Source organism: Mesoplodon mirus (genome assembly GCF_964341445.2).
Source record: "Mesoplodon mirus genome assembly, chromosome: 6".
NCBI classification, from domain to species: domain Eukaryota; kingdom Metazoa; phylum Chordata; class Mammalia; order Artiodactyla; family Ziphiidae; genus Mesoplodon; species Mesoplodon mirus.
This window is the reverse complement of record NC_138982.1, coordinates 146,773,346-146,834,293: the sequence shown is the minus strand read 5'-3', so window position 1 is coordinate 146,834,293 and position 60,948 is coordinate 146,773,346. Positions and strand designations below refer to the sequence as shown.

General features: G+C 54.3%; 1 protein-coding gene across 2 annotated transcripts; it reads right to left on the bottom strand.

The window, feature by feature from the left end:
• Positions 1 to 4,206: 4,206 nt before the first annotated feature.
• COL6A2 (collagen type VI alpha 2 chain) lies at positions 4,207 to 39,438 on the bottom strand. 2 transcript variants are annotated; one of them, XM_082625627.1, is made up of 28 exons: positions 39,325 to 39,438; positions 20,536 to 20,675; positions 19,779 to 20,377; positions 19,487 to 19,507; positions 18,679 to 18,744; positions 17,988 to 18,041; positions 17,861 to 17,905; positions 17,521 to 17,547; positions 17,266 to 17,292; positions 17,122 to 17,166; positions 16,497 to 16,550; positions 16,006 to 16,068; positions 15,675 to 15,737; positions 15,340 to 15,429; positions 14,618 to 14,680; positions 14,014 to 14,080; positions 13,729 to 13,787; positions 13,351 to 13,413; positions 13,036 to 13,086; positions 12,696 to 12,731; positions 12,390 to 12,452; positions 12,227 to 12,289; positions 12,017 to 12,052; positions 11,790 to 11,835; positions 11,292 to 11,444; positions 10,679 to 11,131; positions 10,532 to 10,570; positions 4,207 to 5,290 (listed from the first exon to the last, which is right to left on the bottom strand). In XM_082625627.1, the coding sequence occupies exons 2-28, from the start codon at positions 20,672 to 20,674 to the stop codon at positions 4,692 to 4,694; spliced, it is 3,084 nt and encodes a 1,027-aa protein (XP_082481753.1). In that variant the 5' UTR covers position 20,675; positions 39,325 to 39,438; the 3' UTR covers positions 4,207 to 4,691. The 2 variants fall into 2 exon arrangements, with proteins under 2 accessions (XP_082481753.1, XP_082481754.1); XM_082625628.1 differs by lacking the exon at positions 4,207 to 5,290 and adding an exon at positions 6,481 to 7,617.
• Between the last annotated feature and the right edge of the window lie 21,510 nt (positions 39,439 to 60,948).

The following is a 60,948-nucleotide window of genomic DNA, read 5'->3' as shown; positions in this document are numbered from 1 at the left end:
TGCTCCTCTCCCCGGGTCCTGATGCACACACTACTTTGTGTGTTCCCTCCAAGAGTGGAGTCTCGGTTTCCCCCAGTCCTGTCGAAGTCCTGCAATCAAATCCTGCTAGCCTTCAAAGTCTGATTCTCTAGGAATGCCTCCTCCCATTGCCGGACCCCCAGGTTGGGAAGCCTGACATGGGGCTCAGAACCTTCACTCCAATGGGTGGACTTCTGTGGTATAATTGTTCTCCAGTTTGTGAGTCACCCACCCAGTGGTTATGGGATTTGATTTTATTGTGATTGCACCCCTCCTACCATCTCATTGTGGCTTCTCTTTGTCTTTGGATGTGGGGTCTCTTTTTTGGTGAGCTCCAGTGTCTTCCTGTTGATGATTGTTCAGCAGTTAGTTGTGATTCTGGTGCTCTTGCAAGAGGGAGTGAGCGCACGTCCTTCTACTCTGCCATCTTGAACCAATTGCTCCTCTCCAGTTTGATTCTAATTCTGTTTATAATAGCATTTTGGTTACAGAGTCATTTAAAAATTTTTACAGTCAAATTTATTATATATATGCATATCAACTACAGGGAAGGGGAGAAGGATTTAATTACAGTTTTTGTTTCTCTTTTTTCACTGAGAATGCAACTAGGGCCACCACCCCCACTATCCCCACCTGGGTGGGTGCCCTCGTGGGCCCCTCACACCCTGGCCGGAGGTCCTGGCTCAGCCCCTCACCCCTGACCTCCCTGGACAGCAGCAGGCCCAGCCGTGCGAGCACAGGTCCGTCCCTGGCTGCCCGGAGTTGGGGCATGGGGCCTTGGGGGCAGGGAAGGGAGATGGGCCTTTCTGTCTGGGGAGCACAGCTACACCTTGACAGGGTGGTCCTGGTAGAATCTTACTTCCTGATGGAGGCAGCTGAGTACAGGTAGGGTGGGACACAGAGGCTGCCCTGGGAGGGTCAGCTGGGCCTGGTCGGAGCACCAGTCCTGGACCTGGAGGGGGTTGTCCCAGGGGTCTGGGAAGGGCCTCAGGTGCTTGGGGGCAGCCGTGATGGGGACTCACTAAGTCAGGCCCGAGTGGCCACCGTCGAGCTGTGGGACTGTGTCCTGTTGGCCCCGGAGTGGCCTCCTCGTCCTCGCAGCCTCCTTGCTGGGGCTGCAGCTCTGCTTCAACCCCACCTGAGACCTGATGGGGCCCTGCCCCAGCCCTGTCCTGTCATCGCTCTGTCTGGCCCTGCACCCTGCCCAGGCCTTTCTAGGGATGGCTGGAGGCTGAGCCTGTGCCTGGGGAAGTTTGGGGAGGTGACTTTGGGAAGAGACGTTGGTGTAGAGGGGTCAGTGGGAGCACACTGGTGAGGTGGTGTGTGAGGGGTGATGGTGAGAGGTGTTACCATGGGGGAGCTGGCGAGGAGGCCTTAGTGAGGGGTGTGGGTGACAGGTTGCTTGCTACTGAGAGGGTGTTAGTGGGGGGCGTTCTTGTGGGGATGTTAAGAGGTGATGTTTGTGAGTGCATATTTTTGAGGGTATGTTAGTGAAAGGATGTTGGTTTGGGGACTTTGCTGATGAATGTTCGTGAGGGACAGTGTGAGGAGACGCTGGTGGGGAGGCCTTGGTGAGGGGACATTTGTGAGAGGACATGAGTGAAGTGATAATGGTAGAGACAGCGTGAGTGTGACTGTGGGGCCGTTGGTGAGGAAATTGTTGAGGGAGCGTCTGTGAGGGACCCTCCTGGGAGTATATTAGTGAGATGACGTTAGTGAGGAATGCTGGTGAGGGGACATTTCTGAGGGGACACTTCTGAGGGGACACTAGGGGATGTTAGTGTGGGGAACTAGTGAAGGATGTTGGTGAGGAGGCTGGTGACAGGTCGTTACTGAGAGACGCTGTGAAAAGTTATTGAGGGGACACTAGTGTGGGGACAATCGTAAGGGCTTGTTGGTGGGGTAACATTTGTGTGGCCATTGCTGAGTGGTGACCGGATGGTAGTGAGGGGACGTTAATGTGGGACGTTGGTGTGGTGACATTAGAATGTTGACACTGGTGAGGGTCCTGGGTGGCAGGGTGTTTGTGCAGAGATGCTGTTGAGGGGCCTTAGTGTTGGGCTGCTCGTGAGGGGTGTCGCTGTGGGGATGCTGGTGAGGGATGTGCCGCTCCCAGAGGCAGGAGTGTGGCTGCTCCTTTCGGACACTTTGAGGGCCTACACACTCTGGCCTGAGTTTGTCCTTCCTGTGGGGGGTGGAGTTGACAGGCATGACATCTGCCCAGGCTAAGGGACCACCTCGAACACTGTGTCTCGGTCACAGAATAAGGGCGTGTTTCCTCAGTATGAGGACCCATGGCCCTGTGCACACTTTTGAGGCCTGGGGAGTCCGCTGGGCTCCCCCGAGGACTGCACGCTGCTGATGCCTGCACAGCAGCTGTCCCGGGCGGGTTCCATAGCCACTCTGCTGGCTTCCTTCTGTGACCTCGGCCCCAGGTGAGCCCATTTGGGTTCATCTGTGCTGAGTCTCCTTCACTCATGTCCCCTGCTCTCAGGGGACAGGATCCATGTCCGAGGGGGGCTGGGTGGCGGTGAGCAGGCAGAGTGGGGGCCCAGCTGACCCCGGCTGTAGAGGAGGGCCTGAGGGTGTCCCGTGTGTATGACGGAAGGCTCTTACAGGAAAACGCAGAACCCTAACTCAGACACCACACGTGGCAGGGAGTGTGTCTGAGCGTCCCTCCAAGGGGCTGAGGGCTGGGGACGTGGGGCCTCAAGGAACAGCCCTGAGAGGGAGCTGGTGCCCTTGCCCTCCAGGGAGGTCGGAGCCCCAGGGTAGAGCGCGGGGGACACCAGCGTGGCGGGCGCCCTGCAGGTCCCCAAGGTGGCCTGCGCCCTGGAAGGACCCCACCCACCCACTCGCCGGGGTTGTAGGCCGGAGTCACGGAGAGGGACGTCCTTTCTTCTGCAGAGGGGACCCCGTGCAGGGTCCAGCGGGCAGAACTCCAGATCCGTGGAGGGAGGGGCCCCTGCCTCCCCCCCGCCCCCGCCCCCGGGAAGTTCACAGGCGCCAGCCCTGCGGCCTGAGGCCTGGGGCTGCCGAGCTCTCCTTCTCCTGTAGGCGTTTTGTACGGTTCTTTGCAGGGAGGGAGGGGGGCAGAGGAAGAGAAGATACTTGGTGTGACGCCCTGCCTTTCAGCTGCAGGCTGTGTGGGCAGATGACAGGAGAGGCGGAAGTGAGTCAGTCACCCCCAAAGGGGGGTCAACAGGGTGTCCTCGTGTTCTGGGCTGAACTGTGTCCCCCTCCCCCAAATTCTCATGTCCAAGTCCGAGCCCCCAGTACCTCAGAATCTGACCTTATTTGGAAATAGAGACGTTGCAACATCATCTGTAATTAGTTGAGATGAGGTCATCCTGGGCTAGAGCGGGCCCTAATCCAAAATGACTGTGTCCGTGTCCAAAAGGGAAACGTGGCCGCGGAGGAGCAACGCGAGCTGACGCGCCTGGAACGGTCCCTCCCGAGAGCCTTCAGCCGGGGCGCAGCCCTGGGGACACCGGGACTCCGCCGACTGCTAGCCTCCAGGCTGTTGTTGAAGCCCCCAGGTTGAGGTACTTTGTTAGGCCAGGCCCAGCAGACTAAACAGCCTGGGATTTAACAGGGCACTTCCCAGAGGGTGAACTTAAAAGACCTGGGCGTCTGGACAAAAAGTCACTGCGGCTGCCAGAAAAAAAGAGCCTCTCTCGCATTTCTCCCCTGCCTATCTATCCATCATCTATGTATCAATCATCTATCTACTTCTCTCTCACCTGTGTACCTCTCTCTCTATTATCTATATATCAATTATCTATTTTTCTCTCTCTCATCTGTGTAGCTGTCATCTACCATCTACCTGTAACACCTCTCTATCATCTGTCATCTCTTTATCATCTCTCTCTATCCACAAATATCCTCATGCAAACCAGCAAACATCCCTAGAGTGCTCTGGCCCCGTTTTGGGGACATAGTGACACTTCACTGACCAAATACTTTGTTTTCAGCCCAAAGCCAGCTAGACAAAGGTGGATTCCACGGTTGAGGCCATCCAGTCGGTGCCCTTGGGAGTGGGGTGCCTGTAAGGACAGGAGGCCAGGCCCGGCACCCTCTGGGTGCACAGAGCAATCCGGGGGACCCCGGGGTGTGACCAGTCCTGGGGCTTCTGTGAACGGTCTCAGCATCCCCAGTGGCACAGACACTTGGAAGGTGGGGAGCAAGGGGGGTTCGAAGCCTTTATTGGACTGAGGTGTGTGCACACAGGGAGGTGCAGGGTCTGTTGTCACAGCTCAGTCTGATGGGGGAGGTGACACCCAGAGACCTGGGAGCGGGGCCAGGAGGGCTGGCAGAGCGCCTCTGGAGGGCACTCGGCGGAGGACGAGTCTGGGAATGAGGCTGGGCTGAGGGAGGCCAGCCCCAGATGTGCTCCCCGGGAAGCCTCTGGGGCCCCGGGAGGGCACAGAGGGCAGGACAAGGGTGGATGGTGAAGAGGGGCAGTGCGCTCAGGGTGTCCAGGGCTGCGGGATCCCCGGTAGGAGCTGGGGTGGGCGGGGGTCCTCCACTCCTGACTTTACACCCACACGTGGAGAGATTGAGCCCTCAGTGCGCCGGACCTCTCAGGTGGGGTCTGAGTAGCACCACGGACAGGAGGACGGCGCCCGCGGGGCAGGGGTCGCGGGGCTGGTGGTGGGGGCGGGCAGGGGGCGCTAGCAGATCCAGCGGATGAACCTGTCGAAGAAGCCGGGCTGGGCCAGGCTGTCGTAGTCCTTCTCGCGGAAGATGGCGGCCGGGTCGCCCAGGCTGATCTTGGAGAGCACGTCTGCGTCCACGTCGCTGCCCACGGCCACCACGGTGGGCACCACGCTCTGCTTGCGCATGGAGTGCACCGCCTCCTCCAGGCTGTCGTTGCCCGTGACGCCGTCCGTGAGGAACACGAAGTCCAGCTCGGCGTGGCGGCGCGCCCCGGCCCGCGCGCCGCGCACCACCTGGTTGATGGCGTGCACGATGCCCACGCCCACGTGCGAGAAGGAGTTGAGGTAGCGCGCGCTCGCCAGCGCCTCCTGGATGACGGTCAGGTTGGAGGTCAGCGGGAAGGCCACCTGCTGCTCGAGCGGGCCTCCGAACTGCAGCAGCGCCACGCGCGCGTTGAGCGGGTCGTCGTCCCTGCGCGCCAGGGTCAGCCGCCGGGACACCTCCTCCACGAAGCGCCGCGCCTTGTGGAAGTTCTGCTCGCCCAGCCGCTCGGAGCCATCCAGCAGGAAGACGATGTCCACGGGCCGCTGGGTGCACTGGGCCACGTACAGCTCTGGGGGCGAGACGGGGTGGTGCGCGGGCGACCTGGGTGAGGCCCCGCTGCCCCGCCCCAGCCGCGCCCCCCGGGCCACGCCCGCCCCGGCCACGCCCCACGCCCGCCTCTCGGCGCATACCCCACCCACAGGAGCCACTCAGACCGCTGGAGCTTCACTCAAGATCACCGGCGGTCGGGAGCCCTACACAGCACCCGGGACGTGGGTCCAGGCTCCTACCCTGTCTCCCTGGGACCGACATCGTCTCTCCTGGTTGTGCTCCCACCAGGAAATGTCCCCAAACCTGAGGCTGAGGGGTCCCTTTCCACTCTCCCAGAACCATCTCTGCCCAGTGACCTCCTTCAGGCCTCGCGGGCAGGAAGCCAGGGATCAGTAAAGCCCCTTCTTTTGGCCCAAGAATTGGATGCGCCCAAAGGACCACGGTCCATGGGGAGTAGGGGTGGGAGAGAGAGGTGTCATCACACCTGTGATTGTGCACAAAGACCTCATGGAGATCCCCAGACGCAAGGACCCACCTCTGGAGGCTGGGCTGTATCTCTCCCAGCCCTGGGAGCATCAGGGAGAGAAGGGGCCTGTGTCCCCTCGACTGGCCCAGGCTTTGGTGGGCAGTGGGCACAGGTGTGGCCAGACCCCTGTGGCAGCCCGGGTGACTCCCTGTTACCTGAGACCCTTGCCCTCATCCGGGCAGTCACCAGCCCAGGACATGCTGGACAGTGTGAGGGCAAGGCTGCCACCAGGGCTGAGGCTGGGCCTCTGAGGGACGTGGGCGCCTCTGCACAGCCTGAAAGCCCGCTCCGAGCGGGACCACAGGCTGGGTCTCCGTCCAGCAACGCGCAGCCAAGCCCCTCGCCCAAGGCACTGCTGAGATCTCAGCTCTAACGGCCGACGGGGCTCGGCAGGGGCGGGGCTGGTCCCCCCTCTTGGGTCCAGCTCCTCAGCCCCATGGGCATCCTCCTGACCTGGGCAGGAGAGGACTCCGTTCACAGCCCAGGCGTGCTGACCCAGGGCCGGGAGCACAGGGATCCCATCAGAAGGGGGTCCTGACCTGTGGCACCAACCACGAGGGGCTCAGGATCCTGCTTGGGCCCCGCAGGCACCAGGTGCCCCCCTGCATGGGCAACCCCCGAGGTCCAGGAGAGCAAGCAGTTCACCCCAGCAAGTCGCTGACCACAGCACACATTCACACTCCTTGTTTTTCAGCTTTTATAGAATGCATGAGATGCGCTCACAGCACCTGAAGGACACTCTTGGGTGTGTCGCCTGCAGCACTGGGCTACCCACGGAGGAGCGAGTGTTTCTGGCAGATTTTCTTTTTTTTAAAGGAGCTTATTTATATGGCAGCGCAGCTGAAGAGCAGCTTTGGCTTTAAACCCACAGAGCTGGAGCTGGAGCTGGAGCTGAAACCGCCCAGCGAATTCCCCGTGTGCCCCTGGGCCTCTAAGTCCCTGCGGTCAGTCAGAAACGCAGGGACTGCTGGTTTGGGGGTGGTTCTCAATGTATCAACCAGGGGGACGAGAGAAGCGCACAAGGGGTGACCTGGGCACAGAGGCCAGAGGTGAAGCCGGGAGTTGGGGCTGTTCATGAGGCTCTGGTCTTCCCTCTTTCTTTTTGGCGAAATAATGGCCCCCAAGAGATGCCTACGTCCTAATCCTGGAGCCTGTGACTATGACCTAATATGGCAAAAGGACTTCGCAGATGGAATTCAGTTAATAATTCCCTTGAAACGGGGAGACCCTCCTGGATTATCCAGCCCTAAATGCCACCACAAGTGTCCCTGTAGGAGGGAGGCTGGGGCAGGGCGGGGTGGGGGGAAGGGGAGAGGCCATGTGTCCACAGAAGCAGAGACGGAGCTGGAGAGGCAGGAAGGGCCCTCCCTTAGAGGCCCAGAGGCCGCGCGGCCCTGGGACACCTTGCTTTTGGACTTCTGGCCTCCAGACCAAGAGAACAGCTTCCTGCTGTCTTCAGCCCTGCAGTGTAAGGTAGGCAGCCCCTGGGAGCTACTGCAGCCGGTGGGGCCACACCCCGTGGGCTCAGCAGAGCGCCAGCACGGTCTCAGGGTCCCCCACGATGTCCCTGTGCACCAGCTTAAAGGCATCAATGAACAGGTCCATCCAGTCCTGCCGCTCGCCTCCTGTGGCGAACTTGGCCCTCTCCGCGGTGTAGACCAGCACAGCCACCAGCCTGGAGTAGGCGGCTGGGTCCTGTGTGACCTCCGTGGCGTTTAGCAACTGTTGGATCAGGGGGATGGTCCTGGGGAAGGAGGCGTCCGGGCCCTCTTCCGTGCGGAGGAAGGTGACCGGGGGCTCGCCGCCAGGCCGCGGTCCATCTGCGGGGGATTCCAGAGAAGTCTTTCAGGGACTTGGTCGGCGTGATCGGGGCTCCAGCCGCCTCTCTCCTCTGAGACGAGGAGGGACCGAGAGCTCAGCAAGGGGGTCAGATGAGGAGCCGGGGAGGCTGCAGCTCCGCCGTGGTCAGCACGGGGCGCCAAGGCGAAACAAATGGGGCTTTGGGGAGCCCGGAGGAGACGGGGAGCGGAAGCTCGAGAACTGCAAGACTCCTGGCACAGATGGCTGCTGAGACTAACCAGGTTCTGGCGGCCCTGCCCTGGGACGACCCCAGCCCCTTAAAATGCTCAGCACTACTGGACAACTTCCTGCCTGTTCCAGCCCCGCCTGTGATAGGCAGCTGGGCCCCCTGAGCCCCTCTCAGGGCGGTTTCTCCAGCGGCTTGTGTACAAATCCTCCTCCGCCCTTCACCTTCAGACATAAACCTCCCCACCCTGTGCCGTTGCCCTGAGGACCAGGGAGCAAACGCTCAGTGCGCCCCACGCTCTCCCCGTCCCGTCCCGTCCCGTCCCGGGGGAGGTCAGAGCCTACCCTCTGGGCCCCTCGCTCCAGGTGCACCACGGCCTCCGGTCCGCAGGGTGCCTCGGGCACGTCCAGTTAGCTCGCCCGGGTGGCCTGGCCTCACGGCCCCAGCCCTGCCCTGCGCCCTGCCTTTGGGGCGCCCAGCCTTCCGGAGCCTCCTGCCTTGGTGTGGGGAGCAGGGCTCAGGGCTCAGGGCTCAGGGCTCCCTGGCTCTCCCCCTCCCGCAGCAGCTGTCGCGCACGAAGACCTGCCTTGGCCGCCTTTCACTGGTGTCCGCCTTTGTTTCTCTTTGACAGCCTCGTGGTTCTGCCCCAGTTGAGAGGCCCCCCTGGCTTGGTCCAAGCCCAGATGTGGCTGAGCCTCTGGGTGGAAGGGGCCATTTGGCCCAGTAGGTCAGGGCTGTGCCAGAGCAGGCAGCGTCCACCCAGCGCCCCATTTGCTCAGCCCTCAGCGAGCGTGCCAGAGTCCACTCGTGTCAAGGAGGTCATGTGTAAATGCACATTCTGTAGTTACGTCTACTTTCTTCCCTTCTGGTCACAATGTCTAATTTACTTGGAAATTTCAAATCGCTTTAAAGGAGAATGAGATTGTGAGTTTAGCAGAGTGGGGACTTAGGAGAACGGGGAAGGGTCCCTAAGGGGGCTGTTCCTGTTCACTGTCAGGTCCTGGAGGCTCAGGGGAAGTGAGATCACCAGCATTACTCTAGCATCCAAACCAAAAACATCACACGAAAGGGCATGACAGCCCCAGATCTCTCACAAACACAGATGCAAAAATCCCCAATAAACTATTAGCAATCAACTCTAACAATATGTATGCATTACACATCATGGCCAAGTGGGATCTATCCCAGGTCTTGGAAGGCTGGTTCAGCGCTCAAAGCTCCATGAACATAACCCATCACACCAGCAAGCTAAAGAGGAAAAACCACCTGATCGTATCAACAGGTGCAGAAAAAGCATCTGACAAAATCCCGCACTTGTTCACGACAGACTCTCAGTACCTAGCAATGGGGGGCCACCCTCAGCTCGATAAGGAACATCTACAGAGACCCTCAGCGGACTCCCCCATGGTGAGAAATTCACAGCTTCCCCAGCAAAATCACTGCTGGGCCCTGGCACCAGGGGCTGGGTCAGGTTTCTGCCCTCGAGGGGCCAAGCTGACCACGGGACCCGCACCCTGGGAGGAGTCAGGCGCCCTGAGGGCAGGGGCACAGACCAGGGGTTAATTGGGTCTCTGCGTGGACCCCACCCACCCCCTTTAGCCCCCGGGGGAGACTGGGCTTGGCGCTATTGGGCCAGCCTCTGGGGTTTGGGGTGGCTCTGGGCGCCACACACAACCGTCTTCAGCTGACTCTGGGGACCCCAGGCCCAGGCCGTCTCTGGGATGACCCCACAGCTTGCCAACGGCCATGGCATAGTCACTGGTGCAATCTCGGCGAGCACTTCCTTGGAAGTTCTCTGTTAGAGTAAGTGTGTGGACCCCTGTCCCCAACTCAACACGGTCCCTTACCTCAGGCGGCCTTGGTGCCTTTGAACCTGCCCGGGGCCCCCTGACGCCCGGGAGGAGCCTGCCGGGACACTGACCTCGCGGCAGACACGGATGTGGACGCAGGCCCCAAGGTTCCCATCAGTGTTGGACCTGCCAACAGTCCAGCCCGACTCACCCTGCCCCCTGCCTGCTGCGGAGGCCCCACCACCCAGAGCCGGCCCCGGGGGCCCCTCCGAGGCAGCAGAAGGATGCCCAGAGGAGCTGGTCGACGCATCCCGCCCCTTCCCCGCCCCGAGGGACCCCTTGGGGGCAGCCTCCGTGGGTCCCCAGCCCCCAGCCTCCCACTCTAGTGCAACCACGTAGGGCTCGAGGCGCGGCCCCCTAAACACGTCTGCTCCGGAGGGAAGAGCAAACCCCAGCCGCCAGGCAGCAGCTCAGGGCGTCAGGGCAGAGGCCCACTCTGCAGCTGCCCCCGTGGCTGTGGATGTGTTCGCCTCCCTGAGGGTTTAAGACCAGCCATTTCACTTACTGGATCCAGGGCTTCCGCCTGCAGGAGCCGGGCGGCCCTGGGGTGTCTGTGCCGCTGGGCACCTCAGCCCACGAGGCCGTGAATCTGTGTTCCAGACCAGCGGCCCGAGAGCTTAGCGCACCCCCTCCCCACGTGCGCCAGGTGGGTGGGGTGGCCGAGCGACTCCAGATGTCAACTGCACCCCGAGCCCCCTCCTCGGAAGTGCCGGGGTCCCGGAGGCCAGGCCACCGCGGGTCTGGAATCCGAGGCTTCTCGCTGAGGTGGCTGCAGCGGCAATTCCTAGGGTCCCTGCACGGCCCTACCCCCCGCCCTGGCTGCCGGCTTGCCCGGGGGGCCAGCGGCGCCCACGTTACCTGTTTGGCAGGGAAGGTCCGGGCACACGATCTGGGGGTCTAGGAGAGAGCACAAGAGGCGGGGGTCCCGGTGGCTCCCTTGGAGGCCTGCGGAGACCTGGCCCCGCCCCGGCCGCACGCCCCGCCCCTCCGCTCCCGCGGACTCACCCGGGCACAGCACGTCCTCCATGTCGTCGATGAACTTCTCGGCCACCAGGTCAGAGAAGAGCGTCATGTTGCGCACCTGCTGCGGCTTGTCGCAGGCGATGGAGTACAGGTTCTCGCTCTCGTGCTTCTCGTGGAACATGTCCCCGATGCCGATGGCCGTCACCGTCACGTCGTGGTTGCACAGCGCCCGCAGGTTGAGGTCGTCGTCGCGGGGGTCGTGGCGGCCGTCCGTGATGACCACCGCGAACACGCGGGTCTTCTGGCGCCGGCTCTCCTTGATGAGCTGGTTGTAGGCGAACTTGAGGGCCGAGGGCGTCCAGGTGCCACCCGCGATCCACTCAAGGTTCTTGACGGCCTCCTTGAAGCTGGACAGTGAGTCGATGCGCTCGTCGTCCAGCTGGATGGCCTCGAAGGTGCCGTCGTGGCTGTACTGCACGACGCCCACGCGGGTCCCTGCGGGTGGGCGCGGGCGTGAGGGCGGCCCTCGGCAGAGCTAGGACGCCTCCCGTGGATTTCTATCCGGACCTCAGGCATCCTGCGGCCCCTCTGCTCAAGAATGCGGCCTGGCGCCCCCTGCCCTGCCGGACCCCCACCCCACTGCGGTGCCGCTGACCCGTCTCCGACTTGGGGTCCTTGGCGATGGCGCCCAGCCTGTTGACCACGTTGATGACGAAGTTCTTCTCCAGCGTGAAGTTGGTGTAGCCGATGCTCTCGGAGCTGTCGATGACGAACACCACGTCCAGAGCGCCACAGCGCTTCTCACAGTCTGCGGGGGGCGGGATGAGCGTGCGGGGCGGGGTGAGCGGGGGCGTGGCGAACGGAGGGCGTGGCGAGCAGGCGGGGAGGGGTGAGCGTGCGGGGCGGGGTGAGCGGCGAGCGGAGGGCGGGGCGAGCAGGTGGGGAGGGTCGAGCGGAGGGGCGGGCGGGTGACAGCGCTGATCCCCGGCCCAGGGAGACAGCCTAAAACCCCAGGGGCGTGCAGCCAGGTGCACCGTGGGAAACACTGAACGTGAGCGGGAGGGGAGGACTCGGATGGATGACCCTGACCCCGGGACAAGAGCCCCCAAGGACACAAGTGTCCCAGTCCAGCCTCGTGGGGGCCGCGACTCACCACAGCACCCGCACGTCTCCCTCACGTAGGTCATGACGTCGCACTCCTGTGACACAGCGGGGTCAGCCCCCAGCCCAGAGCGCAAACCCTGGGGAGGGGCTGGAAGCGCTTCTATAGGAAGCCTGTGGCCCCTGCCCGCCTCCTGCTCTGACCTCACCCCTGCTGACCTGCCCTTCAGATTTTTAGGAGGGAGGAGGACCCTGAGTCCCACCCCGACTGACACCTACCGTGAGGCCGGGGTCTCCTGGGGGGCCAGGCTCTCCCTGGAAGGAGGAAGGGTATCAGTGAGAGGTGACACCTGTCATGGCCGAGGCTGGGAGGGCTGGACTTGTTCTCACGCGGCCACTCCAGGACCCCTGCATGGTTCGGGGTGCCTGTTGGCCTGGCTGGCCCAGGGACTGTGGCTCGAGGGCCAAAGGGATGGGCGACTGACCTACCTCGGGTCCTGGCGCTCCTCTCTGCCCCCGCGGGCCTGGCTCACCAGGGGGACCAGGGTCTGCCTGAGAAGGAAGAGGGCATGTGGGCTCCGGCAGTACCTTGGGTGGTCCCCCCACGCGGCCCTGCGCCGGGCAACCGTCAACAGGGAGCAAAGGTACTCACAGGCTCGCCCTTCTGGCCTTTCTTCCCGGGTTCTCCTTTGGACCCAAAGTCACCTCTGCCCCCCTGTGACACAGGACACCCGTGTTAATAACGCAGAGAGCTTGGCAGCTGGCACTGCTCCCCTGCCGTCCCCCAGCCCTCCAGGGATCTGCCCAAGAGGGACACGCCTTTTCAGGAGGAACCTGTACTCGGCAGTGCGGGGCGGTCAGATGCAGCCCCACACGGCGGCATTTCAGGGCGCGGCCTGCCCCCACCAGCAGAGCTCAGCACGGAGGCCCGCTGCACAGACCACCCCGCGGTACGTACCTCGGGGCCGCGGGGGCCAGGCTCGCCTTTCTCTCCCTGGGAAGCAAGCACAGGGGTCACTCAGCACTGGGCCGAGGGCTGATGGCCGTGCAGCCCCCTCCCTTCCCTGACGGGTGGGCTTGGGTATCGAAATCTGTACAGAGCCACAGAGGCTATGGGAGAATGTTTGATTCCCAAGGGACCTGCCTCTGCTCTTGATGGTCCCCCCCACCGCGACCCCAGCCTCACCCTGGGCCCGGCGGGGGGCCCTGGCAGGAACTAGCAGGAACCTTCCAGTCAGTGGAAGGCCCTCCCGACAGTGCCCACCCCTCCCCCTGTCCCTGGCCCCCCCAGGACTTACAGGTGCTCCTCGGGGTCCCGGGTAGCTGAAGCCAGGCCTGCCGGGGTCTCCCTGGGGGGACACGGGAGAACAGTCAGGGCAGGGCCAGTGAAAAAGGTGGAGACTGAGTCAGTCGGCCTGGACTGGGGGTGGGTGGGCAGGGCCCACCTTGGGAGGACACGCCACCCCTGAGGGTGAGAACACGGGCTGGGGTGGGAGGGTGCTGCCCAGGCCCCTGATGCCCTCCCTCACCGAGGGGGCGGAGCCAGCATGCTCCCGGCAGCCTTACTCAGGAGCCCTGGCCCATCCTGCCTGCTGGGTGGGGAGGGGGCATACCTTGGGGCCAGGCTGTCCCGAGTCTCCGCGGGGGCCAGCGTCCCCAGGGTCTCCCCGAGATCCCTGAGGGAAGAAAGGAAGCAGGGAGTCGGCACGGACGGGGCTGACCTCATCCAGCTCTGACCCCCAGGCAGCATCGCTGCCCTGCAGGGCTGGCCATCCTGAGGGTCTCTCCTCTGCGTGCCACGTCCCAGCTCCCCCTGGCACACCCCCTGCCTGGTAAAGCCTGATCCCTCAGGGCAGGATGAGGGTGTGAGGTGCGTGGGGGCCCCTGGCTCACTGTCCCGCTGCCCAGGTTTACTGTGCGGACAGTATCCTGCCTGCCCACGGACAGGAGGACGCAAAGCCATGGGCCCTCCCAGGCGTCCTGCTACTGACCTGCTTCCCGGGCTCTCCAACAGTCCCCTGGGGACCTCTGGGTCCAGGTAAACCTCGGTCTCCCTGGAAAGAAAAGAGACGAGGGCGCTTCAGAGACACTGCTGCCATTCACTGTGGACTTCGGCGAGGGCGGGGGCCCTGCTGCCCTCCAAGAGGTCCTTAGGCCTGACCCCAGTGGCCCCAGGCAGGGTCTGCAGGGCAGAGGGCAGGAGAGGGGCAGGGGGCCCTGGCGGTGCCACCCCAGGAGCGTATGTGGCCTCTGTGGCTGCCCACCCGCTGCCCCACTTGCCTTGGCTCCTTTGTTGCCAACCTCTCCAGCCAGGCCCCGGGGCCCCTCAGGGCCAGGGTCCCCCTGTGGGAAGACAGGCCAGGTTAGTCTGGGGGAGGTGAGGAGAGGGGATCATGAGCTCCCCAGACGGTGGAGGGTGGTGCTGGAACAGCAGGCCTGCCCGCTCAGCCTCATGAAGCAGGGCAGTCCCAGAGGAAGGAGCCCCTCCTTTGAGACCTTCCCCCACATCTCACAGGGAAATGGCTGCCCTTGGATTTCACCACAAAGACAAAGACCTCCTGCGCCAGCTACAGGAGCACACGTGTGCGGGGGGGACGCTGGGGGGTGAAGCAGTGCACAGCTTGCCCAGCTGTGCATGGCGTGCACGGAACTGTCCTTGCCCAGGCCTCTCATCAGGGAGCGCCTCCTGCTCTCCCAGACCCTGCAGGGAGCGCCCGCTGACGGTCAGGCGCCGGGGGTTGCCTTTGTTCTCCTAGGTGGACCGTGGAGGGGGTGTTGGTCATCCCTCGTCACAGGGGCTCCACTGGCACCACGGTGAGACTCCAGTGTAGACACAGACACGGCAGACAGCGCCCGAGGCTCCCCCGTGCGGACACTCACCTTCTCGCCCTTGGGGCCATCGCTGCCTGGGCTGCCCTTGGTTCCAGGGTCTCCCCTGCGCCCCTGCAGAGAACAGGCACGTGGGAGTGTGGGGTTCCAGGGTGGGAGCCCCACTGGAACCCCATATGGACTCTGGCTGTGGGGTCTGGGGGCCCCTCCAGAGGGCCTCAGCCTAGACCCTGTCCTCTGCTGGGTCGGTTTGGTCCCAGACGAGGATTTAGGAAATGACGGGGCCTGGTGAGCTTGTAAGTCCGGGAGTGCAGGTGACGTGACTGGGACCGAGCTTGGACCAGCTCTTCGTGAAGTGCCTCTGTTCCCTTTGGATCGGGATGCGTCCCCTCTGGGGGTCAGCCCTGGGACTGGGCTCCACCCACCCCGTGGCAGGACCCTCAGGGATGGCTGGGTGGAGTTGCCGTGTGGACCTGCAGAGTGTGTGCCTGGGTCTAGGTTGAGCCCTCGGGGGCTCCTGCCAGGGGGGCAAGGTGGGACCCCGGGGCCACTTAATGGGCACCGAGCGTCCGGCAGGGGCGTGCCTGGGCCCCGCAAGCCACTCCTCAGCAGCCCTCTGTGGCGGCTGCTGTGCGGGGGCCAGTAGGCTCAGATGGAGAGGCCGGAGGACTCTGGGCTCACAGAGGCCCAGAGCAGCGCGCGCCGAGGCAGCCCTGCGGGAGGGTGCGGCAGGCTGGCCAGGGTGCCCAGGGCCTGTGGGTAGGTGAACTCACGGGCTCGCCTTTGGGGCCTCGGGGCCCAGGCCCACCCTTGGCTCCTTTCAGGCCGGGACTTCCTGGGGCTCCGGTGTTGCCTTGGTAGCCCTGCGGGGAAGAGAGAGCTCAGCTACCTGCCCAGACGGGCAGATGGCTGTGGGCGTGGCCCAGCCCGTGCGGACGCATGCCTGCCGTCTCCGGTGGGGCCGTGTCTCCCTCACGGTGTGGTGCGCTGTCACCTGGCAGCAGGGACAGAGAGGCTGGGGGCGCTCAGGGCCCAGGGCTGGCCTGCCTGCCCACCCCCCACCATGGGGCACCACGGAGTGTGGCCGGAGCCCGCCGGGAGCACTTGCCTTGCTTCCTTTTGCCCCGTTTTCCCCCAGGGGCCCTCTGCGTCCGGGGCGGCCAGGGTCCCCCTGGAAAGGTTTGGAGAAATCAGCCTCGTGCCCTTCAGGTGCCAGCAGTGGGTCAGGACCCCGGCGGGGCTGGGGGTGCATGCTTCCCCTCCCGTGTCTGTGGAGCACGTCCCCCTGTGTGGGCACCCACGGCCCCCTGCCCGGTTTGCAGGGCCAGGGCCTCTCTGCTGGGCGTCTCGGCCCAGTGCTGCAGGCAGGGAGAAGGCCCCCAGGAGGGTGGCGACCCCCTCTGCTCTGGCCGGCCCGCCACCTTGGCCAGGCCGCCTACCTTGGAGCCTTGATCTCCTGGCTCCCCAGGGCTGCCGGCTTCCCCCACGTAACCATCCGGGCCCTGCAAGAAGGGAGAGGGCTGTGCTGGGGCTCTGGCCGGGAGCTGCACTTGCATTTTCCCCGTGGGGTCAGGGCCAGCTGACCAGGGGGAGGGTGACCAGCACCCCGTCGCTGGACTGGCTACCGGGACCCCCGGCCTGGGTGGGCAGACTGGACAAGCCGCTGGCATGGGAGCCCCTCGCGACTCTGGAAGCAGCCACTCTCCACCTGACCCGGGAGCCCCTGAGGCCATTCGTCATGTTGTGACCCCAAACCTGGCTGAACCCTGGCAGGGCTCCGGGACAGGCGGGGCAGGGGCTGGAGGGAGGAGCCCAGCTACTGGCTTCCCGCTGCAGCTTGCAGGGCTGGTGGCTGCCCTACCCACCCCCGCCTGGCGCCCGGCATCTCCCAGGGCCAGGGGTCGACGCAAAGCCTCAACGCTGTGCTCACCCGATCCCCGGGGTCTCCCTTGCAGCCAGGAGGTCCGATGCGCCCCAACTTGCCCTGAAGGAGAAGAGGGGAGCAGAAGACGCGTCAGGGCCAGGATTTGGAGGACACGAGCCCCGACGACAGAGGTCAGTGGTGCCGGGTCTACGTGCACCGGGCACCCCACTGTGGACGTGTGCGTCAGTGGCTGTCAGGGTGGCGGTCCAGAGTCTCCGGGGTGCGGCCGGGAGCATGAGTGTCTGTGGTGCCCCCTCCAGGCGTGTGCATGTGTGCGTGCATGCATGATGCGTGCTCACCTGTGACATGTGTGTGTTTGTGTACACATGTGCACGTGTGTAAACCACCAGTCAGGCCAGACATGGGGTCTGCGGGCCAGGCAGGGAGATTCCTGCAAGGCGGGGCCCTGCTTTTCAGGAGCAAATGTCCACTTCCGCTCTTGCGAGGTTCCCGTGTGTCCTGTGTCCACCGGGTAGATGCAACCAGGGGCCACCCAAGCCGCAGGTTGTGCACAGTGGCCAGAGAGGCCCAGAGGCCTGGCCCCTGGAAGGACCTGAGAGTCTCGAGGGCGTGGTTGTCATTTCACGGGCACCCTTGCTCCGCCCAGGGACGGAGCCCCAGTGCATTCTACCTTCTGTCCATCGGTCCCGTTCTTGCCCGCCAGGCCGGGGGCGCCCTGGAGGAGAGAGGAGGAGGGACCCCGTTAGCCCGGATGCTCCTTCCTTCTGAGCAGTGGGGAGGTAGGCACCCCGCCCCCGCCTGCCTGTCCGCTCACCTTCCGCCCTTCGGCTCCAAACTCGCCCTGCACAGGAGGAGACGAGGCCAGTTAGTGCTGCTAACACATCACAGACGCCACTGCATTAGGCCCAAGTCTACCCTTGGACAAAACACCAGGCCAGAGCAGCCCCAGAAGGCTACTACCGGCACGACACCGGGTCCCATGCCCCAGCGCGGACCCCCGGCTCGCTACCAGACACTGCTGCCAGGGTCGGGGCCGTGTGAGGTCTGGCCGCCCAGAGTCCAATCTCACCTTCTCTCCTTTGAAACCAGGAACACCCTGAGGTCGGAAGGAAAGAAAAGCAGCGTTACCAGTGTGTGTGTGCTGGGACCCAGCAGGCCTGGGGGAAGAAGGGGGGATGGGGAGGTGGGGGGGATGGGGGTGGGGTGGTGGTCGTCAGGCTTCGGTGCAGAGGCGCCACCAGGGACGTCGTTGGAAATGCAGAAGCGCTTCACTTCCTTGGGGCAGGGGTGGGAGCGGTGGGCCACGCCAGACACATCCTGACCCCGGCGGCGGGCCCCGCCTGGAGCCAGGGAGCCCTTGGCTTGTCCCCATGTGCCCCGCCCCCCGGGCAGGGTCCACAGCAACTTGCCTTGGGTCCTGGGAATCCAATGGGGCCTTCGATGCCTGGATCTCCCTGTGGAAGAGCAAAGGGCCGTGGGTGTAACCTCAGCCGTGGGGAGTGGGGGCCGCCGGGACGGGGTGTGGAGGGTACTCACCTGTTGCCCCTTCTGTCCAGGCTCTCCGGGCTCACCCATGTTGCCCTTGGCGCCCTGAAAGCAGATGAAAGAAAAAGGGATAAATCGAGGTGGGGAGGCAGCAGGTGCGTCTGGCCAGCGGCCTGACAGACGAGCACACACCCCTCCCCCGACTTTAGAAAGAAGCCACGTAGTAATGACTTTCCCTGCAGCCGTATTTCAAACACCCTGTCTCATGTCCTCAGAGGTTGCTTTCCCCTCTCCTGCCTTTACAATGTTTGACATGAATCATTGGTATTTCTGATACCCTGGCAGTAATTTTGGAAGGATTTCATTTGATACACCTCTGTTGTTATGAAAACGCAGGGCCAACCTAACCCCTTAAAACCTACTTATTTAACGAATGACAGGAGTGAACGCCCTGTATGAATTAGCACCATATTACCAAGAGGAACGGAGTTCATGTTTCCTTATGTACTTGAGCATGCTTGTTTACTTTACAGGAGTCTTTTATGCGCAAATCTTAATTAAAAAGTATTCCTACTTTTCTCAAAATGCCATATAAAAGGCAGCTGATAAAAGCTGAATTTTAGTTCTGCCAGGGTGAGAAGTGGTGAGTCCATCCGAGGTGCAGTGGCCCTAACTTTGGAGTTCAAGACAGGTTGGGGGCTTTCCTGGGAAGCAGACCCCTCGGGTGGTCTGGGCATCTTACCTTCTGTCCGCGGTAGCCCTTGGGGCCGGGGGGCCCGGGGATCTCCAGACAGCTCACCTTGTAGCACTGAAACAGGAAGCAAGGGGCAGCGTGTGAGGCTAGCACCACAAATCCCGGGGGGGGGGTGCAGCCTGTGGCCCGCTGGACGCTGGGCCTCCCTGAGCTGGGGGCTGCATGATGGAACAGACTTGGGAGGTACCCAGGAGGCCCCTGTGCCCACCAGGGGCGGGTTCAGGGGTCCACACCAGTGCTCTAGTCAAGTTTTGGAAATCAAGGCTGCATTAAGCAATGACCAACAGTAGAAAGTATTAAAGCGCTGCTGGCCAGTCCCCACTGTGCTTGCATATTAAATCGCTGTGGTATTGAGCAGCTGCTCCGGGAAAGGGTGTGCTTGTAGTATCCTGGGCTGCGAGCTGCTGCTGGGGAAGCACAGGCTGCAGGTCCTGTGCTGCAGGTCCTGTGCTGGGCACCCAGCTGGCCACCTGCCTTCTCCTCCTGGCCTCCCTCGGGTGGATGGAGACCGTCAGCCCAGAGGGCAATCCTCAACCTTGACCCTCATCTTTTGGCTGTGTAGACCCTAACACTGACCTCCTGCGTTTAAACAGCCTGGTTTTGGCCAGGAGCCCTTTGTCCAGACTCGAGTCTCAGGCCCCACATAGAGCTGAGGGGTCTTGCTCCCTGGCCGGCGCCCCCCTAATTGTCCTAGACCTTGGGAGCCCCAGGGAGTGGGGCGCGGGTGATCGTCTCTGCTGGGTCAGAGGCCCCAAGTAGCTCCCGGCAGGGCCGGCAGGGATGGAAACGCTCTCACCTCTCCGTAGGCTTCATGTTTCTGTGGAAAAGACCCAGAGAGAAACCCTGGTTAAGGGGGAGCTGGAGACATGGTCAGCTCCGAGGCTGGGCGGGGACGCAGGACACCGGAGTAGACAGGACCCTGCCCGGGGCCCACCCTCTTCAGCCACCCCTCTCAGAGGGGGTAAACTGAGGCCCGGAGCGGTGGACTGCCCCCTGCCACGCGGGTGAGCGGATCCCAGGGCTCGGGGCCCCACGCTACGTCCCTGCTGCTGGCGGGTGGGCGTGGCCTCCCCGGGCCAGCGACTCACCATGACCTTGATGATGCGGTTGATGGTGTCCTGGTCGATCTCGGTGGAGTCGGGCCGCATGGTGGCGTAGTTGTTCCGGTAGAGCTCGTGAGGCGTGTTGGCGATGTCCCGCAGGCCCTGCTCGTTCAGCTTCAGGTTGGGCGGCACCGCGAAGAGCCGGATGCCCTCCTCGCGGGCGCGCTCCGCCTGCAGCTTGATGCCCCCGCACGGGCTGCCCGTGACGTGGCCGTCGGTGATGATCACCGCGAAGTTGACCACCCCCTTGCCCACGTGCCGCCGGACCTCCTGGGTCATGTTGGCCAGCATGCAGTCAGTGAAGGTGCCGCGGCGGAAGGAGCTGATGCCCTGCAGGCTCTTGGCGAAGGAGGCCCGGTCGCTGCCGGGCGGGCTGAACACCTCCACCAGGTCGGAGAAGTGCAGGCCGCCGTAGCGCCAGCTCAGGGCCACCTGGTCCAGGTAGAGCTCGTCCTGCAGCTGGCTGATGAACTGCAGCACGAACTGCTGCATGTGGTAGAGCAGGCTGTCGGTGGGGGACTGCATGGTGATGCTCTCCGACGTGTCCAGCACGAAGTACACGTGGATCGGGCAGTCGGCCTTCTCTGGGGACGCACACGAGTCACCGCGGCGCTGGGGGCCCTTGCGCGGGCTGGTGCCGGGCTCTGCCCGCCCCGCCTCCCCGCAGCCCGCCCCGCCCCCTCCCCGCCCCCCGGCCCTGCCCAGGCCTCGCCCAGCCTCGCCGCCCCTACCCCGGTGGTACCTGGGCAGCTGTTCCTCTCGGCGGTGTCGGGGCTGATGACCTCCTGCTGCTGAGCGTGGACGGCCCCCAGGAGGCCCCAGAGCAGGAGGGCGGAGCAGAGGCTTGGGAGCATCTTGGCAGCACCCGTGCGCCCCGACATCCTGCAGCAAAGGGAGAGCGGCGCTGCAGACGGTGCCCCGCGCGCACAGCACGGTCCGAGCCCTCCTCGCCAGACGGTGGGGGCGGCACACACGCGGCCGGCCAGCAGCTGGGCTCAGGGGGCCCCTCTCCCCCTGCCCTGGATGGGCCACAAGCATTGACTGGGAGCAGAGACCGCAAGCTTTGGGCTCCGCTCCGGGTGGGATGCTCGCCACTCCTCCCTGCCCTGCAGAGCCTGGGTGCGCTGGGCAGACAGGTGCGTCCTGGGAACTGAAAAGCCAGTGACTGGCATCAGTGAAGACAGAGGGGGTCCTGCGGTGGGCAGGGCAGAGGGGCCGCTGGGGGCGACTGGGAAGAGGGGCACCCAGGGAGGGGAGAGAGGCCCAGGCTGGGCCGGGGTGTGCCTTGGTAGTGGACGCCATGCTGACTGGGGAGGGATGGCCTGGGGAGCGGAACGTGGGCGCTGACGACGACAGGCCTGGAGGGCTGGCAGGCAGTGGCCTCCGGGTCCTGCTTTGTTGAGGGACGTGGGGACAGCTGCACAGGGTGGAGGGGACCCTTCTCCAGAGAGGTCACTGCGCCCTGGTGTGTCTCCGCGGGGCCTGAGGTGGTCCTGATGCTGTGGCCTCTGCAGTCGGGCACACCCTCTGCCGGACAAATGCAGCGAAAGGACCTCGAGGTGCGGCGGGGTGGGCTGGCTGGGCTCTGGGGACACGGTGTGAGGGGAAGGGGGACCCTTCGTGGGAAGGCGAGGAAGGGGCTTGTCACCCTGCTGTTCCCGTGGGGACCCTGCAAACTGGTTCACTTGGCGCCCCTGGAACAGAGGGTGAACCTGGTGAAGATGCAGCCCTGCTGGCAGCCTGGGTCCCCGCATGGCTGGGTGCAAGAGGAGGCACCTGGAGAGCTCTGGAGGGAAGCAGAGGCGCCAGGGGCGCTTTGGTGCTGTTTTCGTGGTGATGCCCCTCAACACTGTGGAAACCTCTCATTTTTGAGAGGAGGTGAATTTGCACTTGGGTTTAAGGTGAGAGGGGTTATTCCTGGCGTAGTTAGGGGCGCACAGGATGTGGTCCTGCCTCCCTCCGCATGGGGGCATGGTTAGCTCAAGAGGCTGTGAGGCTACAGGTAACAGTCATGACCCCGCAGCTTGGCGACAGTTGCTGAGATTAAAGCAAGCTCCGTGGGAGTACCAGGAAATCCAGGAGGGCTTCCTGAAGGAGGTGATGGATGTGCCCAGACTGAGGGAATGGCCAGAGGAAGGAAGCTCCTGGCCGAGAGGAGTCTGGTTTAGGGAGGTCTGGGGGCAACGCTCAACTGAGGTGAGGACTAAGAAGGTGGGGTGAGGGGCCGGCCAGGGGCTCTGAAGCACCCAGAAGCCAAGAGGGAGTCGGGCTGCACCAGCCAGAGCCAAGGGTCCAGAGCCATCAACCACTGGCGATGGCCACCGTGGGACCTTAGTCAGGGGGCCAGTCAGGGCTGACCACTGGGATGTGGGCACAGCTTTGTCCTCCACTACCCCTCACCCTGCTGCCCCATGGAGGAGAGACCGCAGAGAGGGCACCATAAGGCCCACCATGTCCTGTCTGCTACAGATGAGAGGGGACAGAACGGAGGGGAGGCTTGCCCAGCTTGGCACTGTTCTCCATGTGCACACATGTCACGCGCCACACACACACACCACACACACATCACATGCCACACACAGACATCACACAGCACACACACAGACGTCACCACACACACAGACATCGCACACAGCACACCACACACACGTCACACGCCACACATCACACACACTCACACATCACACACCACACACAAAAACACACACAATAAATTCAAAGAGGCCCACATAATAAAGTGTACTGGTGGAAAATCTTACTCTCAAATGTAATGAAAAATTCTAAAAATATCTACCCAGGGGAAAAACACAATAGCAACAACAAAATACAGACAGCACCCAAAGGGAAAAATCACTCTGGCCTGTGGTAGGCACAGCCTCCAAGGGGGCCCCCAATGACTCCTGCCCATACAGAGTCCTCTTACCCCCTGAATTGTCTCTGGCCAGTATGACCAGCAGAATAACGTGGAAGTGATGCTGTGTGACTTCCACGACTGGGTCATAAAAGGCAGGGTGCCTTCGGCCTGGTCCCCTCTTGACTTGCTCGCTATGGGAGAAGCCAGCTGCTGTAACGTGAAGATGCTCAAGCAGCCTTTGCAGAAGCTCATGGGGGAGGTGATGAGGCCTACAGCCGACAGCGGTGAGTGAGCCATCTTGGAGGCAGACCCTCCACCCCAGCCAAGACTTAGATGACAGAGGCTGTAGCCAATATCCTGACTGCACCTCATGAGGGACCCTGAGCGAGAACCACCCAGCGAAGCCTCTCCTGGATTCCTGGCCTGAATAAATTACAAGATAGTAAATGTTTATTGTTTTAAATCACTAAGTTTTGGGTACTTTATTACACAGCAATAGACCACTAATAGAGGCATAAAACTTTTTCTCCACAACGTTGTAGACAGAAGATGAGACAATAATTCAGAATTTTGACAGGAAAATAAAATGACCCAAGAATGTCTCCCCAGCCAACTTATCTTTCATGTATAAGGATAAACATCTCAAAACACTAAAAATAGAGCTACCATATGGTCCAGAAATCCCACTCCTGGGCATATATCCAGACAAAACTCTAATTCAAAAAGATACATGCACCCCTATGTTCATAGCAGCACTATTCACAATAGCCAAGACATGGAAACAACCTCAGTGTCCACTGACAGATGAATGGATAAAGAAGATGTGGTATATTTATACAGTGGAATATTAGCCATAAAAAAACCACAAAATAATGCCATTTGAAGCAACATGGATGCAACTAGAGGTTATCACGCTAAGTGAAGTTAAGTCAGACAGAGAAAGACAAATACCATATGATATCACTTACATACGGAATCTAAAATATGACACAAATGAACTTATCTATGAAACAGAAACAGACTCGCAGACATAGAGATCAGACTAGTGGTTGCCAAGGGGGATTGGGGGTGGGGGAGGGATAGATTGGAAGTTTGGGGTTAGTAGATGCAAACTATTATGTATAGAATGGATAAACAACAAGGTCCTACTGTGTAACACAGGGAACTATATTCAATATCCTGGGACAAACCATAATGGAAGAGAATATAAAAAAGAATGCATATATGTGTATAACTGAGTCACTTTGCCATACAGCAGAAATTAACACATCGTAAATCAACTATACTTCCATTAAAAATAAAAAAAGGATAAACGTCTCAGATGTATATGGGCTCAGATCTATGCCACCCACACACCATTCCTAAAAATATTCTGCAAGGGATTTCTGCAAACAATAGAGAAATGAATAAAGATAAATGAAAAGCAAAGAAACTTGAGACATACAGTAAAATATAGAAAATAAAGGGAAAAGAACTGAAGCATAAAATTAAAAGCCAGAAATTTCACATAGATCAGTTGTGACAATAAAGGTGTATGGCTTAAATTCACCTGTAAAGACAAACTTTCCTAAATTGGGTCCAAAAATGAAACCCATCACAATGAGGTTTATGAGTCACACTTTATATAGAAAGTCACAGATGGTGCAAAGAAAATGGAGTGGGGAGGGATGGATGCAAATGGAGAGAAAGACAGGGGCAGTGTTGTTGAGACACTAGAATTTAAGACAGAGGATGAGGGATGGGGCCCAGGAAAAGATAAAAGCTGCTGCAGTCCAGTTATAAATCTTTATGTACCTAATTTCATAACACAATATTACTTAAAGCACAATCGGTGAAAAATCAAAGAAAAAACTGACAGACTGCAACCAAGTAGAGTTTAACTCATCTTTTTATGTTATTGACAGATCATATTAAAAAATGACAGAGGATCTGAATGTCATGCTTTATAAAACTTTGATAGTAACAAGCAGGGAATATGTATTTTCTAAACATAAAGGATTTGGATAATGTGCATAAAACACACCCACGTATTACATATACACCTATGTTTTCAAAACCTACAAGTAGGGAACATACACTCTTTAAAAAATTTTACAGAATTCAATCCTAGAGTAAGCCACAAAGAAAGCTTTAATTTATTAAAAAATGGAAATTTTACAGATAAAACTCTTTGAGCTACAATGCAAAATTTGTCACTAATAAGACATAGGAAAAAACCCCCCAAAACAAAGCACTTGAAATTGAAAAACTCTCACAAAAACTACATAGGAATTAGTGACAATGACAATGTATATTTAAAAACAAATATGAGAAGGCCAAAACTATAATCAGGGGAAAAATACATAGCCTCAGATGCTTTATGTTATAAAGTAAGAAATTAGTGTAACAAATTAGGCATGTGGTTAAAGAACAGGGACAAAAAATACTTAAAGAGATAAATCTCAGGAAAGCAAGAGAGAGAAAGTGGTAAAAAAAAAAAACAACAACAATTGGTTGAAAAACAACCTACAGTAGAATAATAAATACATCTAAGAGCTGGTTCTTCAAAAAGGCCAATAAAATAGAAAAAATTTTAGCAAGTCTAAGCAAGAATAAAAATGATGTAAACACAAATATAGAAATATACAAATTTAAGGAGTAAAATAATGATAGATGAGGAGAGTTTTTATTGTTGTTTGTTTTTAAGAGCATACCAAGTGCAGCTGTGAGCTAGTAAACGTGAAAGACCGTTGTCTGGGAAAGTGGTCTCACCTCTAGAGAGGAGGTGAGGAACTGGCTGGACTCTGACTTGGAAGGAATGGAAACACTGGAAGGAAACACGTTCCCAAAGACTCTGGCCCAAACAGCTTTTGGGTGAGTTCTTTTGCATTTTCAAGAACAAACACTTCTCTATTTAACTTATTTCAGAACATAAAAAGATAAGCTTTTCAATTCATTTGTTAACTTGGCAAAACCTAAGACCAAAACTTGATAAAAGATAGCCTTAAAAGGAACTCTATAGATAAATATCACTTTTGAATACAGTTGCAAAAATCCTAACTGATATTAGAAAATAAAATATAGTAGCATGTTAAGGACTACTAAACCAGTACTAAGATGAAGTTAGTTAAAAATATAATGATGCAACATTAGGAAACATATTAATGTAAGTCACATTAATATAAAAAAGAAAATCATGTATAGGCATACCTCAGAGATATTGTGGATTTGGTTCCAGACCACCATAATAGAGCAAACATTGCAATAAAGGGAGTTGCAGGAATTTTTTTGGTTTTCCAGTGCATGTAAAAGTTATGTTTACACTATACTGTAGTCTATTGTGTGCAATAGTGTTATGTCTTAAAAAACAATGTACATAACTTAATTAAAAATACCTTATTGCTAGAAAAAATGCTAGCCATTATCTGAGGCTTCAGTGAGTTGTAGTAGTAACATCAAAGACTGCTGATCACAGATCACCATAACAGAAAAAGTCTGAAATATTGCAAGAATTCCCAAAATGTGACAAACATAAAGTGAGCAAATGTGGTTGGAAAAATGGCGCTGATAAACTTGCTTGATGCAGGGTTGCCACAAACCTTCAATTTGTAAAAACCAAAACATCTGCAAGGTGCAATAAAGTGAAGTGCATTAAAATGAGGTATGTGTGTAATTGCTCTAAAAGAGCCCCAAAACATCCATTTGTGGTTAAACAAGCTAACAGACAAACAAGGCAAAACCTCATAAGAAACTTAGGAATTGGATTAACATTATAAAAGTAAAACCTCATAAGAAACTTAGGTGTTGGATTAATATTATAAAGGATAAAAATTTCAAATCAAAAGCTATCAAATTTTACACAAAAACTAAATAGGTGTTCTTATCTTTGTGGGTCACAAACTCCTTTAAGAATCTGGTCAGTTTCACCTGACACATATGCACAGATTACTCATATACAGAAATCATAGTCCTCATTAATTCAGGGGGTCCATCTATGGAGCTGACTCTGGATTAAAAACTCCTGCACTTGAAGAATGACCATTAGAGTACAAAAAATAAAAAAGACAAAGAGTGTTGATCTCATTATATTATTCACTGTTGTGTTGGAAGCCAATGCAACAAGACAGTAAACAGAAACAAAATGTAAGTCTTGGAAAGGAAGAGGTAGGAACTGTCCTTATTAAAGATGGGACTGTCTACCTAGAAAATCCAATAAAATCAATTGAACAAAGTTTAGGGGAGAGAGAAAGGGGTATTCAATGAGGCAATTATAAGAAAAAAATACACAAAAATCTACAGATTTTCTTCTATCAGCAACAACCAATTAGAAAACATAATGGAAAAAATACTATTTACACTAGCAAGAAAAACAACTTAAATCCAAGGAATAAATTTGAATCTACGGATGTGCAGGACTTATGAAAAAGAGTCCAAAACCTTCTAAGGAACACAGTGGAGAGACAAATCTTGTTTTTGGATGAGAGACACAATATTTAAGAATATCAGTTATTTCTAACTGAATCTATAATTGAATGTAATTTTTATTAAAATCTCCAATAAAACATTTTGCTTTTTTTGCCATTACGTGTTGACACAATGAGTCTAAGATTCACCTGGAAGAAAAAATAAAAGTAGCTGAGAAAACTAAACAATGAAGGGTGATGAAACTTGTGTTACCAAGTGCAACCGTGGATACAATCACCGTAATAAAGCATTAGTGGTTTTGGTGCTGGAATGACCAACAGACCACACGGCAGCGGCATAACGCCATAGGAGAACCGAGGAAATGAGACGGCTGCTTTTCAGAGCACTGAGAGAAGGCTGGGAAAAGGGGCCACAATGTGATTAGAAATAAAGCAATCCCACCGCACACAGTACACCCAAATAAAGTCCAAGAGAAGTAAGTAACTGAGCGTAAAACATGGACCAAAAAGTCTTTGAAGGAAACGGAAAAGAGGAAATGACAGTGAAATGTCTTATGACTACTCTGCACCAGACCCTATGCTACATCTTTTCTTTTAATCCTCACAAGAGCCCTTGTGGATAGCACACTGGTGCTATTATAATCCCCATTTCATAGATGAGGAAACTGAGACTGAGACAGGTAACTTGTCCTCGGTGCTCAGATAATAGCTGAGATCCAAATCCAGGCAGCATGGTTCTGAGTCCACACTCATGATAACTGGGCTCCCACATATCACCTTCATTAAAACAAAACAACATGAGCAGAGTGGAAACATACCAAGAGCCAGGCAACCATATTCCCAATGCATGATCAAGACTTCATATTCTTAAGGTTTAAAAATTTTGATGGCCTATTACTGTGTAAATGTTTACAAGTGTAATATATTTTTGTTGTTTTAAACTTTTTATTAATATATAAGGTCCTTCTTTGCCTCTTATAACTCTTTTTGATTTAAAGTGCATTTTAATCTGGTGTTAGTATAGCTACCCCTGCTCTCTTTTGGTTCCTATTTGCATGGAATAACATTTTCCATCCATTCACTTCAAACCTATTTGTGTCTTTGGTTCTAAAATGGATCTTTCGTAGACAGCATATAGTTGGATCTCATTTTTTTAACATCCATTCTGCCAGTCTCTGTCTTTTGCTTGGACAGTTTAATCCATTTACAGTTAAAGTAACTACTGATAAGGAGAGACTTACTTCTGTAGTTTTGCTATTTGTTTCCTATGTAGTTATAGCTTTTTTGTTCCTCATTTCCTGCATTACTGTTTTCTTTTGTGTGCAGCTGATTTTTCTTGTAAAACATTTACATCCCTTCCTCATTTCTTTTTTTCTTTTTCTTTTTTCTTTTTTTTTTGCAGCACGTGGGCCTCTCACTGTTGTGGCCTCTCCCGTTGTGGAGCACAGGCTCTGGACATGCAGGCTCAGCGGCCATGGCTCACGGGCCCAGCTGCTCCGCGGCATGTGGGATCTTCCCGGACCGGGGCATGAACCCCTGTCCCCTGCATCGGCAGGCAGACTCTCAACCACTGTGCCACCAGGGAAGCCCCCTCATTTCTTTTTGTGCATATTCTTTTGGTACTTTCTTTATGGTTACCATGGGATTACATTTAACATTCTAAAGTTATAACAATATAATTTGAATTTATGCCAGTTTAACTTCAACAACACACAAAAAAATCTGCTTCTTTAAAAGCTCCCTCCCTATCCTTTTCAGTTATTGATGTCACAAAATTACATCTTTACACATTTTGTGTCCCAAAACGCAAGCAAATATTATTTTTAATGCATTGGTCCCTTAAATTATGTAGAAAACAAAATGTGGAGTTACAATAATGCTAGTTTTAAGAAGAACAGAGCTGGACGAATCATGCACCCTGACTTCAGACTATACTACAAAGCTACAGTAATCAAAACAGTATGGTGCTGGCACAAAAACAGACACATAGATCAATGGAAAAGAACAGACAGCCCAGTGCATAAACTCATGCATGTATGGTCAGTTAATCTATGACAAAGGAGGCAAGAATATACAATGGAGCAAAGACAGTCTCTTCAGTAAGTGGTGCTGGGAAAACTGGACAGCTAAATGTAAAAGAGTGAAACTAGAACATTCTCTAACACTACATACAAAAATAAACTCAAGATGGATTAAAGACCTAAATGTAAGACCAGATTCCATAAAACTCCTAGAGGAAAACATGGGCAGAACACTCTTTGATATAAATCACAGCAATATTTTTTTTGTCTCTCTCTCCTAAAACAAAGGAAATAAAACCAAAATTAAACAACTGGAACCTAATTAAACTTAAAAGCTTTTGCACAGTGAAGGAAACCATCCACAAAACGAAAAGACAACCTATTGAATGGGAAGAAATATTTGCAAATGATATGACCAATAAGGTGTTAATATCCAACATATATAAACAGCTCATACAACTCAACACCAAAAACACAAACAACCCAATTGAAAAGTGGGCAGATTTCACCAAGGAAGACGTACAGATGGCCAAGAGGCCCGTGAAAAGCGGCTCAGCATCACTGATCATTAGAGAAACGCAAATCAAAACTACAGTGAGGTATCACCTCACACCAGTCAGAATGGCCATCATCAAAAAATCTACAAACAATAAATGCTGGAGAGGGTGTGGAGAAAAGGGAACCCTCTTGAACTGTTGGTGGGAATGTAGATTGATACAGCCACTATGGAGAACAGTATGGAGGTTCCTTAAAAAACTACAAATAGAACTACTATATGGCCCAACAATCCCACTACTGGGTATATACACTGAGAACACCATAATTCAAAAAGAGACATGTACCAAAATGTTCATTGCAGCTCTATTTACAGTAGCCAGGAGATGGAAACAACCTAAGTGTCCATCAACAGATGAATGGATAAAGAAGATGTGGCACAGATATACAATGGAATATGACTCAGCCATAAAAAGAAATGAAACTGAGTTATTTGTAGTGAGGTGGATGGACCTAGAATCTGTCATACAGAGTGAAGTAAGTCAGAATGAAAAAAATACCGTATGCTAACGCAGATACATGGAATCTAAAAAAAAAAAAGGTACTGATGAACATAGTTGCAGGTCAGAAATAAAGACGTAGGTACAGAGAATGGACTTGAGGACATGGGGTAGGAGGGTGAAGCTGGGGTGAAGTGAGAGTAGCATCAGCATATACACGTTACCAAATGTAAAATCGTTGGCTGGGGAAGCAGCAGCATAGCACAGGGAGATCGGCTCGGTGCTTTGCAATGACCCAGAGGGGTGGGATAGGGAGGGTGGGAGGGAGGCTCAAGAGGGAGGGGATATGGGGACACGTGTATGCATATGGCTGATTCACTTTTTTGTGCAACAGAAACTAACACGGTATTGTGAAGCAATTATAAAAAAAGAAATGGGCAGAAGAACTGAATAGACATTTTTCCAAAGAGGAAATGGCCAACAGGCACAGGAAAAGATGCTCAACATTGCTAATCATCAGGGAATTGCAAATCAAAGCCACAATGAGATATCACCTCACACCTGTCAGAATGGCTATCATCAAAAAGAACACAAATAACAAATGTTGGTGAGGATGTGAAGAAAAGGGAACCCTCATGCACTGTTGATGGGAATGTAAGTTGGTGCATCCTTTGTGGAAAATAATATGGAGGTTTCTCCAAAAACTAAACGTACAACTACCATATGACCCAGCAATTCCACTCTTGGGTATATATTAGATTAATAATTTAAAAAAATGTATTAGTCTTTCAAATCATATAGAAAAAAAAGTGAGTTACATGCCATTGTTACAATAATTATGGTTATAATAATAATAGCTTTATAATTGCTCATGTATTTACCTTTACTGAGAGCTTCATATTTTCATATGACTTCAAGTTACTGTCTAGTGTCCTTTCATTTCACCTGCAGGACCCTCTTGAGCATTTCTTACAGGGCAGGTCTAGCAGTAATGGACTCTTTCAGCTTTTGTTTATCTGGGAATGTTTTAAGCTTGCCCTCACTTTTGGGGGACAATCAGGCTGGATATAGAATTTTCAGGCAACAGTTTTTTTTTCCATTTAGCATTTTGAATATATCAACAGCCTGCCTCTGGTCTCCAAAGTTTCTGACGAGAAGTCTCCTGGTAATCCTATTGAGAATCCCTTGGATATGATGAGTCACTTCTCTCTTGCTGATTTCAAAATTCTCTTTGTTTTTGTCTTTTGACAGTTTGATTATAATGTGTATCAGTGTGAGTCTCTTTAAGTTAATCCTACTTGTCTTGGATGTTTATATTCATGTCATTCATCAAATTTGGGAAGTTTCTTCACATATTTCCTCTGCCCCTTTCTCTCTCATCTCCTTCTGGGACTTCCAAAACAAGTATGCATGTCCTTTAGGTTCTGTTCACTTTTCTTTAATCTTTTTTCTTTCTGCTCCTCAGACTCATAATTTCCATTGTCTTATCTTCAACATCACTAACACTTTCTTCTGTCTTCTCAAATTGGCCTTTGCATCCCTCTAATAAATAACTAAAAGTCATTGTACTCTTCAGCTCTATTACATCGTTTTGCATTCTACCTAGGTTTTCTATTTATTGATATTTCTATTTTGTTCATACATTATTTTCTCAACTTTCTCCACATCTTCCTTTAGATCCTTGAGCATCTTTAAGATGGTTGTGTTAAAGTCTTTGTCTAGTAGATCCACCATCAGGTCTGTTTCAGGGACAGTTTTGGTTGGTTTATATTTTTTCCTTTGAGTGGCCATACTTTCCTGTTCCTTTGTTTGCCTTTTGATTTTTTGTTAAAAACTGGACATTTGAATCTAAAATGGTCACTCTGGAAATCAGATTCTTCTCCTTCCCTAGGGTTTGCTATTCTTGATCGTTTGTTTTCATTTTTATTTTTTGTTTTTGATTGTCGTAGGCTGTCTCTGTGCCAAGGTTCAGCCTGAGGAGTAAAGGTAAGGTCTTCTCATTTCCTTCCTGAGCCTACACTTTCCCCCAGGCATGTGCAGTTCCTGTCTAATTTCCCCTGTATATGCAGTTGCTTTTGAATGTCATAATCTTCAATGTCTGGCTCCCAAAAGGAGAAAAAGAGAAAAATGAATGGGGGAAAAAGGTGCCAGCCCTTTAAATCTCCTGGAAGTCAATTCAACCAGAGAGGGAGAGGCTTGCAATGATGAGGAGAAGTGTAACAACAGTGGAAGCCTCAATAAATTTAAAAAGCAAATAACATAAAAAGTATCTTCTCTAATCACAATGGGATGACTTTAGAAGTCAGTAACAGAAGGAAAACTGAAAAATTCACAAAATTGTGGGAATTAAACAACTCACCCTTAAGCAAACAATAGAATAGGTCAAAGAAGAATCACAAGGGAAATTAGAAAATACTCAGAGACTGATAAAAATGAAAACAAGACATAGCAAACATATGAAACACAGTAAAAGCAGTATGAAGAAGAAAATTTACAACTACAAATGTTTACATAAAACAGTAAGAAAGATCTCAAATTAACAACCTAACTGTACCTTTACAACTTAAGGAACTAGAAAAAGAACAAATTAACAGCTAGCAGAAGGAATGAAATAGTAAATACTAGAGCAGAGATAAATGAAATAATAGAAAAACAATAGAGAAAAATCAATGAAACCAAAGGTCAATTCTTCAAAAAGATCAACAGCACTGACAAATCTTTAGCTAGATGGACTAAGAAAAAAAGAGAATACTCAAATTACTAACATCAGAAATGAAAGTGGGAAATTACTACTGATTCTACAGAAATAAAAAGAATTATAAGAGAGTACTATAATCAGTTGTTTGCCAACAAATTAGATAACCTAGATGAAATGGACAAATTCCTAGAAACACAAAACCTACAAAGACAAAACCATGAAGAAATAGAAATTCTGAATAGACCTGTAATTAGTAAGGAGTTTCAATCAGTAATTGAAAATCTCCTGTCAAAGAAAAGCCCTGGACCTGATGGCTTTACAGGTGAATTCTAGGAAGCATTTAAAGTAGAATCAACATCAATATTTGTCAAACTTTTCAAAAAAATTGAAGAGGAGGGAATACCCCCAAACTCATTCTATGAAGTCAGCATTACCCTGATACCAAAGCCAGACAAAGACATTACAAGAAAAGAAAACTACAGACCAATATCCCTTATCAACCTGGATACAAAAATCATCAATAAAATATTAGCAAACAGAATTCAACAGGACAGAAAAAGGATTAAACATAATGACCAAGTGGGATTTATTCCTGGAATGCAAAGATGATTCAACATATGAAAATCAATTAATGTAACACACCACATTAACAGAATGAAAGAAAAACCCATCATCGTCTCAACTGATGCAGAAAAATCTTTTGATAAAATTCAATATCCTTTCATGATTAAAGAATTCAACAAACTAGGAATAGATGGAAACTACCTCAATATAATAAAAGCCATTTATAATAATCCCACAACTAACATCATACTCAATTGTGAGAGACTATAGGCTTTTGCTCTAAGGTGAAGAACAAAGCAAAGATGCCCACTTTCACCTTTTCTATTCAACATAGAATAGAAGTCCTATTCTACTTCTAGGAAGTCCTAGCCAGAGCAATTAGGCAAGAAAGAGAAATAAAAGGCATTCAAACTGTGAAGGAAGAAGTAAAATTATCTCTGTTCACAGATGATATGATTGTATAGGTAGAAAATCCTGAAGAGTCCACAAAAAGAAACTCTTACAATAAATGAATTCAGCTAAGTAGCAGGAAACAAAGTCAACACACAAAAATCCATTGCATTTCTATACACTAACAATGAATAACACAAATAACACAAAAAGGAAAATAAGAAAACAATTCTATTTACATTTGCATCAAAAGAATAAAATACTTAGGAATTATTTTTACCAAAGTAGTGAAAGACTCACTGAAAAATATAAAACATTTCTGAGAGAAATTAAAGAAGATATAAATAAATGGAAAGATATTGTGTTTATAGATTGGGAGAATTAATATTAAGATGTCAATACTACCCCAAGTGATTCACAGATTTAATGCAATCTCCATCAAAATCTCAATAATGACTTTTGCAGAAATGGAAGAAACCACTCTAAAATTTGCAAAGAATCTCAAGAGACCCTGAATATCATAAACAATTCTAAAAAAGAAGAACAAACTGAGGAACAAACTACCTGATTTCAAAATTTACTACAAAGCTACACTAATCAAAACAGTATGGTACTGGGATAAAGGGACATATAGACAAATGGAATAGAATAGAGTCCAAAAATAACCCTCACGGGCCTCCCTGGTGGCGCAGTGGTTGAGAGTCCGCCTGCCGATGCAGGGGATATGGGTTCGTGCCCTGGTCCGGGAGGATCCCATATGCCGCGGAGCGGCTGGGCCCGTGAGCCATGGCCGCTGAGCCTGCGCGTCCGGAGCCTGTGCTCCGCAACGGGAGAGGTCACAACAGTGAGAGGCCCGCGTACTGCAAAAAAAAAAAACAAACCAAAAAAACCCAAAAAACAAAAATAACCCTCACGTATGTAATCAAACAATTTTCAATAAGGGTGTCATGACCATTCAATGGGGGAAAAGACAGTCTTTTTCAACAAATGGTGCCAGAAAACTGGATATCCACATTCTAAAGAATGAAGTTGGACCTTACCTAACAGCATACACAAAAATTAACTCAAAACGGACCCATGATTTAAGTGTAAGACCTAAATTTATAAAACTTCTAGAAGAAAACAGAAGGCAAAACTCTTCACAGTACTGGATTTGGCAATGCCTTCTTGAATATGACACCCAAAGCACAAGCAACTAAAGAAAAAAAGAGGCAATACTGGATTTCATGAAAATTAAACATAATTGTGCATCAAAAGACACTATTCAGCCTGGTCCAGGGCACTCCTTTTCGTGTCCTTCCACCAGTCGTGGACAGGGTCTGAGCGGTTCACTGGGGGCGGAGATGCATCCTTGGGGAGGGCAGTGAGGCTCTGGGGCTGTGAGGGGAGGGCAGCCTGGCATCAGAGGCGGCAGCGAAGCCTCAGAACACGAGGCTTCGGGACCCAGGATGTGGAGTCCCCAGGCCAGCTGCTGCCTTTGGGACCCCAGGGTAGCACAAGAGGCGAGGTCATTGTAATTCAGGATGCGAAGGGCAGAGCTGATATGCACCATCTTCTGGAATGTCCACCAAGGAGCTCTGAAAATGATGACCTAGCAACCACTTTGGTTCTTGATCCCTATTTCAGTTTTCAAACACACAAAATGAATACGAGCTTTCGGTCTGTTACAGGAAGGCAAGAAGAACTAAAGGAAGTGATTGAACATTTTAAGAAAGATGAGCACTTGGAGAAAGCTGTCAAATGTCTGACTTTGCAACAACAAAAATGATGCAGGAGGAGCAACTAAGCCCGTGCACCACAACTATTGAGCATGTGCTCTAGAGCCCGTGGGCCACAACTACTGAAGCTCGCATGCCTAGAGTCCATGCTCCACAACAAGAGAAGCCACCACAATGAGAAGCCCACGCACCGCAACAAAGAGTAGCCCCTGCTCGCCGCAACTAGAGAAAAACCACACGCAGCAACAAAGACCCAACACAGCCATAAACAAACAAACAAACAAACAAACAAACAAACAAACAAAATAAATTTATTAAAAAAAATGATGCAGGAGAATTTATTCAAGGAACACGTAATTTACTTGCGAATGTTTGCAACTGACAGTGGATTTGAAATAATGCCTTTAACAGATACTCATTAGAACAAAATAGAGCCAAAATAATTGCAACAAAAGAGTGGCAACGCAATGACAAAATAGAATTACTGGTGAGTTGTGTGGATGAGCTTTCAGAAATTGAGGAGAACATCCTACTTGGACCCAGAGAAAACGACTTCAGTGTTGTGTATTCCAGAAGGAAAAACTGTGCTCAGCTTGCCTTGGTCCTGCTGTATTTACAAACCATGACTGCCGAACAAGTGTGAGGTTGTCTCAGCTGACCAAGACACAGCAAGTGCGAAGCCTCTAAGAGATACTGAACCTGGAGAAGAAATTCTTGTTATTATGGAGGTGGGCTTTTTGGGGGGCAATAATGAGTTCTGCGAGTGTTACACTTGTGAAGGACGGCAACTGGCGCTTTTAAATCCAGAGCGGGACTGCTTGCTTCTGCTCCTGTTATCAATAGCAAATATGGACGCAGAGAAACAGTAAATCTTTAAATAGGCTTAAAAGGTTAGGTGCCAGCAGTAGGAATTCAGTCAGTCTGTCAGTTCTAACGCTGATGCGGATGAATGGATAAGCATAATGTGGTCCATCCATACAATGGAATATTATTCAGCCTTGAAAAGGAAGGAAATTCTGACACATGCTCTGACATGGATGAAACTTGAGGACATTATACTGAGTGAAATAAGCCACACACAGGAAGACGAATACTGTATGATTCACTTATATGAGGTACTTTGAATATCTCAGAAATCATAGAGACAGAAAGTAGAATGGTGGTTGCCAGGGGCTGGGGGAGGGGGGATTGGGGAGTTAGTGTTTAATGGGACAGAGTTTCAGTTTTACAAGATGAAAAGAGTTCTGGAAATGGATGGTGGTGATGGTATCACAACATGAAGGTACTTAATAGCACTGAACTATACATTTAAAAATGGCTCAGATGGTAGATTTTATGTTATGTGTATTTAACCACAATTTTAAAAAATTAGGGAAAAAAATCTTACAAAGTAGTAAAAAATGAGCACCCATTAGGAAGATGGGGAAATCATAACCAGGAAAGTAACAGCAGTACAAATGGTCAGTGATCGAGCTGCACAAAAACCAAGGACACGCAGACAAACCAACAAGGCACCATCCCTCATCTATGAGACTGGCAAATAGGACATAAACCAGACACTGTCCACAGCCAGGGCACCAGGGCCCGTCTCCACTCCTCTGGTGGCTCTGACAACAGTTTGGAAGCCTTGACACTTTTCAGAACTTTTGACCCAGACTCTGCTCTCCAAGGTGCAGCCCCCCACAGCTGGGATGCCCACCCTCCGTCTGCCCGTCACAGGGTCTACAGTGGGCCCCCGGAGGCTAACCGCAGGCGGGGCGTGGGGATGCCCGCCTGTTCAGATCTCCAGGGCGGATCTGCACCTGGTCTTTGCAGGGTGTTGCTTTCTGATTTGGCCCAATCCCAGCACATGCTTCAGGGCGGGGGCCGGCCCCCCAGGTCCTGTTCAGTGAGCAGCACCCCACGAACCCTGCTTCTTTGCAGGTGTGCCCCACACCAGGGTCCCCCGGCTTTGCACAAATGTTTGAAAGGAGCCACAGGAAGGAGAGACCCACTGGAACACGGGGCCGTGTTTAAAGGAAAAGAATCAAACTATTTGAGTTTTTCTTCAAATAATCACAAGAGCTAGGTTTCGCAGCATTGTAAAGCACTCGTGGCCACAAACACGGTCTCCCTATACCCTGTGCACCTAGAGACCTTGTTCTGCAGATGAAAAAGCAGCGCCAGAGAGGAGGCTGGGCTTGGCCCACACCCCCTGCTGAGGCCCTGGGAAGACCCCTGGGTCCTGCTCCTCTCCCAGGCACCGGCCCATCCCAGGGAGCTCATCTGACACCTGAGGGACCTCAGGCAGGCCTGCTGCACAACAGAGCTGCCTGTGCTGGCTGACGATGCAGAGTCTGCTGGGCGTGGATGTGCCCTGCCCGGTGCAGGGCCGCACTCCACCCGACAAGGTGACCCAGCAGGTGGAGCCTGGCTTTCACCTGGATGTTGCCTTCCCTGTAGTTTCCACTGTGGACATGCCCAACAACTGCCCCCAACTTGCCACGGTCTTCACAGGCCTCCCAGGTCACTTTCATCAGCCCAGGGTGGCAGCTTCCCAGTGGCCAGAGTGGCCCAGTGGCCCACTGAGACCCACGTCCTGCCAAGGGTACACATCTGCGCCCCTTGCATCCAGTCCCTCCAGTCACCTATGCCCCGGGGGCCCAGGCCCTCTCCCCCGCCCAGCTCTCCTGCCTCGGAATGATGGAAGGAAGGCAGACCACTTTCCTCCCTCCTGGGAGCCCCCAGTGCCCATCCAGCCTCCTGGCCCTGGTGAGGCAGACAGGGAATAAACCCCAACGCAAGATGGCCTCCAAGACAGAACTCCTTTACTGGAAACAAAACCCAGGGAAATCTGTGTACCTCAACTCTCCTTCTTTTTGGGTGTCCCTCTACAAAGGCAGATCCTTCCCTTGGGGACAGTTGGGTGACCTGGGGGTGTGGGGGCCATCAGCTTTCTCCCTGGGTTCAGGGGACCATTCTCCGGGGCCCCGGGCAGGATGGCAGGCACCCCAGGGCGCCACCCTACCATTTTTGGTTGTTGTTACCAGCATCAGCTGATACGCTCAGCGGCTGACCTCCCCAGCCCCTCAGTGGGTGCTGGGCCCTGTCCTGGGCTCTGCTGGGCCCGTGAGGAGCCCTGGGTGGGTGTGGGGCCCGACCAGCAGGGGAGCCGCCCTGGCACAGTCCGCCTGGGCTCCCACCTCCCTCCCTGTGTCCCACTCAGCACCCCCTTAGTCTCCCTTAGCAGACTTTGTCGGGGGGATGCCGGTGCGCCCCTCCAGCCTCAGAGGAATAGGGACAGGCTGGCTCCTGCTGACTCCTGGGTAGGGTGGGGTGTGACCTGTGCGCTCCCCCTCCCTGCTCACCCGTGCTTCCGGGTAGCAGAGACCCCCTCCTCCCCTGCAGCCCGAGTGCCCGGGAAGCTGGCCCCTCAGAGTTCATTCTAGGGGCCAGTCCTTCCAGGGGGAGGAGGGACATCCGCTCCCTCTCAGCCGAGCCGAGGAGGGGGCCAGCACCCCTGGAGACCCTGTGCTCAGTTCCGTGTGTGGGGGGGTGGTCCTCCCATGGGAGTGAGCTGGGCTCCTGAACCTCCGGAGATGTCCCTGGGCCCGAGACAGAACCAAGCCTCCCAGGAGCGGCCAAGGGTCTGGCTGCAGATGGGGTCCCGGGCAGGGACGGCAGGCGCTGTGGCCTCAGCACCGCGCCGGGAACCGGGAGACCAGCTCGGCCCCAGGAGAGGCGGAGACAGACGGACGGGCCCCCGCGCGAGGCGCCCCAGGCGCGGACCCGGGGGCGCCGAGCGAGGCCGGCGGTGGAAGTGGGGGCACCGTGGCGGGCGCGTCCCCCGGCGAACGCCACGTCCCCGCGTCCCGGCGTCGAGGCGGACCGCGCTGCCCAGGGCCTTACCTGACCGCGCGTCGGGCGCCCTCGCCGGACTCTTCCCGAGCGCAGAGTCTCCGGGTCCAGTCGGTGCGAGACGGCGCCGAGTGGGCAGGGGGAGCGGCCGCTGCTAGACCCCGCCCCTGGCCCCTGCCCCCGCCCCGCCGCGCGCCCACAGAGGCCACCGGGGGGCGCTGCGGCCCCGCGCATGGAGGCGGGGCGGGGCCGACAGGGGACCCGAGGGGCCGGGAGGGGACCGGAGCGGGCAGGGGTGCGGGAGTCTGGGGACGCGGCGGGAGAGCGGCCCCTCGAAGACAGGACCCCTCCCCGCCCTCGGACAGCTGCTCCGACTGGACGCCTGCCCACCTCCCTGCCTGCTGCCCGCCCCCGCCCATTTCCCCGCGACCTGCGGCGTCTACTCCGGGGCCTGGGGCGCCTCGGACTCCCCACTCACTCGCCCCTTGGAGGGGCAGCCCCGGGAGGCCGCAGGGTCCTCCCGTCCAGCGTCCCCTCCCCATGTCCCCTTTGCTCAGGACCAGCGAGCTGGGGTCTTCTTCCTCGTGCAGGGACACGCAGCTCTGTGACCCGCTGATCACAACGAGTGTCCCGCTGTGGGATCCCTGCCCCTCAGGGGTGAAAGGCCGGCTGGGGAGGGGCAGGGCAGCCAGGACACTGGGAGCCTCAGGCGCTCTGGGTGGGGAGCGAGGGCCTAGTGGTGCTGGCTGGGCCCCGGTTTCCTTGCAAGAACCCCACAGGTGCTCTTGGGGCTGGGCCCTGGGGCCACTGTGATGGCCCTACCTGAGCCAAGTCTGGGAGAGGGTGAGAAGGGTCCCTGTCAGGGCTGTGGTGGGGATCGCCACTCCCCTACACACACTGGAGCGGCAGCCCCCCAGGACCAGTGCTCCTCCTTGAGGGAGGGTGCAGGCGGGACTGGGGGTGAGGTCCCTGGACTCTGGGATAGGGCGTGCCACCGCCATCCTTGAAGGGGGCCCAGGCACCAGGAGATGTGGCTCCAGCCTCAGATGAGCAGCTTTGCACATCTCTGACTTAGCCCCTCCACCCAAGAGGAGAGAGACCCCAGAGCTTCTTGGTCACCTGTGTGTGCCCAGGAGGACTTCCTGACCACCTCTTTCCGTCTGTGCCCTGACTCTGGTGCAGCTGGGTCCCGTCTCCTGTTGGGATAGTACGTGGCTGAGTGGCTGAGGCCAGGGGTCTTTGTGTCCTCCGTAAGCCCAGCAGTCGTGACCTGCAGCAGAAGGGGAGGGACGCGCAGTCCCTGCAGCCTCGAGACAGGACGCCGCTGCTCTGCCAGCTGGAGGCCTTGCCAGTTACTCCTTGGCTCCACACGCTGCCCCTCCCGGAGCCCCTCAGGCTGGACCCCCATCAGTGCCCACTCCACCGCCCACTGCCCACCCGTCCCTTGGCAGCACCAGTCACGGTCTCCTCCCCAGGGGCCTTTCCCGTGTGGATGGGTGCCGGAACCAGGGGGCACTGAGGTGGGGGTGTGGCCGTGTGAGTGTGTGTATCTGTGTATGAGTGTGTGGGTGGATATACAGTGTGTGTGCTGTGTGTCTGTGTGCCAGTGTGTTGATTGTGGCAGCTGCGTGGTGACCAGGAACACGAGCCCAGCTTCCCTGCTCCTGGAGGGCTGCCGCCTGGGGCCCTGCGTGGTGCTGCCCTGCTGTGTCCACCTGTGCTCTCTGGGGCAACACTTCCCATGGGGGCTGCTCCCAACGCTATGAACGCAGGCCCATTCCTACAAGACCCAAATCCTTTAAGGGGCTAAGCTGGCTCCAGGTGTCCCTGTCAACATGGCCAGGACAGTCTAGGAGCTGCTCTGTGGGCGGCCACTTGCTTTCCCCAGCGCCCTCCCCGTGTCCTCCCAGGGGTGTCACCTCTGGTCTCAGGGCTCCCCCATCATCCTCAGCCTCCTCCCCTGGGTCCTTTGCAGCCATTGCCCCAGTAAATTTCTAGTCACATCCCGCCTGCCTTGGTGCCTCCTTCTCGGAGGGCGCCAGTGGACACAGGAGTGCAGGGGGCATTGGTGCTGCCCCTCCCAGCACTGGGGACCCCGTCCCAGTTGGTGTGGTGGGGGGCAGGGAGCTCTTGGCACAAGGTGGAGGCCCAATTGCCAGATTCCACCAGGGGTGACCTGGGAAAATGTCCTGTTACAGGAGCGCCTTGCAGGTATGACGACCCAGGAGTCTGAAGGGGTCGGAGGTCTACCTGGCTAGTGCTGAGTGGCACCGACGGCCCTGCAGGGGTTAACGGGAGACTGAGGCAGTCAGCCAACCGTTAAGGGCACAGAGTGAGCACCAGAGGTCTCTTTGTCCTAAAAAGAGATCCCATCTCCTTTGGGGGGAAGAACTGAGGGCTGAGCAGCGGCTGAGAATGACAGGAGCACCCGGCTCCAGGCGCAGTGACTGCTCAGCCATCGCTGGTCTGTGACGGTCAGGCCCCGGCCGAGTAAACCCGAGACCCTGAACCTGGGTGGGGACATCCGGGTGGAAGCCCTGAGGATGAGCTCTGCAGACCCCTGAGCCCTCAGAGCTTGTGGGGCCCCACTCTTCCCTGGTAGAGCCAGCACTTCACTGTGCTGGGACTTGCTGCAGGGGCCTCCCTGCCGCAAGGCAACAGATGCCCCCCTTGGAGGCAGCCCATCTCCTGGCTGCCAGGCCAATGACTGGGAGAGAGTCCAGTGTAACCTGATGGGGACCTGTGGGCCGGGTCAGAAGGACAGAGGTCGTATGTCAGAGGAGCTGCGGGAGAGCCGGCCCACCTCCTGGCGCCGGGCAGCAGTCCTGGGGTTGGATTTGAGGGTCCTTGACCCAGAGGCCAGAACGGAAGACTGTGAAAGCAGGAATTCTCAACTTGGAGGCACTTACTCGGAACTTAGGATTTAATCTCCTGGCAAGTCTTCAGGTCACAGGGCACACTCAATTCTGGGATGACTCACAGAGGCCTGGAGAAAGTTCTGGCCCATAGTGAGCAGAATAGAAGTGCTGAAGCTGCCCTGGTAGATGGCAGAGGAAGGAACGAAGAGGCCGAGGGCAGGGCCTCCAGTGAAAAGGCGGGATCCCGACTCTGTTCCCAGACTTCACAAATTTCCCATCGGAACCACTGACTGCAGAGGTGGCCGGGCGGCCAGGAGGAAGGACCGGGCCACGCCTTGGCCAGTTTTTACTGTGAGGCTCCCCGATTCTCCCAAAGACCTACAGCATTTACTTGGGTGGCCCAGATGCTCTGGTAGGGAACTGTCAAGACGTTTTGAGGACAATTGGACACAGAATCTGAGTGGACACTGACACCTGGAGACCCACAATGTCACCATGGCCTCCCTGTTGGAGGGGGGGTTTACCAGCCCGGGTAATAAAAGAATACTGGCCAAAGTGTTGGTCAGACCACTCAGTGGTCATTTTCCTTGTCCCCAGGTGTGCAGCTGGCCACTGGAGTAACTGCACATTGGGCTCCCTGCCGGTGTGGTCACAGACAGCCCAGCAGGGAAGCTTGGACACTGCCCCCTCGTGGTCCCGAAGGTAAACCACAAACTACGGGTTGTCCTGGAGGTCACGACCTGGAGGATGCAGGCGGGGTGGGCTGTCGGTCTCTGTGGTGACAAGGGCTGCGGAGACTGGCTGGTCCTGGAGAGTGTAGACCCCCGAGGCTTAACCAGGGAGCAGCTCAGCTGCACCTGCTGCGCCAGGTGTGACACCCTTGTCGCAGGTTAGTAAGGCCGTAGATCAGTGATCACGTTCTTTTCCATCCCAGTTAGAAAAAGAGGATCAGAAACAGTTTGCGGTCACGTGGGCGGGACCACAGCACCCATTTACGGTTTGGCCTCAGGGCTGTGCCAACTCTCCCCTCTGTCCTAACACAGTCAAGGAGACTGGGCCCCTGGACGTCCCCCAGGACAGGACATAGGCCTGTCGCAGTGAGGACATCAGTCACTGGGCAGGACGGGCCAGGAGGCTGTGAGCAGAGGGCTTAGGACACGTGTGCCCAGACGTGGGAGGGGAGCCCCGTGAAATGCAGAGAGCTGCGCCTCAGGCAGGGTGTAGGGCCGGGGGTCAGGGGTGAGCCAGGATGTCCCCCCAAAGTGAGAGACGAGTTGCTGCGCCTGCGTCCCCTTTCTAGGAAGAAGCACAGGCCCGGCAGGCAGGCCTCTTGGGTTCTGAAGGCGCACGTTCCACTCTTAGGAATATCGCCCCTCCCCGTGTCTCAGGTGACTCAGAGGCAGCTTTGAGGGGCGGGGAGCAGGCATGTCTGCGCAGCAGGCCGGGCTGGGTGCAGGCGGCCCTGCGCTTGGACACCTGGCATCGGAGGTGTCTGTGGGAAGCGCCCTGCGGGCTTTGGGCAGTCCCTGGGCCCTGGAGCGAGGCCGTGTGTCTGTGGATGATCCTCACCTGTAGAGAGACGCTTCCCGACTCCCCAGCACGGGGAGCACCGGGGACACCAGGCTCCGGGGGAGGCTGGGCACTTTGCGGCCTTGCTGGGAGCCTGCGTCCCCACCCCGTCCTCCGTGGGGGGCCATCAGCACCCGCCGTGCTTGCGGCTCTGTTTGCCTCTCCAGGCGGTCGTGACTGGAGACCGCCATCAGTCACTCGATGGCTTCCCACCTCCTGCCAGGCGCTGCACGCACACGGCTCAGGGCACCTGCTGCCGGGCGCCCTCGGCTGCAGAGGGAACAGGCCCGAGGGCACAGGTAACCTTCCTGGGAAGAGAACCTCAGCCTGGGAGGCGAGGCCGGCCCCCTGCGCCTTTGTGCCTGCAGGGCAGGGCCCGGCTTCAGCGCGGGGAGGGGGCTGCTGAACCAGTAAATCCTGAGCCTCAGATGCAGGCTTTGCAGGGCCCCGATACTCTATGGAGATTCGTGTGGACCAAGCCCCCGAGAGTTGCCCTCTGCGTCCAGCCCATCTCGGCTGGGGGTCTGCGAGGTGTCCGACCACCGGCGCCTCCTGCTGTGGCTGTATTTAGAGAGTTCTGGAGGCATCACTTAGCCTTTATGGTCCCTTGGGCCTGAGGAGCCTTCCCCTTGCTCCTGCACGGCTGTTCCCCCAGGATTCTGAGGTGCAGAAGGATACGGAGGGGAGCCCGGCTCAGCCCCATCTCAGCCAGGTGTCCTGAGTCCAGCGGCCCTGGCAGCTTTGGCCCCGGGCTGCTGTCTGCACTGCCACGCTGCCCGATCCGTGCAGCATCCTGTGAGGGGCCTGGCTGAGGTCCGAGGCTGGGGGCTCACGGCCCTGAGGGGTGTCCGGGAGGGAGCCAGGTGCCAGGGTCACTCCTGTGTGTGGGAAGATTGTGGGGGTGAGCAGCACAGACACACTTTGAGGCCTGGGGGGCCAGCGATTCCTGGAGATGTGAGTGTGCCCCTAGTGAGGGAAGGAGCTGCCCTTGGCTGTGGGCCCTGCCGGCCCTGCCCGAGGGATTAAGAAGTGCCATTTCTGGGACTTCCCTGGCGCTGTGGTTAAGAATCCACCTGCCAATGCAGGGGACACGGGTTCGAGCCCTGGTCCGGGAAGATCCCACATGCCACGGGGCAACTAAGCCCGTGCGCAACAACTACTGAGCCTGCGTTCTAGAGCCCGTGAGCCACAACTACTGAGCCCGCAAGCCACAACTACTGAAGCCTGCGTGCGTAGAGCCCCTGCTCCGCAACAAGAGAAGCCACCGCAATGAGAAGCCCGCGCACCACAACACCGCTCCTGCAACTAGAGAAAGCCCATGTGCAGCAATGAAGACCCAGCGCAGCCAAAAAAAAAAAAAAAAAAAAAAGTGTTGTTTCCTCCTCTGCCCACGTGTTCTTAGGCCGTGGGAGGCCTTAAGTGGTTCCATGTGGACAAGCCCTCCATGGCTTTCTCATGCTCAGCGGCTCTTGTGGGACTATTCTGGGGGGCGGGGTGGGGCTTTCACAGCCTCAGAAATGCATTTAGAAGAAGACTGTGGACTCACATTTTCCTTTCCTCACTCATGGGGCCGACAGAGTAACGCCACTCTCCGCTTTCCAGACTCAGAAATGACAAAACCCACCATTAACGGGCGATGCCCGGGAGTCAGTGTGTCACAGTGTGTGTTCCAAGTTGGTGGGAGAGCAGCACCTTTTACGGTTTTAAGCCAAAGCTACCTCACTGGTCTGGATAAACGTAGCGGGTGTTGGGCAGCAGAGTGCTTGTATTCATGACAACCTAGGGCGCTGTGACAACTTGGCATGGGCCGCCATTCACATCTGCAGTGCGAGCCAGGACAGAGGGGGACCCCGGCGAGGGGCCTGCCTGGGGCCAGGACACCGGGTGGCAGGAAGGTTGGGGGACACGTGCTGTTGGGCAAGAGCTGCCCCCTTGATGGAACGAGGCTTGTGAGTGCACGGTGGCCTCCGCCCAGCCATGCGACGCTCCTGAGGGTCCTTAGTTCCCCTGCACATCCGGTCATTTCTCGGGAAGTGAAGCCAGCCTGAGGATAGCAGCTCCCCAAGGTGGCATCCACAGAGCTCCCTTCATACACCTGATCTAATGGATCCTGTGTCATGAGAGCCTCGCAGACAAGAGATTGATGCTCACAGGGAGGACAGGTGGGGGAAGAAAACCTGAGAAGGTGGCGTGGCCTTCCTGTGCCAGCAGAGACTGAGGTGCATGCCATTCTGGGGGCCCTTTCAGTTCAGTACCACACAGGTGGTCAAGAGGAGGCGTAAATATTCTGCGGCATTTTGTAAACTAATTCCATTTGGTTTAGATGTACTCAGAGGTGAGGGAGGGGAAATACCGCCACCACTGGTGGGATGAGAAGGTCAAGACCCAGCCTTTGGTCTATAGCTGTTTTACTGTCGTATACCTAGGAGTGGGGCTCTTTGTATTTACCCTGTTGGGCTTATGTCGATTTCTCTTTTGAGTCTGCAGTGTATACCTTTTATCGGTTTTAGAAAAGTCTTGGCTGTCAGCTCCTCAAATACAGCCTCTGCTCCGTTCTGTCTTTATTCTCCGTCTGGGCCTTAAAGTTTACATATGTTAGACATTTTCATCATGTTCCATTTATCTCTTACGCTCTTTTCTGTGTTTTCTATCTGTTTTTAATTTGTCCTTCAGTCTTGACCATTTTCTATTGACCAATTTTCCAACGAATTTATCCTCTCTTCTGCTGTGTCGTCTAATCTGTTGTTAATTCCATCCATTGAGTTCTTACTATTAGTTACTGTATTTTTAATTTTTAGAATTTCTATTTGATCTTCAATTTCTAGATTACAGTTCTCTTATTCAGTTCTCTATCTTACCTTCCAGTTTCTCGAGATATTAACCACATTTATTTTAAAGTTCATGTATGATAACTCCAAAACCAAGTCTACTTGTGAATCTTTTTCTCTTGTTGGTTTTTTTTTTTTCCCCATAGAGTCATATAGTCCTGTCTCTTGACTAACCTGATGATTTTTTATTAAATGCTGGACATTATTAGTGAAAGACTGTAGAGGTTCTTCTTAATGTTATCTTCCTTTTTATAGGATTTAATTTTATTTTGGTGGGCAGTTAGTTTAGGCCTGGATTCCTTTCTCCAGTCAGGGATTGATATAATTCAAATCTAGGTTTATGCCTTTGTGAAGACTGGTATATTACCAGTTCTTCATTACTTTTAGAGCATAACTTTCTAAGTGACCCAGTTGAGAGCCTGGTGTATTTACCAAGGCTCCCATTTCTTTGAAGGTCCAGAATTCTAGGTGTTGAACTGAGAGAATAGCAAAGGCTATGCATAGCTTAAAAAAAAAAACAGATTTATTGAGGTATATTTTACATAACACAAAATTCATCCTATTCAGGTATGCAGTTCAGTAATTTTCAGTAAATCTGCTGAGTGGTGTCATCATCATCACAAATCAGCTTTAGAACTTTTTCGTTATCCCAATAAGAGCCCCCATGCCCTTTTCGAGTTAGCCCCCTTTCCATCCCTCAGCCCCAAGAAACCACTGGTCTACTTTTCTCTATACATTTGCCTTTTCTGGATGTTTCATATAAGTGGAATCATATAATATGTGGGCTCTTGTGTCTGGCTTCTTTCACTTGGCATGATGTTTTTGAGGTTCATGAATGTCATAGCATGTTTCAGTAGTTTATTCTTACCAAAGCACAGTCGTTTTTCTTGAATAAAATCTTCAGATTGTTGTAATCCTTTGGTTAATCTCCAGAGCTCAGAAACAGTTAATTTAGATACTTTTGCTGGTGATTTCATGGCTTTTAAGAAGGAGTAGGTTCACAGAGGTCCTCACTCCACACTTCCGGAAGTCCCGCCTTTGACTTTTGTATATGGATTCTGTGCCTTGCTAAATTCACTGATTGGTTCTTGCAGCTTTTTCTGGGTAGACTCTGTAGAATTTTCTAAGTACACAATCACATCACCTGTGAATAGACAGTTTTACTTCTTTCCAATCTAGATTTCTTTTATTTCCTTTTCTCACCTTTATGCACTATTTAAACCTCCAGTGTGACATCAAGTAGCAGGAGTGAGAGTGAACACCTGTATTCTGCTCCCACATTTAGAGATAAAGTCTCCTGTTTTCATATTAAATGCAATATTAGCTGTGGGGTAATTTTGGTTTTTTTGTTGATGATGTTCTTTATTAGGTTGAGAAAGGTACCTTCAATTCCTAGTTTTCTTACAGTATTTTCACAAACAGGTGTTGTATTTTGCCAAATATATTTTCTGCATTTATTGAGGAGGTCAGATGGGTTCATCATCTTTATTCTGTTAATATGGTGAATTATATTGTTTGATTTTTAAAATTTTTCAACCAAAATTGCATTTGGGGGATCAACCCACTTGGTAATGGTATGTTATCTTTTTTCTAAATTTGTAGGTTCAACTTACTAATGTTTCCTTAAGGATTTTTGTGTCTATATTCATGAAGGATGTTGGCCTGTGCTTTTCTTTTAATATCTTTGTCTGGTTTTGGTATCAGGGTAATACTGGCCTCATAAAATGAGTTGCGAAGTGTTCCCTTTTCCTCCATATTTTGGAAGAGTTTATACAGGATTGATGTTACTTCTTTCTTAAATGTTTGATAGGATTCTCCAGTGACGCCCTCTAGGATAATGAATTTATTTTCTTAATAAATGTCAGGCTATTTCTTCTTGAGTTAGTTTAGAAAAATTTGTGTCTATCAAGGAATTTGTTTATTTCATGTAAGTTGTCTAAATTTATTGTTATAAAGATGGTCTTTATATTTCTTTTCTTCTTTCCTTTTTTCATTTTTTTGAAAATGAAGTGGAGAGAGAATTCTCTACATTAGTGTTTAAGAACCAGGGATAAAACAAATCTGAAATCTGTAAGTCCAGGGTCTTCCGAGTGTGATTCCTATTGTGTTGACAGTTCGGTGAGGACTTTGCTTATGCTTCTCTCTTATCATTGCGTTTCTTTATTGTTCCTTATTGTCTGTCTAGTGTCTGTTGGATCTATAGTTATGTTTTCTCTTTCATTCCTGATATTAATAATTTGTGACATCTCTCCTTTTAAAAATTAGTATTTGTGGAGTTTTATCAAATTTATTGATCTTTCCAAGCAATCAGCTTTTTGTTTTGTTGATTTTATCTTTCATTTGTCTGTTTCTTACTTCAGTGTTTCTACTTCAGTGACTTCCCTGTGTGGCTGGGCCTGTCTCTCTGTCTGAGATGATGAACAGTTCTGTTCAGGTCAGTCCGTCTGGGAGATCAGTGCCTCTGGCTGGTCCATGATGACAGTGGTCAGGATCATGGGGCCGAGGCACACAAGTGACCAGTCATGAAGGGCATGACTCCAGAGTCCCACCTGTGCCCTGTGATGCTGGCCAGGCCTCGGAGTCACCCGAGCTGTGGCTTCTCCTCTGTCAAAGGGATCTTCCTAGCACTTGTGTCGACAAGCTGTCCCATGTACGTGACTCTGCGGGGTGCCAGAGTCAGGACAGCATTTGTTTGTGACTTGGCCCCTCTGGCATCTTCCCCTGCTCACCTGGCAGATGTTAGCACCACTGGGTGGACATATGTGCTGTCTGGCATGATCCTGTGAAAGCCGTCCAGCTGAACCCAGGAAGCACATCTGAGTGTCCCATATGGGAAGGAGGAGAAAAGCCAAAAATGCTTCTAACAACACCCAGCATCCATCCTGATGAGCCCTATTCTCACATTTTTAGAAATGCACACTCACGCTTGGCAGTGAAACTGCGTGTGCTCCCGTGTGTTCCCTATTTTCCCACTGGCATGGCGACTGGCTCCTGCCTGGGCTCACTCCTGCTCTTCCCACTGTGCCTCTACTGCGTCGGGCGTGAGGGGTCAGCGCCTTATCTGGTTGGCAGCCCCCTCCATGGTGCCCACCCGCTCCCAACTCCTCCCGAACGGCTGTGGCCTGGCCACCCCGGTTGGCGAGAGTTTGCAGATGCAGATGCTGGCAACACGGGAGCCGTGGTTAGAGGTGAGGGGGCATCACAGAGCTTGGGACAGGGCCCTGGGTCCTCTCCCACAGCTGGATTGCAAGGCCTGGGGCCACAGCTGACCTAGGGTGATTTAGACGCAGAGACTGGACACGGACTCTCAAAGTCAGGCTGCTACTTCTTAGATGCCCATGGCCTAACATGGGGACAGGTCAGGAGGCGGAAGGGCCCCCTGAGCACAAGGTGCAGCCCAAGCATCATCAATAAAGCACCCCCTGCTTGGAAGGGACCTCAGGGTCCCCTGGAGGGACACCCATTTCACGGCCCCCCCAGCTCCTCCCCTTCAGGGCCAGGTCTCAGTGACTTCTGAGTCCTCACCACCACCCCACTTGTACTGCGAGGTCCCTGTGATCAGAAAGGGTGACGGTGGTACCAGAGCCGGCCTGGGGCCCTGTTGGCTTTCCCTGGGATGAGAGCCTCCTGACGCTCGCAGACCCCTCCGCTGGTGCGCGCCCACCCCGGTGCCTCCGGCCCCTCCTCTCTCCGTGGCCGAAGCTGGGAGGGAGGCCCAGCAACATCAGCCACAGAGGAGGGGCCCTTCCCTTTGATGGAAGCGCCTTCTGGCAGGAAGAAAATTCAAAATTGTCTGACAAATCAAGCCTTAAACAGAACCAGCTTGTCTGAGGATTAACAGCCTTGAGATGCGGAATTCCTGCAGACCTACATGTAGGGGGTGAGTGGCTCTGTGGGCGGCGACTGGAATGGATTTGAGAGCTGGAAGGGACTTCAAGAGAGCCCTGATTCCAGGGCTAAGGGTAATCGCGGTGTGGGATTTTCTGAAATGCCGCAAGAGCCCTATCCAGGTCCCCTCAGGTCAAGGGCTCCCGGGTCGGGAGGGACCCAGGCCGCTGCTGCCACCGCCCTGCCCTGAACGGCCTGGGGGGACGTCCAGCCCCGCTGAACAGGCCCGTCCTGGTCACGAGGACGAGGTGGAGGGAGGCCAGCGACATGTCCCCCACCTCCAGTCAGTTATTCCACACACTTAGCCCCCCGGGCGTGGGGACACGGTGGCAGGTGTGGGAGGGGTGCTGGGGTCACTGCTTCCACCTGGGGGGCGTGGACTATGCCCCTCCTGAGGGCAAGCCCTCGCCCACCCGGGAAACTGACGGGGAAGTAGCCCGGCCACCCTCGAGCACCTTTCCAAGCTCAGGTCCAGCTGCTGAGTGTCTGGCCGGGCTGCGTACTCCTCTGGCTGCGGCCCGGCTACCCCGCCCATCCTGCAGGGGCCTGTGCCCATCACCACGTCTGAGCCTGGCCTGTGGAGAAGCCCCACCCCGGCCAGCTCTTCCTGGAGCCCCCTTCCACCAGCTCCGAGACCCCCTTACGTGGTTACCCCGGCCACCCTGCCCTATTCCAGGTCCCTGGCGGCCTGTCGCCTCACTTGGTCTCTGTTTGGTGACCTGGCCTCGCCATTCTGAGTGGCCTTCTTGGAGGAGGTTCTGGTCCTCTCTGTCCTGCCAGATCCCAGGTCCTCCCGAGCCCTCTCTCCCCACTGGTCCAAGTGGCTGCCTGGTAGCCAGGAGTCTCAGGCTCAGCATCAGGTGGCACATGGCCCCAAAGCGAGAGCCCCCAGTGCCCTGCCCAGCTCTGTTGTCGAGGTCTGGCCCACAGGGTGGGTCAGGGCTGGGAGGGTCCCTGGGACCCAAAAACAAGGTCCCCTGGGCCGGTGGTCAGAGGGAGAGAAGGGCAGGCAGCTGCTGGTGTCCCTGGAGGGCCCAGCGGTGCCCGGAGGATGCAGAGGTGGGTCCTAAGTGAGTGGGTGAGGGACCAGGTCACCCCCTGCAGGAGGAGGGGCAGCCACTTGGCCCTGTCTGCTCACTCCAGGACTGACCTTGGCCTCCTAGGGGCTCTGCCATGGTGGCCCAGCCTTCAGCACTGTGGTTGGAGCAACGACTGGTGCAGGGCAAGTGGTTGCCAGGGTGGGTGGCCAGGCTTGTGGACCCAGAAAGCCATTCCTGACACAAAGCCCCTGAGGTCCCCGGCCTCTCAGCCTGGCCTCATGGGCTGCCCTCCTGGGCCTGGGCTCTTGCACAGCCCGTGCTGGACGCTCACGGTCAGCCTCTCTGGGCCGCATGGTTGCAGCATGGCGGAGGGATGGCTCCCCGCTGGACCTCGGGTTCTGGGCACTGAATGGTGGGCGGGGTCTCCAGAGTCCGCCTCAGTGCGCGAGCCGTCTGACCTCCGCCCACACACGGCGCCGACGGAGAGCCAGACTCCCGGAGCCCCACCTTGTCTGCCGCGCAGCCAGAGGCCGGGCGGTGGCTCTGCGCTGCCTCAGTCTCCCCGCCGGTACAAAGGGCGGGCACGTCCTGTGAGGAGGTCAGTGAGACACAGCACATGCCCCGGCTTTCAGCTGAAGTTCTCCAGTCCCCACGTGAGGGCGCTCTGCCCGAGAACAAGGGAACGACCCACGAAGGCGAGGACGTTGCCACCCCTTGTGCCGCCAGCAGAGATTCCATCAAGCAGTCGGTCCTGAACGCTGGTCAGGTTAGATCCGCCTGCCCTCGAGCTCGGGGTGCACGGCCCGCCCAGCCCTCTTGGGTGGGGTGCCGAGAGAGGGAGTGCCAGGAATCTGGGCGCCAGAGACGTGGTGGCCAGCAGGGATGCTGAGGCCGGGCCCTTCCCGCTCCTGCCCGCTCTGGGCCCACCTCTCAGTCCCTAGGGTTGGGGACCAGGGAAGCGTCACACTGCTGGGGAGAGACACGGCCACAGCCCTCCCCCGGGCCAGACGACTTGGCCACGGCAGCTCCTGTAACAATGCACTTTCCAGAACCTGGGCCGCTGAGCCCTATTAGTCACTCCAGAAAAACGTTCTGAAGGTAGTTGGGTCCAGGTGAATGTGTCACAGCAAATTTAACAGGATGGAATTCGGGTTGTTTGTGAGTAACTGTGGAAACAGAGAAACGCCCACATTTTCTGCAGAACCAGCCCGTGTCTGGTACCCGGTGGAGATGAAATCATTTGGCCGATGTCTCTGTGTCTCTTCCTCCGTCCTGCTGTCCCGGAGAAGTCGCTCTACGCCCCATGAGGGTTTGGGGGGCTGTGTGGTGGCTGTCTTGGCTTTGCTGCCCAGGAGACCTGCCCTTTCCGGCGTCCAGCTTGGAGGCCAGCTCTGTCCCGTGGCACAGGATTCTGAGATGGCCCCTGGGCCAAGCCTGAGTGCCACGGCACGTTTGCAGCATAGCTGAGGTTGCTAATCAGCCGATCTTAGGATGCGGGACCATGTGGGTGGCCTGACTCGATCACACAGCCCTTACAGAGCTGAGTTCTCTCTGGATGGAGCCGGGGGGATTCGGCGTGAGGGAGGTGAGGGCTCTCTGTTGCAGAGATGGAGTGACCTCGTGGCAGGAGCTGAGGGCAGCCCCAGCTTACAGCGGCCAGAAGACCGAGTCCTACGGCCAGAGAGAACTGAACGCAGACAGTGACCCGAATGAGCCTGGAAGAGGGTCCTCAGAGCCCCCGATCTCACCCTAACTCATCTGTCCTTGCTCTCAGCGTGTGAGGACAAGCCGGCCTCCTGGGCTTCTCACCCAGAGACAGTGGGCTAAGGGTGGGTGCGTTTAAGCCGCAGTTTGTAGAAAACTAATACGCTCCCTGGGGGTCCCTTCTGCTAAGTCCTTGCAAGGCTGGCAGCCTCTCTGCATCTGCTCTGCAGGTTTAGCTGTTGTTTTCTGATGCCACTGGACTCAAGGGCTGGCATCACCCGGCACCCACTGAACGTGCTCCAAACTCCCAGAGAGAAGCTCACATTCCAAAGACATACAGATGCCAACAGGTACAAGAAAGGTGCCCAACACTGCTAATCATCAGGGCAATGCACATCAAAGCCACAGTGAGGTATCACGTCACACCTGTCAGAGTGGCTATCATCAAAAAGACAAGAAATAAGAAGGGCTGGAGAGGGTGTGGAGACCAGGGAACCCTTGTGCACTGTTGTGGAAATGCAAACTGGTGCAGTCACTATGGAGAGCAGTATGGAGGGTCCTTAAAAAACTGAAAATAGAACTACCACGTGATCCAGGAATTCCACTTCTGGGTATTTATCCAAAGGAAATGAAAACATTACCTCAAAAAGATATATGCACCCCCATGTTCATTGCAACGTTATTCACAATAGCCAAGACATGGAAGCAACCTAAGCGTCCACTGATGGGTGAATAAAGAAGATGTGTTATATATACACAATAGAATATTACTCAGTCATAAAAAAGATGGAAATCTTGCCATTTGTGACAACATGGATGGACCTAGAGGGCGTTAAGCTGAGATCAATTAAACTGAGAAAGACAAATACCGTATGATCTCACTTACCTGTGGAATCTAAAAAAAACAAAACCAAACAAAAAAAACAAGCAAAAAACCGAGCTCATGGATATAGAGAACAGATTGGTGGTTGCCTCAGGTGGGTGGTGGGGTGTGGGCAAAATGGGTGAAGGGGTCAAAAGATGCACACTTCCAGCTTAAAATGAAAAAGTCACAGGGATGCCATGTACTTAATAATAGGGTGTTGCATATTTGAAAGTAGCTAAGAGAGTGGATCTTGAAAAGTTCTCATCATAAGAAAAAAATTTGTAAGTATGTGTAGTAATGGATGTAAACTGGACTTACTGTAGCAATCATTTTGCAATGTATGCAAATAATGAATTATCACATTGTACACCTGAAACTTATTTTAATGTTATGTCAATTACACCTCAATTTTAAAAAAAAGAAACTCATGGCTATTCCCTGCTCACCTGGTAGTGGGCTCTAGAGCTGGGAAGCCAGAGACCACGTGGGTGTGGCCAGGGCAGTTAATCTGGACCATCCTCCAGGGAATGAGAGCAGGTAACACAAGGATGGGGTACAGAAGGTGCTCAGGCTGATGGGGCAGGTTTAGGAGCAGGTGGCACGTGTCCTGTTTAATCCCCTTGGTGCACGCACCCCATGGTGCACACACACCCCATGATTTACACCCCCCATGGCACATACACCCCATTGTGCACATATACCCCATGGTGCACACACCCCATGATTCACACCCCCCATGGTGCACACCACAGAGCAGGACTGATTTGCTGTGAGCATGAAGGCTGCTTTTCAACAGGGGATGAGGGAAGGCCATGGGCTGGCAGGAGGGACTGTGTGCCCTTTCCATCCCCACTGCAGACAGCCTGCTCTCTGCTGCGTTTTCCCAAAGCAGAGCCCCTGGAGAGGCCTGGGGCAGGGTCCTGGGAGTCCTGAGTGGTCACTTCAGTGAGCTGGGATCCCATGCCCCTGCAGGCCTGAGGAGCTGGTGGAATGTGCTGTGTGCACGTATGTAAGTGTACATGTGTATCTATGTGTGTCTGTGTGCATGCATGTGAGGGAACGTGTGTGCACGTATGTAAGTGTACATGTGTATCTGTGTGTCTGTGCATGCGTGTGAGGGAACGTGTGTGCATGTACGTAACTATACGCGTATATCTATGTGTGTCTGTGTGCATGCATGTGAGGGAACGTGTGCACACATATGTAAGCGTACACGTGTATCTATGTGTGTCCGTGTGCATGCATGTGAGGGAACGTGTGTGCATGTATGCATGTGTATGTATGTAACCAGGTGCTCTTGGGAAGGATGAGGAGCTGTGGTGACCCCTCTCCTGGAGTCAGGCCGGACGTGCATGGGAGCAGTGCCTTCTAGAATATCCCGGCTGGATGAGATCAGCTCAGTGGCCTACACATGTCAGCCAGACTGAAGCGGGGGCTCACAGGAAGTGAGCCCCCAGTTAAAAAGCCCGTGTGAGCTGATGGGGGAGGGTGGCGCCTGCTCCCTCTGAGTCACACGCGGGTCTGTTTCTAATCACGGTCCCTCTGGCACAGAGCCTGCCGTGTGGGGCTGGAGTCTGGGAGCAGCTCCACGTAGCCTCCTGGATGCTCAGACCCACAGGGGCCTGCATCCCTGTCCACCCTGGGCCACTGAGAGGGCTGGGATGGGGGAGGTTGGTGACCCGACAGGGTCCGGTTGCACGGCAGCTGCGTCGGCACTTCTGACCCCACATCTGGGACACCTGGCCTGGACCCTTGGTTTGGTTGATGAGTTGGCAGCGTGGAGGGCCGGGGTCCCTCCTGAGAGCGCAGGGCTGTGGCTGCTCGGGGCTGCCTCTCCAGCCTGGCGGCACCCGCTCCTCTCTGGGGCGCCCCTGCGGCACTTTGCAGCCACACTAGGTGGTGCCAGGACCCGCGCTCTTCATTTCCTTACAGCTCAGCCTTCGGCCCTGGGGACCACGGCTGTTAAATCTCTGTCACTGTGAATTTTGGACCCTCTCCAGAGAATTCCAGGAGGCCCCTGGGGGCAGAGGCACAGGCAGGGGGCAGTGGGGCCTCTGCTGCTGAGAGCCAGGGACATGCCCTGCCCAGCCCCCAGGCCCCAGTGGCCGCAGCATTTTCTCTGCCGGGGCCTCTTGGGGACAATGGATGCCCCTTCTGCTCTGACTCTGTGCTGGAGTGGGGATTCCAGGAGGCTGCGGCCCAGGTGGCCCTGCTGTGGGGCCCGTACACCTGCCCAGCCAGGTGGACGTGGGTGGGTCTCGTCAGTTCCCCTGCCAAAGTCGCCTTTCCCAGGCTCAGCCTGGGAGCAGGATCTTTCCAGAATCTTCCACCTTACCTTAGGTCCTTCTAGCCCCCTCAGGGACTAAGCCTTTGAAATACGAACATGGACATGCCCTCCTTTCTGTATTAGTTGGAGCAGAAGGGCTGGAGGTGCATCCGATGGGGAAGCAGCAGCACAGGGAACCCATCCGACACTTCGGACCGTGGCAGCCCCCGTGGGCTGTGCAGGGTGGTCTGTGGTGGCTGCCAGGGCCGAGTCGTGGAGAGGAAGGTACAGGATGGTGATCTGGTCCAGGAAGAGGCCAGAAGGATGACGAGGTCTTGGCCTGTCACTGGCTCCTCACCCCCAGGCTGTGCAGCCTTGGCAAGAGTATCAGTCAGGGTTCTCCAGAGGAACAGACCGTAGGATCTGTACCTGTATTCATATCTAGGTCTATAGATCTATAAATAGATCTATATACAGCCTATAGATCTACAGGGTATTTATAGATCTATAGATCCTGTATATAAATATGCCCTGTAGATATATGTATAAGGATCCATTTATATACAGATATACATAAGAGGAGATTTATTGTAGGCATTGGCTCACGTGGTTCTGGAGGCTGGGAAGCCCCACAGTCTGCCCTCTGTAAGCTGGAGGCCCAGGGCAGCTGGTGGTGTACTTCAGTCCAAGCCCAAAGGCCTGAGAATTGGGGGGCTGATGCTGTAAGTCCTGGTCTGAGTCCCAAAGCCCAAGAACCAGGAGCAGCAATGTCTGAGGGCAGGAGAAGGTGGACGTCCACTCAACAAGGGAGAGTGAGTTACTCCTTCAGCATGGGCCCGTTGTCACAGTTTTTTTTGCTGTGAAGCGAGCAATGTTGTGTGGAATGCGTGATGGATAAGGTGTTCTGTAAGTCCATGGGTGGTAGTTTGGCAAATCTGAACCCACGGTGTCTATTCCTGTAAGGACAAAATGCTGCCCTTTCCGTGATCAAGTGGCCCAGTGTAATCAACCTGCCACCAGGTGGCTGCCTGCTCACCCCAGAAGTGGTGCCGTATCAGGGGCTCAGTGTTGGTCTCTGCTCCTGGCAGGTAGGACGCTCAGTGGTGCTAGTGACCAGGTCAGCCTTGGTGAGTGGGGGCCCACGTGTTGCTCCCCACACCCCGCCACCATGGCTACTTTGCTCAAGAGCCCATTGGGCGACGGCAGGGCTGGCCAGGAAAGAGGCTGAGTGGTACTCACAGGACGGGTCACCTGTCCACTTGATAATTACAATCCTCCTGCACTGAGGTCACCCTTTGGGGAGCATTCTCACGGGACATAGTGTCTTCACATTTTTTCTCCATTTAGAGAGGTCTATCCATATTCCCCTTTCCCAAATTTCTTTGTCACCAGTTTTCCAGTCATGGTCCTTCCAAGACCCTGACTGTCTAGCCAAACCACGGGCTGCAGCTCGTGAACTGGTGTATAACCACACAGCCGGCCACTTCTCCTTTTAAGCGAAGTGCGCAACCAGGTGCGTGGCCTGAAGTCCGGCTCCCTGGAGGGTTTCCCTTCACCAGGTCTTCGGGGGATGTCCCAGGGCGAGGCTGTGGTCCCGGAGTCGCCCACCTGTGGGTGCTCCTGCACACCATGCAGAGCCATCTGCAAACCAGGCCCAAGTCCTGTCTTCCTCTGTCGTGGATCCTAGGGAAGTACATTCCCCACAAGGCCATAGGCGCTGACTGGAGAGAGAAGGCCGAGGAGCAGGCGTGGGGACCGTAGGCATCTGAGCCACTTTCTCATGGGACATCCCTGTGCCCTCAGGGCCTGCTCAGGCCCCTTTCACACACACCACTTCCATTTGATGATGAAGTGCTGCCGTGCATCTCCAACTTTATGGCTCGGTGGGCCAGACAACACCTGGTCCACGGCGGGCCGTTCATGTCTCACGGTAACGCGGTGGCCCACATTCGCATTCAGTTTCAACTAAGGCCCAGTAGTAGGCCAAGAGCTGTTTCTCAAAAAGAGAGTACTTGTCTGCACAGGGTGGCAGGGCCTTGCTCCGAAGCCCTCAAGGCCTGCACCGCGATTCACCTACACCAGAGGCTCCAAACAGCTTCCTTTCTGCCACTGCCGCTTCAGGCATTGTTGGATCTGCTGGATCTGTGGTGCAGGGCAGAGCAGCTTGCGCCACAGCCTGGACCTGCAAGGAGGCTTCTCTTGTTCTGGGCCCCACTCAAAACCAGCAGTTGTGCAGGTCACTTGGTGGATGGACCTGAGTAGCAGCCAAAGGAGGAATACGATGCCTCCAAAATCCTAAGGGGCCCTCAAGGCATCATGCCTGTTTCTAGGTTCTAAGAGGGGCCTGATGCAACAGCTTACCCTTCACCTTAAAAGGGATATTTCAGCCTGTCCTACCTTCCTGGACCCTAGAAATCTCACTGAGGTAGAAGGTCCCTGAATTTTTGTTAGATTTACTTCTCACCGTCTGACACGCAAATGTCTCACCAGTAACTCTGGAGTAGTGGCTACTTCTTGCTCAATAGGCCTAATCAGCATAATATCATCAGTGTAATGGACCAGTGCGATAGCGTGTGAAAGGTAAAGGTGATCAAAATCCCTGTGGACTAAGTTACGAGGTAGGGCTGGAGGCTTGACGTACCCCTGAGCTAGGTGGGGGAACTTGTATTGCTGTCCTTGTCAGAAGAAAGCAGACTGCCTCTGGTGGTCTTTATTGACAGGGATGGAAAAGAGGGCATTTGCCAGATTACTAGCTGCATACTAGGTCCCCAGGGAGTGAGTTCTGGGGTTTCTGGAATTAGCTCTCTAATCTGATTTGCTTTAAAGCCACTAAAGACTATTTTCAGTCGTCAAGGGAGCACTGATAGTCCGTGGCGTGGACGTAGAGATGACAAAACACCTGCACTGGATACCCCTCATCAACCAGTTATGAAAAACAAAGAGCTGGGTGACTCTGGATATGATGCTTTCAAACATTTGGAAAACTAAGGCACATAAGGACATTAGCTGGTCACTCCTAATATCACTGGACAAAGCGATGAAAGAAAAAGAAGAGCTCAGGAATTCAAATTCCCAGCTCAAGCTGTGCATGATGATCTAAGAGCTTCTGGATTTGTCCTGAAGGATATGAGGGGTGAAACTGCTCAAAATCAAATGCAGAACCTCACCCATGTGATTGTCTGCATTACGACACAAGCTGAGCTCCTAGCCTCATAGAATATCTACTGTTAATGTGAGGGCATTAGATGTGAAGGAAATGGGTCCTATAAGCTGGGTGGGGATGTGTGGGAAGACGCTGCTGAAGCTGTGGACATTAAGCCCCTAAAATCTGGTGAGTCTTCTTTGTCAGTGGAAGAGCCCTCTCCAACCCAGCAGAAACGGCCTGCTCTGCAGAGTCTTCATCCATGGTGGTATCTGCCTTCCTACCTTCATCTAAGGGGGTTGACCCTGCAATTCCTGGGGAAACCTTACTGGCCTCCCACAAGACAATGCTGATTGTCCTCAGGACCCACCCCACCGCTCTTCTTCGCTTCTAGACCTATAGCTAGACTCAAGTCCCAAGAGGCCCCTAAAGGTAAGGAACAAAGTGTGGCACAAGAGGAAGAGTGCTACATGCACTCCAAAAGAACGACTTGAGTTTTCTAGTTTATACAAGCAGAAATCCTGGAACAGGTGTGAGAACGGATCCTAAATGTGTGGGATCATGATAGAAGGAGTATAAAACTGGACCAGGTCAAATTTATGGATATGGGTCCATTAAGCAGAGATTCTGCATTTAATGTTACTGCCCCAGGAGCTAGAAAGGGCTCTCAGTGTGTTTTGTTGGTTGGTTGGCTGAAACATGATCCAAAAGATGGCCCACCCTCTGCAACTCAGAAACACCTGACCTCTCTTGGTTGAAAGTAGAGGAAATGATTCCGAAGCTTAAGGAGATTGCAATGCCCGAGTGCATCTGTCATTTAAGACCTACGCATTCATCCTGGGAGGGTCCAAAAGATATCTTTCACTACCACTATGAGAAATGAATTTGTGAGGGGAGCCCCAACATCCTTGAAGAGCTCCTCGATAATTCTTCTCTGTAGCCCAGACCTTATAGTGGGAACGGCAGCCATCCAATTGGAAAACCTAAATTCAATGGAGTATTTGGATGCTGGGGTGTCAGGGGCCAAGTGGTAGCTTTCAATCACCAAAGGCAAGATGGGCATGGTCCCCATAACAACAGCAGAATCAAGAAAGCAATCAGAATTGTCTGCTTCACCTAGACCTACAGCACTGGCTGGTTACTCGTGATGTTCCTGGTGAGAAATACATAGGAAGTCTACTAAATTCCTGCTTGCCCTGCATAAGCAGAAAAGTCCTAGCTCAATTGAACAAAAGTCTAACTCAAATCATAAAAACAGAGTTATGTCCCCTCAGTCAATTTCCAGACTTGAGCTAGTTTACAGACCCAGAACCCCTTGGATGAAGGGGAGGCCACGTTCCCTTGAGGAGGGACCCTGGCACACTATCCAAAAGTTACACTGTTAATCTTTCTCCCAGTCTTTCCTCAAAGGAACCTAGAGCCTTTTACCAGAGTAACTGTGCTTTGGGGAAAAGTAAATAATCAGACGTTTTGGGGGCTACTGGATAATAGCTCTGAACTGATTCTGATTTCAGG

Excerpts from the sequence above, each read along its gene's own strand:
- COL6A2 (XM_082625627.1), bottom strand. The coding sequence starts at position 20,674 with ATGTCGGGGCGCACGGGTGCTGCCAAGATGCTCCCAAGCCTCTGCTCC. Across the intron at positions 12,453-12,695 it reads CTGGCCCCCGCGGCCCCGAG|GGGGGCAGAGGTGACTTTGG; the intron begins GTACGTACCGCG and ends CCTGTGTCACAG. Across the intron at positions 10,571-10,678 it reads GGAGGACGTGCTGTGCCCGG|ACCCCCAGATCGTGTGCCCG; the intron begins GTGAGTCCGCGG and ends GCTCTCTCCTAG.